Source organism: Pseudonaja textilis, chromosome Z, assembly GCF_049901715.1.
Source record: "Pseudonaja textilis isolate UNSWEBS1 chromosome Z, rPseTex1.2, whole genome shotgun sequence".
Lineage (NCBI taxonomy): Eukaryota > Metazoa > Chordata > Lepidosauria > Squamata > Elapidae > Pseudonaja > Pseudonaja textilis.
Window position 1 is genome coordinate 38,311,521 of NC_142008.1, and position 60,948 is coordinate 38,372,468.

Here is a 60,948-nt window from a genome sequence, read left to right on the forward strand (position 1 = left end):
TAAGTGTCTCTGGCTATATTTGCTTAAATAGTGCTTGATTAGAACATAGCTCTTTAATAAACAATGTTTGTTTACAGAAAATAAGACGTGCAATGTATTTCAGGGTTTCGTCTAAGTTCCAGTCAGACACAACGTTCTTGATATAGAAAATGATACACTGTAGATAGAGACGTTGTGTCTCTTCATTGTTAGAAAGAAAGATAGAGAATTAGAAGGTATACAGAATAATATCTGGAAATTTAAATAATGCCATTTCATGTAAAAGAAAATTCAGAAGAAAAATCAGTACCAATTATTGTGTTGATTAGTGTTTCTACCCATAAAAGAATAAAGATATGCTATTTATTATTTATAAAATTTATTCCCAATTCACAAATTGCAATCCCAGCACCTAACATTGGATTAAAACCACATAACAAAACAACTAATATACAGAAAACTGGAGAGAAGCAACAAGAAATTAATAAGATCAGAATGTATAGGTGGTCATTGACTTATAACAGTTCATTTAGTGACAGTTCAAAGTTATGACACTTTAAAAAGTGACATGACAATTTTTCACACTTATGACCACTGCAGCATGTCTATGGTCACGTGATTTTTCATTTGGATGCTTGACAACTGATTTACAAGACCAGTTGCAGTGTCCCAGAGTCGTGTGATCAACTTTTGCAACCTTCTGACAAGCGAAGTCAATGGGGAAACCAGATCTTGTTAACTGTTCTATCATGTTACTAATTTAAGAACTGCAGTGAATCACTTAACAAATGTGTCAAGAAAAGTCATAAAATGGGGCAAAACTCACTTAACAAATTTCTCACTTAGCAATATAAATTTTGGGCTCAATTGTGATTGTAAGTTGTGGACTACCTGTACTCTCGTTCCACGGCCATTTACCAGAAAGACTTATCCAATGTCCTAGCCCATACCGAAGATTTTAAAATCTTCCAAAAAATGTTGGAACCATCCAAATCTCAGAAGACATGCTCTTCCAAAGGGCAGGCAGTGCCACAGAGAAGGCATTCCTGGCTCGCATTAGATAACTTTGTTTCCTAGAGAGAGCCTAAACCATGCCCAGTTTGTTGTGGGACAGGTAAATACATTTAGAGTTCTGCAGTCCTGCAAATAAAACACTATGCAATGAATGGCTTGATAGGCAATAAAAAGGACTCTGAATTGCATCCAGAAGCCTACAGGAAGCCAGTGCTGCTTGCAAGATAGTGGTGTTCTAGGAGTTCACAAAAAGAATAGATAGATGAATCATCCCAGGTCTCACCAAAGATCATCTAAAATTGCAATCAATACAGTCTCAATACTATATCTCAGTCTGAAACCCAACTGAAAGGCATCTAGAAAATCTGCTTCCTTCAGGACCCTCTGGATATCAAAACAGACCACCTCAATAAAAAAAATAAAGGTTTCCCCTGTCCAGTTGTGTATGACTGGTGCTCTTCTCCATTTCCTAGCTGAGGGACCCAGCATTGCTCAAAGATGCTTTCATGGTCATATGGCCTGCATGGTACACCAAGGTGCATGGAAAACTTACCTTTCCACCAGTGGTGGGATTCAAATTTTTTTACTGCCGGCTCTGTGGGTGTGGTTAGGTGGGCATGGCCATGTGACTGGGTGAGCATGGCTGGTTTTTTTGTTTGTTTTTTTGCAGTTACTCCCCACCCCACCCATTTTTGGGCCTTCTGGACCTCAGAAGAGCCTTGGGGAGGCATTTTTGTTCCCAGAAGGCTTTTCTGGGGCTCAGGAAGAAAAAAAAAACAGAGCATGAGAGGGGCACGTGGCAGCACCCTCCACACTTCATTTTGGGACCTTCCTGGCCTCAGAAGAGCCTCTGATGGGGGGGGGTGTTTTTTTTTCCTAGAAGGCTCCTCTGAGGCTCAGGAAGGCGAAAAATTGAGAGGGGGCTGAACTCCTCCCTCCATTTTTTGCCTTCCTGGGCCTCAACAAGGGGAATCCCGGCACAGCTGATCATATGACAGCTGATTGTCGGGGAGGGAAAAAAAAGAAATGCTTTAAGGAGTCAGTGCCAGGTGAGTGGGGTGAGCGAGCATTGAGCGGGTAGGGCTAGCGAGCCAGCGGTGACCAGGTGACTGGATCAGGTATGGCCAGCCAGAACTTATTACCAGTTCAGCAACCCACACCAAATCCTTGCTACCGGTTCGCCCGATATGGTGCAAACCGGCTGAATAAAACCACTGCTTTCCACCAAAGAGGTAACTCACTTACCTTTGCATGTTTTCGAACTGCTAGGTGGCAGGGCTAGAATGGGTGCTCACCTTGTCACCGTATGCTTGGGTCTCAAACTGCCAACCTTCTGGTCAAGAAGCCCAGCATCTCAACCGCTAGGTCTCTATGCCCTTTACTTTCTTGGTAACCTTCCCATTAAAAGGAATACAGGATGAACTATTTCATTGTCGTAGAATTGGCTCAAGTAATTATTTAGTCAGTAATTACCTGTTTAAAAGTCAGCAGAACCATTCATTGGGATTCCATTCACCACCACCTGAGTCCAGCTGATTGTAATACACAGGTGGTTACATACTTACTTCAAGGATTCTATCCATTTCCTTAGGGCCAACAGGTTTAAACTCTTCTAGATAATCAAGCCAAACTGCATTTCAGTCAATTCCAAAAATCTGCTATCAGAATACAAATCAAAATTAATCTGACTTTATTCAACAGATGTCTTCAATAGTTTTCATCATAATCTTGCAAATGTTCCATTAGGCCCATTCTTATCCAAGAGGAATCAGGTCACCTTGAACGGAACCACTGGCTGGCTACCTGTGAATACAATAAAAATGAAGAATCTTTACATTTTTTTGTTCTGACTTCATGAGGTTAAATTGTTTAAAATTAAGTTTTTAATCTGTAGTTAATTGGATTCTTTCTTTATTTCCCTCCAGCAGGACACTCTTTCACCATCTGGGGTTCCTTTGAAAGCCAAGGAACTCTCTGGGATCCAAAGATATGGAAAATTCACACTTCTGTGAAATCAAACTGTCCACTTAGGTAGCAACACTGATGGACAATCAATTTCACATGCTGTTGTGCAAATGGAATAGACAACAGGTGGAAAGCATAGGCAGTTAGCAAGACATCCCCAATAAAGGAGTGGTTCTGCAGGTGGTGACCACAGACCACTTCTCAGTTCCTATGCTTTCTGGCAGATGGTTTGGTCACTTTTGAATGCTGGCGGTGCTTTCACTCTAGTGGTAGCATGAGACGGAGTCTACAACCCACACAAGTGGCTCAGGTAGTGCAGCTCATCCAGGATGGCACATCAATGCGAGCTGTGGCAAGAAGGTTTGCTGTGCCTGTCAGCATAGTGTCCAGAGCATAGAGGCACTACCAGGAGACAGGCCAGTACATCAGGAGACGTGGAGGAGGCTGTAGGAGGGCAATAAGCCAGCTTCAGGACTGCTACCTCCGCCTTTGTGCAAAGAGGGATAGGAGGAGCACTGCCAGAGCCCTGCAAAATGACCTCCAGCGGGCCACAAACGTGCATGTGGCTGCTCAAACGGTCAGAAACAGACTCCATGAGGGTGGTATGAGGGCCCAACATCCACAGGTGAGGGTTGTGCTTACAGCCCAACACCATGCAGGATGTTTGGCATTTGCCAGAGAACACCAAGATTGGCAAATTCGCCACTGGTGTCCTGTGCTCTTCACAGATGAAAGCAGATTCACACTGAGCACATGTGACAGACATGACAGGGTCTGGAGATGCCGTGGAGAACGTTCTGCTGTGAGCAGTGTATACGTTTCTTCATTCAAAAGACTTGTACTAAGAACTGATTTATAACCATGCCCTAAAATAGTCTGTGTGCTTACTGAGGTTTGAGTATGAGTAGACATACTAGTACAAAACAAAGCTTATATGGTTACAGTTTCAGCTTTCTAAGGCGTTTGTTCCTTTGGTTATTGTAGTTATATTTCTCACTCAGACCACCATCAAAATAATTTTTAGTTGAATTCTAAGTTCCTGGCCAATGCCATTTTCTCTACCTAAATTTTATTATATCTCCTTTGTCTTATTCATTTTATAATTTTTAGAAAGAAACTAAAATTGTAGTTCTAAGTACAAATATCAGGAAATAAATCCCATTGGAATCCATAAGATAAGACAGTAGCACTGTTGGTCCTTCCGGTTTGGGCTTCTTCGGTGATGGACCGAAATCCACAATCGTGCAGTTTTGATCCGTTCTCGCTGCCAGAGTGCCCCGATCTTTTGGATTCGGGACTGAAGCCACCCCGTAGAGGTGGTGAAGAGTGGGGAGACCACCAGCTGAGTTGAGGGGAGCCGCATCTCTCCTCCTCGGCTGGCCATTACTCCCTTTCCTGAAGGCGGTTGCAGCTGTGATCAGAAATGGCCACCTCAAAGAGGAACCTGACTGGACAAGATTGAGCAGGAAGGAAGACAAAGGGGAGAGCTTGACAGACTGGGCTAAGTAGAGACAATATCTATGCAAGGTACCCTAGAACTAAAAGTATTAAGAGTGTTATTCCTAAAAGATTTTTAAAGCAGCAGAGAAGAGAGGGGAAAAGGAAAAAAAAAATTTTCTTTCTCATATTGACAGTTACAATCGGATTTGAATGTTAAAAAGAAGAAATTTAAGTAAGAAATTAATATACTTTGACACTAACAGGCAATTTTAAACTGAAATTAAAGTGTCAAAGAGAAAATAAAGATTTTCTGGATACTCTAAAGCCCTCAAAAGGAGGAAAGTGGAGGAAAAAAAGACAGGGTGGAACTTGGAAACAACAGAGTGCCACTTGGAAATAAAAGGAATTAACAGTGAAATTTTAAAAAGACTTCCAAAAGATATATTGTAACTGAAACTTTATTAAAAGATAACAGAGCCTCCAGGAAGGAAAAGTGGAAGAAAGAAGCAAGAAGAAACAGTTCTGGATTACTTGGTTATTTTTGGAATTTTGGGTGTTGGATTTTTAGCGGTTTGAATTAAAATCAATCGGGTGGTTGTTTAAAAGTGTTTTAAATGGCAGTACTCCTTGAGGAATTGAAAATGGAACTTTAAAAAATGAAAGAAGAGTCACAAGAGGGGGGAGGATCCTTTGGCTTAGCACTTCAATTCTTAGAAATGGAGATTTTGAACTATGGAAAACAACAAATGTTTGAAGAATAAGAAGGGTTGGACAAAGAAGAAGCCATCTTTAATGATCAAACAATGCAATGTGGGGCAAAATGGAAAAGGGGGTTAAAGGAGTTAAAAATTCAAGATTTGAGGAAACAACTAAGAAAAAGAATAGTTGAAAAGTAAACACAACATTAGGAGGAAGCAGAAGAGAGGATTACAGAAGGGAGAATCAGAGAGAGGTGAACAAAAAGGTGGTGAGAAAAAAGAGGGGACGAAGATTTTACAGAAAAAAAGGGAAAAGATTTTACAGAAGACAATGTTGAAAAAGCACCATGCAATCTAAAACCATCTCTATATATTGGACCGGACAGAATATGTGCCTACTTCTTTAAAAAGCTATTCACTGCCATAGCAGAACCTCTAAGCATAATCTTTGAAAAAATCATTCAGGACCAGCTCCTTGCCTAACCTATGGCCACAAGCTGCGGTCATCCCCATCTTCAAAAGGGAGACCCCCAGCCTAGTTGAAAATTACAGACCAATCTCCTTATGCTGCATCACCTGTAAAATCATGGAATCAATTATTAACCAATCCGTTATCCTCCACTTAGAGGCAAACAACTTACTCTCCAATAAACAATTTGGTTTCAGGAAAAAACTATCCTGTAATCTGCAACTCTTACACTGCAAAAACATATGGACTACACAACTCAATCAGGGCAAAACAATAGACAGAATCTACATAGACTTCTGTAAAGCCTTTGATTCAGTGGTACATGACAAACTACTCCTAAAACTAAAATCTTGTGGTATCTCTGGACAACTGCATCACTGGATAGAAGCATTCCTGTCAAATAGACAACAAATGGTCAAAATTGGGAGTGTCCTATCAAATTCTGTACCTGTCAATAGTGGTGCCCCCAAGGCAGTGTTCTAGGACCAACTCTCTTCATACTCTACATAAATGACCTCTGTGATCATATTAAGAGCAACTGCATTCTCTTCGCTGATGATGTAAAGCTGTTCAATACCACAGACAATACTGCTACCCTTCAAAAAGATCTTGACTATGTATCAGAATGGTCAAACAAATGGCAACTTCAAATCTCAACCAATAAATGTCCTGTCTTACATATTGTCAAAAAAATCAGAAAATAAAATACAAGCTGAATAGTCAAGACCTTGTGTCAGCTGGTGCTCCATTCAAAATCCAAGAAAGAAATACTTAGACTCCTTTAATCAGAGAAAAAATATATTTTACTGGAAATCAAGTGGTAGCAACAAAAGAATTCTGAATCTGAGAAAATGGGCGCATAAATCACATATACAAAGTAATGGCAACGTTCCCACTCCCAATAGTTCAATTGGTTCATCCAATTAAAACTCGTGTATATCATCATGTGGGCATCTCCAGGTGGTGATGAGGCTTCTGTCCGTTGACCTTGACATAGTTTGATAAAGAGTTGCAGCTGCACATAGCATAGAATAGAAACCTAAGCAAGAATGTATCCCCCCCCCCAGTTTATACAGTTCTGGTTTGTAACACCTCCAGCTCACTTCCCATAACCATTCTCCCCTTCCTCCCCCCGTTACTTATGACAGCCGAAAGATGCAAAGCAAAGGGAGAAAATCTTGAAGGCTGACACCTTGTTGATGATCCAAGCTCTGTAAAGGACCTTGGAATACTCATCTCTTATGATCTCAGTGTGAGAGCCCACTGTAACTACATAGCCAAAAAGGCATTAAGAGTTGTTAACCTAATCCTATGTAGCTTTTTCTCTGGCAATATCACACTACTAACTGGAGCATTTGTTAGACCAATACTCGAATACATCTCATCAGTCTGGAACCCACATTACGTATCTGATATTAACGCAGTTGCGAAAGTCCAGAAATATTTCACAAGAAGAGTTCTCCACTCCTCTACTCGTTGTAGAATATTTATGCCACCAGACTTGAAATTCTAGACCTAGAAAACCTTGAATTATGCCATCTTCTGTCTGATCTAAGTATGGTATATAAAATCATACATTGCAATGATTTACCTGTCAATGAATACTTCAGCTTCAACCATAACAACACAAGAGCAAACAATAGATACAAACTCAAGGTTAACCGCACCAAATTTGATTGCAGGAAATACAACTTCAGCAACAGAGTGGTCAATGTCTGGGATACTCTACCTGACTCTGTGGTTTCTTCCCCAAACCCCAAAAACTTTAACCTTAAAATGTCTACTATTGACCTCACCCCTTTCCTAAGAAAGGGGGCATGCATAAGTGCACCAACATGCCTACCATCCCTGTCCTATTGTTTCTTTTATTTTTCTTATATATAACCATTTCATGTGTTCATAACTATGTATATACTTATACCTATTATCTTGTAAGTGATTGACAAATCAAAATAAATAAAATAAATAAATAAAGGGAGAATCAGAGAGAGGAGGACAAAAAGGGTGGTAAGAAAAAGAGGGGAAAGATAAAAAGAAAAGTTATAAGGGACAGAAACAGGAGATAAAGAAACAGGGAAAGCATATAAGGATTAAAGGTATTAGCCTACTTAAAGGTCATAGAGATAATGATTAAAATATACATTAAAAGAGAAGATTCTGCAAGGGTAAAAGAGATAGTGTTATATTAGAAATAGTAATGATCTAGAAAATATGAAACATAGGTGATTAAAGTGAAAGACAAAACTGGTATTGTTATGTAATGGAATGCTTACTAATAATTAAATGTAATAGAGAGAGACAGGGAATAAAAGTAAAAGAAGTGGAAATAAGAGGAACGAATGAAAATACTTTAATTGTTCTTAATGATTTATAAAATACAATTGAAAAGAAATGTGAAAGATTTATAATAAAATCAATATCAGTTGCCAGGATGAATTAGAATAGAATAACCATTTTATTCATTTTATTCATTATTTTTATATATTTTTTCTTTTTTTAGAATTAATGTATATTCTTAAGGGAAAGTACCAAGTGGAATTCGGTTGATAAGAGTTATATGATATGAAATAGATATTTGGAACTGAATGTTATAATTGTATAATATATAATATATGAATTAAATTGTATAATATATAATATATAAATTAAAATGTTTAATGAGATCTGAAAGGATGATAATTATAAGATTTAAAGGTGACACACTCTACTTGGTAATCATAGAGGAAACCTTGCTTTTTAATGCCTGGAAGGGGAGGGAAATATCTTTTTTTTCCTTCCCTTTCGGGATGATGATGGAAAAAGAATATATGAAATTGTAAACAAGACAGACAAAAGTACAATTATAATGACTAGAAAAATATAGAAATTTAGAAAAAGATATGAAATTGAATTAGAAAGGAATGAGAGAATCATAAAATAAGGTTGAGAAAAGTAAGGGAAGGTAAAAATTATTGAGAAATTGATAAAATAGTGTCAAGATATAAAATTGAATATATAAGATGAATATGTAATTGAGATTATATCTGTATGGAGATGTGATAACTTGGAATCATGCTGTTCCCAAAAAAAGCTGTTTTATTTTCATTATGTTTTGTGAAAACCCAAATAAAACTTTTACCAAAAAAAGAGAGAGTAGCACTGTTCTTTCAATTAATCAAAATTGGAAAATACAAAAAGAATAAAAATGAAGACATGTCATAGTATAAGCTTACATTACATCTCTAGTTTTTAGCTAGAGATGGGTTATTTAATGTCCATTCTAGAACAGTGAAAATATCAGAGTGTATATTAAGTCAGATTAGTGTATATCAGATCCTGGCCTTCTCTTTCACACTCATATGAAGCATTTAAAAAACAGTGAAAATAACAAGATATTTTTCTAAAATTGATTGCTATATTTCAGAGAGCTTCTATTCAAATTTTGCATCACTATTCTATAGTAGTAATCCTATCTGATTGCATGATGGTGAGTGTTTTGAGGCCAGTTAGTTTTTTGTGGATCATTCTGATTTTATTTTTTTTAACCAGGATAGCTGTTTTTCATGGAACATTGCTCTCTACTAATTTGGGACAACCTGTTCTCTCATTAGTGGTAATTCTTATCTCACCCTTGGCTCCTAGAGTTAAGGTAGTCATTTCCTGGTCTGTGGCTTTTCACTGCCGGCCTCCTGGCGACGACAGGGTCTGAACTCAGAGCCCTGGGGCTTCTCATGGTAAATAAATAAACACAGGGACACAGTGTTTACTCGGGATGAAAAGGCACTTTAATAATGGTGGGTACTCCTTTTATAGGCTACTTGCACACGTCATAGCAGAGACAAAGAAGCTTTCTACATAATTATGCTAATGCAAACCTATACCATAGCTGGTGTCTTATCGCCCCTACTCTTAGCCCCGCCCGGTTACTCTTATCTCTCATATAACTTTCGTTTCTCCCATAACTTTCGTTTCTCCCATATAACTTTCGTTTCTCCAGCCAGTATTTTTCCACACAGTCAGCACTTTATCACATGGCAACATTAGATTGTCCATCCATCACTTTTACAAGGTTGACCATTGCAACATTTAGCGTAACAGTACATTGCAACATCTCCTCTGTTTTTGTTTTATTTGGAAAGTGATATATTAACACTACCCTAATGGTAATTCTTGCTCGCCCCCTCCTCCTCCGAGTCTGAGGCTTGCAAGTGCATTAGGATGCATGTTTTACCAACCTGAGTCCGAGGAGAATGATAACAAAGCTTGCTTTTCTTGTGTATGGGATATGAGAGTATTTACCTGTTTCTGAGTTCGTGACAGGTTGGAATCCAACTGGCTTAATCTGCGTTTTAAGAAGGCCAAAACTTTGCCCAAAATACAAGGGCCAATGGTACAGAGCACAAGTAGGAGAATAAGAGGACCAGCAATGGCAGATACTAAGGTGGTTAACCATGGGGAGAAGTTGAACAGACCCTGATACCATGTGTGTTGAGCCTCTCGTTCTTTTTGCCTTTCTTTTAGTCTCGTATCTAACTCTTTCATAGAATCTAAAACCACTCCTGAACTATCTGCATAAAAACAACATTCTTCTTTCAGTGCTGCACATAACCCACCCTGCTTGAGGAACAACAAATCTAAACCTCTTCTATTCTGTAAGACAACTTCAGATAAGGAAGTGAGGGAGTTCTGCAAAGCAACTATAGATTGTTCAATGCGGCGTAAGTCTGCATCTATGGTGGCGCTTAAATGGCGAAAATGCTGATCAGAAGTAACAAGGCCAGCTATACCTGTGGCCGCCCCAGAAGCCCCCAACCCCAGCAGTACAGCTAGCGTCAAAGCAGTTACTACTTCTCTTTTTGCCCTAAGGTTATATTGTCTAGGTTCTAGTAAAGAAACAAAATCTTCTGAGTTATATACATCAATTTTTGGCAGTAGCTGGACCTGAATACAGAATGATTTTTTTTGTCAATAATACATAATCATTTCAGCAAAGTCAAAATGTAATCATGGTGTAATTAGTTGTAGAGTTGAGTATTTGTCCATAAGCGTCCTTGATCGTCCACGTGATGTTGTAGGGTCTATGGGCGTTAAAGCTGGTGGATGTCCCATCAGTCCAGCGAAGCGAACAGCCAAGCAGGAAGAAGAAGAGTGTTGTCATCTTTTTCGGATGATGGCTCCACTGGTTGTGGGCGGTGATATGGGCGGACACACCTTGCAGGAACCCAGAGAGTTCTGTCAGGAAGCTGGACTGCTGCGTAGCCTCGACCCCAGGTGATCAATTCGACAGGTCCTTTCCACGCAGGATCAGGTAACTGTCTATAATAGACAAGTGGTCTCGAAATGGGAACAGGTGGTTTAGTAAAGTGTCGAGACGCAGCAGACAGGGAGGGGTGCCCAGTGAGATTGAGGAAGTTAGCGTATACAGACAAACATTTAACACATTTTGTAATACTGGGAGGCTAGGGGGCCCTTAAGGCCTTTTGACCCCATGTATCGTTGTAATGCCAATTTTAAGGTTTGGTGAGCCCTTTCAACTATAGCTTGCCCCTGGCTATTGTAGGCAATCCCAAACTTGTGGATAATGGACCAGTGATGGCAGAACTCAGAGAATTGAGAGCTGATATAGGCTGGTGCATTATCTGTTTTTAGATTTTTTGGCAGTCCCAGTACTACGAAGGTCCGAATACAATGATTGATAACGTGCTTTGACATTTCTCCCCTTTGAGGGGTGGCCATGATGAACCCTGAATAGGTGTCAATAGACACGTGAGGGTATTTCCAAGGGGCAAAAGGTGAGAATTGAGTGACATCCATTTGCCATGTCTCACAAGCCTCCATGCCCCTGGGATTAATCCCTTGAGGAAGGGTTTTTGCTTGCAAACTGCAAGTGGGGCATTGTTGTATGATTGCAGTTGCTTCTTCCAGAGAAATGCCAAATTGTTTAACCAGAGCCTTTTTGTTTTGATGAAAATAACTATGACTTTCCCCTGCTAATAGAGGGGAAGGTTGAGGCATCTTAATACTGATGGGAAGTACTTTACAAGCAGTATCAGCTACCTGGTTCCCTTCTGAAAGGAAACCTGGGAGATGTTGATGACTACGTATGTGGGCTACAAATAGAGGATGGGTCCTAGATTGAATGAGCATTTGCAGCTGAAGCAACAGTGTCATTAATGATGGTTGTATAGAAGGAGATAGATATGCCTCAAAATATGTAAGACCAATTGGGAGACATATAGACTATCCGTTATGATGTTAATTGGTTGTCCAGGAAATGTCTTCAAGGCTAAGTTAAAAGCAGCTAATTCGGCTTGCTGTGCCGATGATTGGGGCTTTGTCAGTTGCTTGTGCCAGTTAACTTGATCATACCAGAAACAAGCACCATGAGTTTTAGAGCCATCAGTGAAAACTGTGATGGCTTGAATTAGTGGAAAGGCAACTACTGGAGAGGAAGAGGTAATAGGTATCGTTTTAATTAGCTGCAAACGGGGGTCAGAAGGGAGATGGCAGGAGATGGGACGAATCCAATTTTCCAGAGCGTCCTGTAATACATCTGACGTCTGAAAAAGGGGTTCCCATTGAGAGAGTTTGAAAGGAATGTGTATAGCTTGAAGATCATGAGCAAGCAAAGCCTTGGCTCGGTGACATCCCTTGATACAAAGCAGAGCGAGCTGAAGGGCTCTAGAGGTGACAGTTGCTCTAGGAGTGTGAAGGAGGTGAAGCCATTCGATGATGTATAGCTTTTTTGTCTTGGGATCAATTTGGAAAAGAATGGCTGTGAGAAGGGCTGGTGTGGGCAAGACAGCCAAGGAGAGCAGACAGTTAGGGATGATGCGATCCACCCATACGTGCTTTAAAGCGTTATTGACTTGGGCTAGTGCCTCCAAGTGCCGGCTTGTAAGATGAACCACATCTGAAGGATGTTTCAAGCCCGTGAGGGCATGGAATAGAGGGGAAAGGGTTGCAGTAGTGATAGAAAGATAAGGCCGTGCCCAATTGAGCATGCCGAGATTAGCAGGCAATGAGAAAGGTCTATCACCTACAGCTGCAAGAGAGAGGCAGTTAAGAGCGGATGAGTCATAAGATGGGCGTGTGAGGTGAGAGCGGACGGGGGAGCGTAACTGTCAAAGGGAGAGAAAAGACAGATCCAGGATCCTCATAGATAATAGCAGTTGAAAGCAGAACAGGGAAAGCTGTTTGTGTGGAGGGGGGTGCAGCCTTGGGGGTGGGGCTAGCTGCAGGCCCCGAAATTAGTCTTCTGACAGTTCGGGTTGAGACAAAGGGGAAAGATTGGAAAGTTGGGAAGATGTTAAAAGCAGAGAAGCCAACATTTGCCATTCAGAGAAAAGAATATTATGATTATTAGAAATGTTTTCTAACAAGGCTCTAACATAGGGTGACTTAAGGCCATATTTGGCAGAGGCGGATTTGAGTTCTTTCATGAGATCCCACTCCATAGGAACATATTGAGGAGCAGGATTTGCATTTCCACCACCTGCCGGGGCTTGGAGGACCATAGGAAAACAAGAGAGGTCCTCCGGATCTATTTTTCCTTGAATCAGTGCCTCCTGAAAGGTATTACGAACAGGCAAGGAGGCAGGAAGATCATTGGAGTGGATAGGGTTAACATCAGAAACAGGAGGGGGTTGTAGGGAGGAGGGCAAGAAGGGGGAAGGGAGTGGGGGGAGGAAGGGAGAGTGGGATACACAGCAGGAGGTGGAGAAGTTTTTTCCGAAGAAGGCAGGGGATTTTTAGGAGATGGAGGAGGCTGATCCGAAGTTTGATCAAGAATTGGATCAGGAATTAAGTCAGGGGGAGGATAAAGAATATTAATAGCATTCATAAGAGCTCTCCAGGCGTCAAGGATTTCAGGGGATTCATGGAGGCTCGTGGATGTATTTTCCTATTTTTTCCCAAATAGATTGTTTCAGAGTGCCACCTTCTGGATAAGCGGGGCAATTTTTTTGAAGAAACACAAGAAATTTAGTGATGGCCTTTTTAGATATAGGATATATCGTTGTGCCGTTAACTTTCTGCGACTGGTTCGCCTTCCTGACTAAAAAGTGAAGCTCGTCCACATGCTTGGACAGAGTCTTGGAAATTGGGGTGCCCATACTTACGATGTGCTTGCCGATCTCCGGTGCATAAGATGGGAGTCAGGGCAGCACACTTCTTCCTGAAAGTCATGCTGTGAAGAATCACGTTGTGAAGGATGCAGCCAGATGCAGCTTTGCTATGGGAGGATGTCTTCTTTGCAGAAGATTCCTGGGGAGGGACCCGTAACACGAACGGCGTCCCTGGTTAAGGGAGGATGTCTTCTTTGCAGAAGATTCCTGGGGAGGGACCCGTAACACTAAACGGCATCCCTGGGCTGCAGCTGGCTCGTCCGGCTGGATCACGTCGGGGTCACCAGTTGTGGCTTTTCACTGCCTGCCTCCTGGTGACGACAGGGTCTGAACTCAGAGCCCTGGGCCTTCTCATGGTAAATAAATAAACACACGGACACAGTGTTTACTCGGGATGAAAAGGCACTTTAATAATGGTGGGTACTCCTTTTATAGGCTACTTGCACACATCATAGCAGAGACAAAGAAGCTTTCTACATAATTATGCTAATGCAAACCTATACCATAGCTGGTGTCTTATCGCCCCTACTCTTAGCCCCACCCGGTTACTCTTATCTCTCATATAACTTTCGTTTCTCCCATAACTTTCGTTTCTCCCATATAACTTTCATTTCTCCAGCCAGTGTTTTTCCACACAGACAGCACTTTATCACATGGCAACATTAGATTGTCCATCCATCACTTTTACAAGGTTGACCATTGCAACATTTAGCGTAACAGTACATTACAGTATTGTTTAGAAGGTATGTCTTCCTCTTCCCATCCTATCATTGCAATAATATGTAAGCAAGGTGGTAGTTATTGCGGGAAGTATTTGGTTTCACTTTACCACCATTTTTGAAAACAAAAAATGTTTTAATGCAGAAAGATTTGTCTCATTGCAGCTAGAAAATTTTGCAGCCAAAAAACTTGGTTTGTGGCAACCACTTAAAAGATTTTGCAAATGATCAAAACAAACGATGTTAGACTACAGAGGCTGCATATACAGAAGTTATAGAACAACATATTTAGAGGGCAATAGAATGGGGGAGGATGATGTAGATTTATACTAAAAGTTCTATTTAGCTAATAGCAAAGACTTTTCTATAGGTAGTAGAGTGCATGGCTGATATACCACAACATACTGTATGGAATAGGAGGGATTTTAAAAGAGTTTAAAATCGTCAAGTGAACCTCATATTAACTTACCAATTAATTACTGGTGCTTAATTTTTAAAACCAAAAGTAAGAAGGTTGTCCTTAAAGAAGCCCTGTCTCTTAATGTAAATATTTGAAAAGTTAATATTCTTTAAAAGAAGAAATGAAATTAAAATAGTGGTAAGCAAGAACCACAATGGCTTGAGTGGTGAAGTATGAAAGCCCTGAAAGTAAATCAGCAGTTACTCACTAACCTAGGCAGTGATTCTTCTTCACTGTAATCTTTCTCATATTGTACAGAAAATAAGGAGAGAGCAGAGAGAATACAATTCTAAGTTTCCATAGGGAGGATAGAATATACATATGTTGAATGAAATGCTTGCAATAATTCCCAATTTAAAATATCAAGATGTAATGGGCAAAAGCATGATAATTATTAATTTGTAGAGTTAGCTACAGCCTTATACCACCAAACTATTTCTGACTGAGGACATTACCAGTTAAGAATTCATTACAATTTACTCTATTAGTTTCACAAAAAATGTTTGCTGTAACAATTGCAGAGTTAAATAAATGGTGCTACTTCACAGTGTTGCTTGTTTTGTTTTGGTATTTTATATTATTTGACTAAACTGTGGTTTGTAAATCATAGTTTAACTATAATCTGAATTTAGCCACTTGTTTATTTAACAAATTATAGTTAAGCAAAGCAAAGCTGTGAAGAGTGTAAACCAATTAGCACTCAATGTTCTATAGCAATATTCTTGCTTCTTGAATTATTAATGTCTTCTCAGTAGGGCGTTGTGAGTTTGTCACTCTCTCTTCCTTGTTTATAGGACTGCAATTTCTGCAAATAATGGTTTCTTTATATGTTCTTGGTATTTAACATGTTTCATGCCATGCACATTTAAACATTATAGCAGATCTATTTTTAAGTCAGGGCTCAAAAGATTTCTTCTCTGGTTGAACAGGTTTTTTAAAAAAAAAAAAACATCCTGAAATTGTACATTTTTATGCCAAGGTTTCACAGAAAGCTTGCTCCCATATGCATATAATTACAACTGCAATACTCTTGTTAATTCTACTGACATATTAATATTATACAACTTACTCAATGATATGCTTGTGTTTTCAACTTTTTCAAATGGCTTTTTTATTCCTATATGATAAGATGCTCATCCTGAAACTTCAAAACCACATATGATGCCCAAAATTATGTCTATGGCTCTATGTATTGTTACACAATTGTAATTTTTAATGTGATGGAGAGAAAAATTGTTCAGTACAGGAATCATTGTAACTCCATGTTGTAAATGAAATATTATCAATTTAGATTTTGTGCAATCTTTAACAATTAAAATATATTTAATTAATTTTTATAATGCAGTAACTGGATTTATGTATAGGCCCTTTTGAAAGTGCCTATGAAATATTTATACTGAGATGACTGAGATTACTATATTATCTTGTTTATGTTATAATCACATAATGTATCCTTTATGTAACATCAGAAAGTTGAGCCAGAATAGCTATAAGTTAACCAAGGTCCAACTAATTAATTTTCCAACCATTTTGGATTCACTTTGTTTTGGCTTGGTTTTTGTATGAAAAAGGTGGTAGCTTTTTTCCAAGATTGAAACATTCTCTTGAGCTTTCTAAAACAATAGCTTAAAATTCTCTTCTGAGGGCAGAGAACAGAAAAAATATTTGGTTTTGGGAATTGGAAAAAAAACCCTTGAAACTTATCAATCAAATGGAATTAATCAAATAGTTTAATTTAGCTGCCATAATCTGTGCAAAAGCAAGCATAGGCTTGGGCGCACTATTTTGATGTCCACATTAACTGTAGCCACTTCAGCCACAGGTCAAAGAAGCATATAGTGTGTAGTAGCTACAACATTGGACTAGAACTACTAGGGAGGCTGTGCACCCTCTGCTGTGTAAATATACTGGGTGATTTGGAATTAATTTCTCTCAACTTCAGATGTTTGTTGGTAATTTAAAAATGAGGAAAGGAATATTGTGTATGCTATCTTGAGCTGAAAAAATATAAACACAACAATATTCAAAGTATTCAAAGGACCAGTATATATTTAAACTGTTAGCATGGGAAAATGGCCAGAGAGAAGGAGGAGAGGGGGACAAGATTGCTTGGTTATTCAAGGAAAAGCCACAGAATCCAAGTCTTTGTCAAGCCCTTTTTTTCTTTTCCTTCCTTGAGTATTGCAGCAACAAAGACACAACTATCCTTATCCACTGAAAAAATAAATCTAGGAAAAGGGCTACTCCTATGTAACAATAACAGATTCTTTCTTAAAACTGTAATTTCCAAAATTAAAATAACTGTGATTAAGATCATGAGAATAGTCAGGATGGATCCATCTTGGTGGCTTCTTAAGGGCAAGACCCACTTGAAAAAATGCAAAGGAGTTCCCTCAAACACACATGCATAAACAATTAACTATTGGCCTTAAGGTCTATTCTTCCAGGAACAACAAATTTCTCAGGATGTTTATACCACATGTCACCATGAACTGACCTTGGTATATGTGGAAATTTTATTCATTATTGTAGCTGTTGATGAAAGAAATATATTTTATTATTTCTTCTTTAGCAATTGTCACTATATTTAATTACATGATCGCCAGCTCATATGAATCTAAATGTATAGAAAAACATGGATTATGAATAAGGGATAATTATGGTTTTCTGAGGGAGAATAAGAATGAACACAAGCTAAATTTTGAAGTTGGTCCTGGAGTTTAATTTAGTTTCTTATATAAATCCAGAAATAATGAATGAATGATAAACAAGACAGCAAGTCTGTAATATTTATGGCTAATATCATGCATGGTTAATTTGGACATTTTGGACATTTTGTTCTACCGGTGCAATTTGAAAATACTGATTTTTCAAAATATTTCATTGTCATAAAACTATAACTCAAATTAATTGTAGTTTCCTACATGTGTACTTGTAATAATCTTGGTAAAGAAGACTATTTGTATTGGATGTCTGGCTACATTCTTGCATGGTTATATCCATGTCATCAGCTTTCAGTTTTAGATATGTTTAGTATTTTCTCTATTTTTCCTGCTCTCCATCAGTGTCATCTTCAGTAGATGTCAGTGAATTTCTTCCATCCAAAGGGCTTTGTTTGATTTTTACAGCCTTTTTCCTTTTCCCTTCCCCTTCCCCTTTTCCTTTCCTTTCCCTTCCTTACCTTATATTTTGCTTTTAACTTTTCCATACACATCCTTTTGATCCCATTCTTTCCTCCTCACTCTTTGATTATACTTTTATATACAGTGTGGGAGAATTGGCTTTCATAGTGTAACTAGTCTGCTATATATACTGGATATTGATTTTACTCATAGTGTAACTAGTCTGCTATATATACTGGATATTGATTTTACTCTATGTGTGCAGTCCAAAAATCAATATTTCAGTAGACTGAACAGAATGTGTACAGTGTAATGGAGCTCTGCCTTCTAATGCTACATGCAGGGGTCCTCATTCAAAGATTGAGGTCAGTCACTAAATGGAAATATATTTTCTTAGTTGTCTATTTCAGAAATAGCATAAGGATCAACATATAAGCTTAAAGTTGTGTTCTACAAAATATATCACAGAGCTCAAATTACAGAACATATACATATTTTTTCAATACACTGTTGATTTTTTAAAAGAATTTTATTGCATTTAAATAATAGCTCTCTCTCCCTTCATTTCATATATTTAATTTGCTCTGTTAAATTATTGAAAGACATGGCAGAAATGCAGAGGAAAATTCCATAATTTGGCCATTGAAGGCAATATAACCAGAAATAATTTTGATTGAGTGCCAAGACTGGGATTTATGCCAACAAAATGGTTTGTAAAATTGCAACCTAGATTACATATCAATCCTATGTGTGTATAGCCTGATGTGAGTTTCATTGAATACTCCTAGGCACTGCAACCTATAGTACATGACTTAGACAGAAAACATGTGCATTTAGCCAGGAGAAATCCCATTAAACTGAGGTAAACTTTTTATTTCTTTAAGACATATTAGAGAGGGTTCCACACTTGTCACTGAATTTGAAAACTGCACATCTTTTTACATTTGGACCATATCTACTGAAAATATTTATATGCAAACTGAATATATGTTAACAAAACCTTTTCATTTTCAAATTGATATTCAGCTTCCCTGAGCAATCAAAGAGAAAATAAACAGACTCATGCACTTATTTGTTAGCAGATGATCCCTTGATATCCCCATATCATTGAAGGGACCTCTAATTTTTAATAACTTGGTCACCATTCTTTGTTCACTTACTTTTCCAAACAACTGCAGGTCATCCATTTTCTTTTTTGTCTTTCTGTCTGTCTGTCTGTCTTTCTTTCTTTTTTTTTCTTTTCTTGAACAGAAGAGCAAGTACCACATTTCTTTTTTGAGATGCACCCTTTTGACATTCAAAGTTTCATACTAGGCAGATTAGCCCGCCTATTGCAATACATCTACACAATCTTTTCCAGGAGGTGGTCATGCTATCTGGACATGATAGGAGTTGTGGTTCAACATAGCTGAAAGACATTAGAATAGGTGATTTTTTTGTATCCTTTTCATTTCCTCCCACTCATTCTCCTACCAATAAATAGGCTAGATGTAGAATATAATAGATAAATGTTTAAGGGAAGTATTGCAAAAGAGCAGGTAAACTTCCACTTTAACCTTCAGCTTCACACTTCAAGTCCTCAGTAGGTGAACACCTTGCTAGGTGAAAGTGCTCTCTTCTGCCTTCACAATATTCAGTTGACCCAACCAGAGGATCTCTTCTATCTGATGGAGAGCATAAGAAGTGGGTAGCAATCTGTGAGCTATGTCACTTGTTCTTTTCTGATAACTGCAGATAGTTTCCTGATTTCTTAGAGCAAGAAGAAGAAAAAAATGTCACCATGAGAGCAAGGAATTGGGAGAACACAAGAGTTCTTACTAATGCGAAATAATCTCAGACATAGGCACAGGATTAATGCTGCGAAATAATCTCTGTATCATTTCCTATGATACAGCTGAACCAGATCCGATGTCCAAAGAATTCTTAGTATTGGGAGTACGAGTGCAGCACCAGTCCCAAGTCAAGGAACCTAGAAGGGGCCTAAAACAAAAAGATGAATAAAGTCAGTACTAAGTAGTAGTTGAGGAACTTGAGAATGATAGCCAAAACATTAAAAAAATAACTACAGAGAGGTTATGGTTATATTGTTCAATTTATTCTATCTAATTTCAGCTTTGTGGTTGATAGGTACCTTAAATAAGTAAAACAATCCATTCAAATACCTAATTACTCTGATCTATGTTAATTCTAGGTAATTCTGTCTCTCATGACTCCTGCCTTTTTTGAAACAAGTCCATTTACTTCTATATTCAATGGAAATCTGGATTTATCAAATCTAATCTGGGTTAATAGGTTGCATTAAGACATGTTTGTTTCATCGTGTTTTTGAACCATAATAGTATTTATTTGACATGCTAACCATAACATGTAATTAATACATTACAATATCTGGATTCACATATTATCCTAAGTCCAAAAAAACCAGATGATATTAGCATTCATGAAATATATCCTTAGTAATTAATTTTATCCAACCAGTTCTAGTAATGAGATCTTTGTGATAAACTGAAAGATTATTACATAAAATCAAATTGAGGAGCAATAATATTCTATGTTAACTATGTAAAATTAATGCACAAAATATATTCTGGACCAAAGCTAGAAGGAACATAGCTATCTTTCTAAACATTTAACCAATGTTGCATCAAATAAATACCGTTTTCAGTGTACGATAAGTAAGGGAATCTAACCATTCAGAATGTCCTGCCAACAATTTCCTCCTGTCATCAGTTTCTTCAAATTGGATATTGGGAGGGTCCTTGGTTGCCATGGAAATTCAATCAGATTGCTGTGTTTCAGCAAGACGCCAATAAAAGCTCCTATAATGCCAATAAAAGCTCCTATAATGTTGCCAGGTTTACTATCCAATCAAGTAAATAAACAGTATAGCTTATTTTTCCAGTGATTAGTCCTCTCACCCATTCTTTTTCCAAAGCTGAGCTTGCAATATTAAGGTCATTGATATATCTTCTTGCAACTGATTGAAATAAGTGGAACATAATTGGGCAGAAATAAACCAAAGTTTAAAGCCCTAATGTATATGTGAATGGAAGTTGTGATTAATTGTTGCTTCACAATGATGCAACAAAGTCTTTTAAGGGTATAGAATAAGCTTATTAGAATTTCTGGGATTCTATCATTAAACTCCTTATGTGATGTGATGTGATGTGATGTGATGTGATGTGGTGTGATGTGTGTTATGTTTTGTTATGATACGATATGATATAATATTTCATTATGGATCCAGAATATAGTAATTGGCACACATTATTTAAAATTTGTAAGCCTATCTGCTTTAAATATAAATCCATAATTATAATATTACATCTAGTAAATTGAAAAGCATATCTATGGTTAAATTTTTTATCTATATTGCTGCCATAGATGTGCTAATGAATTATTACATAAATAGAGGATTTGTCTAGCGCTTTCAGTAATGGCATATTGGATAATTTCTATTTAATTTAATAATTAATTTTAATAGATAGATAGATGATAGATAGATAGATAGATAGATAGATAGATAGATAGATAGATAGAGGGAAGGAGAGAGAGGGAGGGAGGGAGAGAGAGAGAGAGAATTGGGTATTAAACATTATCCACAGATGTTTTATTTCTAAAAGCTATTTGCAGATAAAAATATGCATGCAGATTGGAGGTTTTGTTGTGGTCAGTGTGAAATTTCATTTGGTTAAGTAAAATAAATATGTAAAAAGAGAATTAATGGAGCAACTTTATTGTTGAATACAGCAAAAGACGTTTTCCAGTATCCGAGTGAAAAAAAATACTATCATCCACACAGTTGTTAGAGGATATGAGTTCTGGTTGTCCTTAAAGGATGCAAACTTTCTTTAGCCAAACTGTGATAAGGAACTGAAGGAAGTAAATCTAAAACTTGATCCATCTGGATAAAGAATTCACACAACTCGTGACTTATTAGCTCTAGTTATTATGGAAACAATAAACGATAAGTCTGGTAAGAAAAATGTTCTTGGGATAACTGAAGAAAGATTTTAAGGTGGAAAAAAGAAAAATAAATCAATTTAATTGAAGAATATACTTATATGTATATTGTATTCTATATAGAAAGGTTTATTTCCAAGGATTGCTGTCCATTCACAGCAGAAAAAGCTCATCTTTCTCCCTTCTTTCTTCCAGAACTGATGTTGGATATTGCCATTGGTCATCAATGAGGTCATCTAGTCTAGTTCATGATACAGGTTTACATGATTCAGGAAATTGATTCAGTTTTGCAGTGTTTTTAGTTATAATTTTGAGAGCCAATTTGATAAACTAATACATAGAATCATAAAGAAAACTCAGTTTGTCACAGCAATTTCTACAAGAGAGATAGAGTTTCAGTTTTGTTTTAATTTTAGTTTATTTAGTTTATTTTTATTATTGACATATTTTAATTCATGTGTTTTGCTTTGTTCTGAAAATCTTTCATCACCCAGATGGACAGAGTTTTACTGTAGCATAAAGTCTACAAACAGGAAATTTTGCTATTTCACTCAAAAGGAGGAGTCAAAGCTATATACAAGTTCACAACTACTGGTTTTCTACCTTTGTCCTACTTTGAATTGTAACCACTATGCTATTCTGTTTGAAGACCATGAAATTATTCCACTTAATGACTTATTTATTTTACATACACACAAATCAGTAAATTCACAGTAGTTCACACTTTCCAAGAGCCTATTGTTGCCATGTAATTCCAAAATCCTGTTTGACAAGTTTGGCCTTTATTTTTAGTGCTTGCCTAATCCAAATGTATGGTTTTTGTTAAGTAGTTGATGATTAAAGATATAATAAGAGGTCTGTCTGATGTGGTTTCAAACAGAAATGTTTCCACTTATTGTTAAAACTGGATTAAAACAAAAAAAGCCCTTTCAGATCAAAATACTAACATATTTCATAGAAATAGTGCCTACTTCACTATCATTCATACAGTGCATCTTTTATTATAAATTCTGGGGTTGATCATGGATTTGATCCTGTCTTGTGGCTATTTTGAATGTCAAAGAATTGCGGTGTCACACAATCTTCAATGCTAATTTGTCATTGGAGGTATCAGAAGATGCTTTCCTAAAGTAATAGTGAAATAATTTTTATTGCTCAACTCGTAGCTTATGTTTACATTTGTTTTTGTCCATTCTTCCAGCAGACAGATATTAATATATGGTTTGGTCCATGGAAATAGAACATTTATGTGCTAGTCCACTGTCAACTAACAGTTTGCCAATGACATCTAATATTCCAGGTATGATTCTTTTCTGTCTTTTTTTTATTCTTTATCTTTTACAGCAGAGAAAACTTCAGGGGCTTTCTTAAGGAAGTTGCCAGGAGTCAAGACAAACTCAAAAGAACTCTCTCCAAAAAATGGAAAATGAATTCAAATGTAGTATTTATGTTATGGTCATTCTCTGTATATGGTGCTAACATGTCACAACTCCTAGCCTGTTTTTGCTTTGCCTCCAAAGGAATTTTCAAGTTTATTTTGAAACTACTATCTCATATTTTTCCATATTAGTAAGAATGTGGATTGGAACACATAGCCAAATAATTGAGAACCATTTTTTTTCAATGGAATTCAAACATTTTTCATAATATGTCATTATGCAGGTCTTAAATCAGAGGATACCAGTTTTATGGGAAGAAAATTTATCTGACCCTACTTGTCAAATAGTAATTAATATAGCTGACCGAGGACATGTGATTGCAAATGGGAATAATCTGTTTTAGCAATAAGCACAAGGAAGATCACTCCAGGACACTTGTACTACCATGCTAGGAAGAGTGCGTGCAACTATTACAAGTTAGCATTATTGCAGTTGTGTTATAGCTTTGTGCAGTACAAAGAATGCACGTAAAGAAAAAACAACCATAATGCTAATAGAGAGAAGATTCCTACATCTATCCTAGATTAAATGACTAGTTATTTCTGGCCTCAGTTTAATTAGTCAGTATTTTGCCATCAAAGTTCTATGTAGCCTATAGTAGCTTTGCAAGCACAGTGCTTGTTTTCCTAGACCAGTTTGGTGAATAATACTAGTTTCATCTTGAAAGCCATGGGCTTTTTCTATTAGATTGTCAGTGATAAAGTAATGCTCAAATCTTCTTGGAAACTATGGAAATCAAACATTTCCTGTTCTTATATAACCACTTAAGCTTCTCAAGCATGGTGGTTATAGTGTTTCTTTTAAAAAGTTTCCTTTATGTTATAAATATTATATTTTCCTTTCTTTTATACTAGAAATGCAGAAGCACACACAAAGATACACACACATACATACCAGACTACTCCCTGTTCTAGCAGAGGCTGCTCCTATTTATCTCCAAATATTTTGGATTTCTGCTCCTATCTGTTAGCAAGCCTAGACAATAGAAAAAGATTGTTAGGCACTGTATATGAAGGATTGTCTACTTTTGCATTATGAGATTATGTCCTAATTTTGCTGAGAAGTAATTACCAACAAGTAACATCGGTTGCCTCTTTTAGGTGGATTTATTTTGATGCACAAAACTCCATCTTACTGAAGATAGTATAGATAGATTAGATAGTATATCTAATGATCCAAGGCCATAGGAGCTCAATTCAAAATCTTCATTGCAACCTTAGAGCCCATCCTTAAGTTGTCACCAGCCTGGCCTTTAGAATGACATTCCCCATAGGTCAGTGTAGCTGATGATGTTTTGGAAGTGTTTAAAAACTTGACTCTCAAGCCTTGGGGTAGGATGTACTTGGAACTTTGATTGATTGTTTGATTCATGGTTGTCTAGAATTTTAGATTCTTTTTATTTTATTTATTCCATTTTTTGTGTTGCCCATGAAGTACTCTTTCTGGAGTCAGACAGTTTCTAAATCAATCAAATAAATAACTATGTAAATAAATATTGATTTTAGCATCACAAAAATAGTTGTGCTATACTTAATATAATTGACAGCCTATATCCCAGTGGATCATCCTTTCAGAGATATTTCTTTACCTAAACAGAGAAACAGTGTGACCAGATTGCTATTGTGGAACTCTGCCTCTCACTTCAATTTTGGTGACGTGTCAACCACATACAGTATAGGTGCAATAGATATTGTCTTATTAGAAGGTTATTAAACTCATTCTCATAGCTCATTATTCCATGTGCATAATAACATAGTCCCTTTAGTTTCTATTCATCATTTGGAACTAATGATGCCAGCAATTATTTCTATGAGGAAATACAAATTATGTATTGAAAGCTGTCATAGGAGTGAGGAATGTCTGAAATAATTCGCAAACCGTTTTCTCATTCTTTCAACATAATGTGCCATGATGTCCTGTTTTGGTGGTGTCTGATATAATGACTGTGACTGGCAATTTGTACATTAAATCTTCTTTTATGTTTAAATGTTCGTCTTCAGTTAGGAACAATGAAAATGGAAACTTCTGAAATATCTCAAATTTGTTACTTTGCAAATTGAAAGAACACAATGTATAAGTTACATTGTTGTAATAGTTTCTCTAATAATTCAAGAATTCATGTTGAATCCCATTATTGTAGAGTACACTCATTTTCAACTTGCCACTCTCTTGAGGATACATGAAGTAAATTTGAATATATTTGGATTGCTGATTGGGATCTGGCATTAAATGTCTGATATAATAATAGATTTGCCCTTCAATAATCACAAAAAGATTTCCTCCATTCCTTACTGGAAAGACTTCTTTGGCACAAAAGGGTGTCATTTATAGGAGCAGTTATATTCTCTGATGTTCTTCCTGAACCTCATTGAATTAACAGATAACAGATAATCAGAGTTGAAAGGGACCTTGTAGGTCATCTAGTCCATCCCCCTCGCCCAAGCGGGAGACCCTACACCATTTTTGACAAAATGCAGTCCAAACTCTTCTTGAAAGTCTCAACCGATGGCACTCCCACAACTTCTGAGGGCAAGCTGTTCCATTGGTTGATTTGTTCTCACTGTCAGAAAGTTTCTCCTTATTTCCAGGTTAAATCTCTCCTTGTTCAGTTTCCATCCATTCCATTCCGTCTTGCCTTCTGGTGCTTTGGAAAATAAGTTGATCCCCTCTTCTTTGTGGTAGCAGCCTCAAATATTGGAACACTGCTGTCATGTCACCCTTAGTCCTTCTTTTCATTAGGCTAGAAATACTCAGTTCCTGCAACCACTTTTCATATGATTTAGTATCCAGACCCCTTTGTTATCATAATTAAGATTTTTAAAAACTTTTTCATGGGGTGAGAAACGTAGGATGGGGGAGAATCAAGTATTTTTAAACTTTATTTTAATTGTGCTGTTTCATTTTGGAGCTTTCTGTTATAGTGGGGGTCATACCTCATTCAAAGGCATCATGGCTTACATGGTATTGCCTCAGCCACAGTAGTTCAAAGGCATGACTGATGGCTTAGAACAGAGGTTCCTGATCTTTTCTGAGCCAGAGGGTCTATATAAGCTTTTTGCTGATGGTTGAAAATCAAGCCTGCCAGAGCTTATCATTTCACTGTGAGGTTGCTTTGGAAAGTACCCTTAGTTCAGTCTGTTATGTATTAGCTCTTGCGACTTAACAAGTCAAGGATGAAGTTGTGATACAAATACAAAAATGCCAGATAGTGTTGGAGCAGGAAAGGAGCAATCTAGCTAAAACATCCCTGTGGTTCAAGGTTAAACTATCCCAACAGACATTCATGACGTGCATGAGATTACAGAAGAAACCATTAACATAGCATTAGCTTTCTTTTCCAGCCATTTAAATGGTGACAATAACTTCTAAACCTTAGAAACTTTATGAGATCTGGACTTTAATTTTCAGAATTCCCCAGAGAGGAGGAGGAGGAGGAGGAGGAGGAGGAGGAGGAGGAGGAGGAGGAGGAGGAGGAGGAGGAGGAGGAGGAGGAGGAGGAGGAGGAGGAGGATTGGAAAGGAAAAATCCCCTTCAATTTATAGTGGCTCTAAGAGCAGCTGGGGAGTATGGTTTCTCACATATTTTTTTGAGGTTTTTAAAATTAAAAAATAGCATCTCATCAGCTTCAACAAAGGAGATTGGAATATTAGCAAAGATAGCTGTTCTCAATGTAGTGTAGAAGTTTACACATTTTGCTGATCATCTGCTACTGAGTAACAGAGACATTGGGATCAATGGCCCATCCTTGTTCTATGTGTATTGTGCACATGATGCATATACAGTAAAAAGGAGCAGAACTTGGATGTTGTAGTTGCATCTAACTTTTTTAAACCTGTTTTATGGACAGACCTGCATTTACCCCAGGATAGCAGTAAACAGAATCAAATTAGCTTGTCATCTCCTCTAACTCAGCAGGATTCCCAATATGAACACCAGCTTATTTCTATGTGCTCAAGGATACCTTATTAACAATCCCAAGCTTGGTGGGTTTTTGTACATTATTTAATAGCCTGTGGTTCTCTTCAAATGGAAGAGACGCAGTGAGAGCAATCATGATAAGGGAATTGTAAGGCCATCCAAAGAATGGATGATGCCCTAATTTGCCAGATATCTTACTGCTGAAGCAGACAATGCCTTCCTCAGGACACCTTTTGGCCATTGCTTTTCTGTTTTTCCTTATCTAGGGGAACCATTAGAATTATACTTTCAAATTTGGATGGTTGATATGCAACAGTAAACCCAAAGATCAGAAGATAGTACAAACCAGATTGATCTGTTCTAAATCCAGAAGCTAAGTCAATCCAGGCTTGCTTACAACTTGGCCACGAGTCAACCAGAGTGTGTCCTAGGCTTGGAAGAAAGAAAGCTATGGGAATCATTTCTATACTTGTTTATGGTGCAGTCCATATGGTCAGCTAGAATTGCATTTTATTTGCAGACATCTTCACTTGAACAGGCCATTTCAAATTGCTAGGTAAGCCCAATTTCCATTAGATGGCAGCATTGTTAGCATTACTGGATCCACGGCAGTCCCACAATATTCAGAGCAAAGACTATACCGTTTAAATGTAAATGTTATGTTGGACACCTTTGTGGGCATTATGATGTTGTTTGGATGAGGATATTCGAAACAACTTTTTAATATAACTGTAGAGTGTTTAAGAATGTGCTTAAAGATATCTCTCTAACCAATAAAATATTGATTTTATGGACTAGTGTAGCATAGCTGACAGTGATATCCAGATTTTATTTCAGATGGCAAAATCCAGATTTTATTTCAGATGGCCAGAAGTCATAGAAAACTCAAATATTTTGAGCTAATTCAACTGTTCTCAGCTAAAAAAAAGTAGAAATGTAGCACATGTATTTCAAGGTGAAAACCAAGATTTCAGATTTCTCTATCACAATAGGACTCTTCACCTTGACAAGCTGAAATTAATCTTTAAGTTGCTCATCAATCTTTTTTTAAATTTTTATTGGTTTTTAAGACAAACTTAGACAAACAAAGCATAAAAACATCAAGCCATCTTTTTTTTAATAAATACATTTTATTAATTTTACAATTAAAACAAACCAATAACACATATAGGAATGAAAGAAAAAGAAAAGGAGAAGAAAATAGAAAGAAAAAATAGAAAGCAATTAAAAACATTCTCATCCTCAACAGTTTGTAAGATCTCTCTTTTTTTTAACCCTTAATTTATGCCATATACACACACCTAATCTTTACATATCACTGCTATGGGTTTATCCTATCCACTTTTGCCTTATAGTGTAAAATCTATCTTTGGTCTATCCATTTGTACCAGCAATTCCAGCTATTGTAGTATATTGAGATATCTTTATTTTTTAGTGCCAAAGTTAATTTGTCCATTTCTGCACAACTTGAGATTTTTTGAATGATCATTTCCTCTGATGGAACCTGAGGCTGCTTCCAACATTGGGCAAAGGCTAATCTGGCCGCTGTCAAAATGTGTATTACTATGTTTATTATTATTATTATTATTCGCTTTTTTGGATATTTGTTTGTCAAAGATCCCTAACAAGAAGGATTCTGGTTTGTATTCGATCTGCTCTTTTGTCATTTCTTCCAGCCAAATTTTAATTTTCTGCCAATATTTTTGAGCTTCTGTACAGGACCCCCACATATGGAAAAAAGTTCCCTCTTTTTTTTTGCATTTCCAGCAATTCGGACTCATATTGGGGTGCATCTTTGCTAATCTTGAAGGAGGAAGGTGCCATCTATAAAACATTTTATAGGCATTTTCTTTATATGCTACTGAGTTTGTAATCTTATTGTTTCTACCCCAGACCTTTTCCCATTCTGTTAAGGTGATGCTACGTCCTACATTCCTACTCCAGGCAATCACATTCCCTTTTACAATTTCTTCTTCTAATTCGACATCTAATAAATAATTATAAAATTTTGTTGTTGTTTTTTTGCCTGATCCTAATAAAATAATTGCTGGAGTTTATTATTGATTCCGAATTCTTTCTTGTCCTGTTTGTATCTACTTTGAATTTGAAGGTATGCCCACTGATCAATTTTTTGTTCTCGCTCTTGAAGTTCTTGCCTCAATTTCAAATTTCCTTGTGTATCCAATAGGTCCTTATATTTAATCATTTTAGTGATATCCAGATTATTTGGGTGAATCATCGCCTCCATTGTTGAAATCCAGATTGGTATTTTTAAATAGTGTTTTTTTCCATATTTTTTCCAATTAGTTAATAATGAGTTTCTGATTAGATGTCTGTGGAAATATTTTTGACTAGTTTTCCCTACATCCCATAAAAAAGTGTGCCATACCCTCTGCAAATCATGGCCTTCTAAAAATAATATTCTCTTGTTAGTTAAATTCACCCATTCCTTCAACCATACTAAAGAGGCAGCAATATAATACAACTCCCAATTTGGAAGTGCCAGTCCTCCCCTGCTCTTCATATCCTGCATTGCCTTTAAATTTATTCTAGTTTTTTTCCCTTGCCAAATAAATTTAACAGTTATTTTGTTGAGTTCTTCAAAAAAAAAAATGTGTGTACTTTAATTGGGATAGTCTGAAATAGATATAGAAATTTTGGAAGAAAATCCTTTTTAACGGCAGCGAACCTGCCTAATAATAAATGTTGCAACTTACCCTATGATTCTAAATCCTTCTTTACCTGTTGCATCAATTTATCATAATTATTTTCCTTCAGTGTCTTACAATGTGCTGTCAACCATATTCCTAAGTATTTAACTTTCTTTGTCACTTGTATTTCCATAACTTCTTCTAGTTCTAGTTTCTGTTTTTCTATTAAATTTTTAGTCATTAATTTAGTTTTCTTCCTATTAATTTTGAGTCCTGCTACTGCTCCAAATTGTTCTAATTCATTCATCAATTTTTGTCCTCTTTCTATTGGTTCCTCAATGAAAAAAATCATATGGTCCGCAAACGCTTGCAACATATTCTTCTTTCTTAATCTTTAATCCTTTTATATCTGGGTTCTGTCTAATTCGCATTAATAATGTTTCTAATGATAATATGAAGAGCAGGGGTGAGAGTGAGCAGCCCTGTCTGACTCCTTTTTCTATTTTTATTGGGCGGGTATATTCCCTGTTTATTATAATATTAGCTTGTTGTGTATCATAAATAGTTGTTATAATATTTTCAAATTTGGTGCCTAAATTCATATTATAAATTTTTTGGATTAAAAATTTCTAATTTAAATTGTTGAAGGCCTTCTCTGCATCTAAAAACATAAGTGCAATTTGTTTTTCGGGGTGAGCTTCATAAAATTCTAAGACATCTAGTACTGTTCTTAAATTGTTCCTAATTTGTTTGGTCGGGAGAAATCCATTTTGGTCTTCATGTATATGCGCGTTTAGCATTCTTTTTAGTCTGCTTGCTATAATAGAAGTAAATATTTTGTAGTCAGTGTTTAACAGTGAAATCGGCCTATAATTGTTTATATATCGAGGATCCGAATCCTCCTTCGGGATCAGCGAAATCAATGCCCCCCCTCCATGAGTCCAGCATCCTGGCTGCCAATAAAACATCATTAAACATTCCACCATAAGAGGTCCAATTTGTTCTGCAATTGCCTTGTACAGCTCCCCTGGAATCCCATCTGGGCCCGGGGTTTTGTTGTTTTTCTGGTTCTCTATTGCTGATTTCAATTCCAACCAAGTAATGTCTTTGTTTAATAGTTCTACCATTTCTTCCCCAATTGCTTTATCCTTCACTTCATCTAAATAGTTTCTTATTCTATCCTCATTAACATCTTCCTTTTTATATAAATCTTCAAAATACTTATGGGCAATTTCTTTTTTCTGTTCTATCTCCTGCTGTATATCCCCCTTTCCATCTATTAGCTGATATATCATTCTCTTTTCTTTCCTTTTTTTAGTTTATAAGATAGCCATCTTCCTGGCTTATTAGCATGCTTGAAATAAGTTTGTCTAGTCAAGTTCAAATTTATAATCATTTTCTCTAGTTCAATTAAATTCAATTTGTGTTTAGCTATCATTATCTGATTTTGCAATTTTGAATCCTTTGGGGACCTAGAAATTGAATTTCTAGTTCCTTAATTTTTTGTTGTAATTTATTTTGCTGGGCATATTTTTCCTTATTCCTCTTGGCATTATAAGAGATTGTTATACCTCTTATTACTGCCTTCATTGTATCCCAAATGTTTTGTTTCGTAGTTACTCCATTATCATTTTCCTTTAAAAAATAATTTAATTCCTCCTTGAGTTTGTTAGTGTATTCTTTTTCTCTTATTAATTGAGTATTTAACATCCATCTTTTCTTTGGTTTTTTCCTACCCTTCCATATTATCTGAATTGGATTATGATCTGCCCATTCATTAGGTAAAATTTCAATCTCTTTTATCTCATTTGCTATTTCCCCATTCATCTATGCCATGTCAATTCGTGTCCATGTTTGATGGGGATTTGAGTAGAATGTGAATTGTTTTTTCTCAGGGTGTAATCTTCTCCATATATCAGTCAAATTTAACTCCTTCATCATCCCCCTACAAATCTTGGAAAGCTCTCTTTTCACCCCTTTATTCTTCCCTCCATTACTGTGGTCTTTTTGATAATCAGTAATAGAGTTGAAATCTCCTATAATACAAATATTTCTTTTTTTCAATCCTTCCATTTTTCCATAAAGATGTTAAAAAACTCTTTTTGATCTCCATTCGGGGTGTAGATTACCACTAAGAGAATTGGGATGGCATTGATCCAGATCTGCAAAACCAGAGTTCTTCCCTCAGAATCTGACCATATTAATTCTGCTTTCAAATCCTCTTTAACATATACTGCAATCCCTTTCTTTTTTCCTGTGTCTGCTGGTGTGGTAAATAGCTTCCCTAATTTCGGACATTCTAAGTGTTTTTCATCTGTTTTCTTTATATGAGTTTCTTGTAGGCATATTATATTGGCATTTTGTTTGATTAGTTTAGCTAGTATCCTTTTCCTTTTTATCGTTGAGTTTAAACCATTTATATTAATTGATAGTAGTTTTTCTTCTTCTTCCATTTAATTAATTCTGTTTTGCTCTTTGTCTTGTAATGACACTGATCTCTCCTTGTGGCTGAAAGTGTGTAGTTTCTTCTGTCTCCTGATGTAAATGAGTACTTCCTTGATTTCCTACTGTTCCATCTTTATTTTGTAACAGCCGTGATCTTCCTGGGAGTTTGTTTCCAGTTCCTCCTTAATACTCTGGTCTTCTGGACCCAACAGCCGCTCATAGAATTCCTGGGCCTTTTCCATGGAATCTATTTTAATTTTCCTTTCTTTCCAAGACACTAACATCCCTTTTGGGATTAGCCGTTTAAATGCAATTCTTTTCTGGTTTTAAGTAAGCTGCTAAGAACTTGTAATCTCGCCTTTGTTCTCTTAGTCTTCTTGGTACCTGTTTGATTTCAATCTGTTTGATTTGATACCAAGATTTCTTTCCCTTTGTACGTGATTGTTCCATCTCTGGACATTCTATAAATAATATCCCGGACACTCCTTCTCGTAAATCGTATATGGACTTCTCTTGGGCATTTATGGTGTCTCGCATAATTAGTGATAACCCTATAAACTTAATCAAACTCCCTTAAGATGTCATCTTTGTCCTTTTCCAATAATCCAGCCAGTATTTCCGCCATTAGTTGTTCCAGGTCTTCTTCTCTGGATTCCACTACATTTTGGAATCTCAAGTATGTAGCTGCCTTGTCCATCTCTAGGTAGACCAGTGAGTCCTCCATTTCTTTGCTCGCATTCTTTAATTCTTCATCTACCTTTTCTAATTTCCTTTCAGATGGTTCAGTCCTTTACCTCTTTTATTGTTGCTTCATTTTTCTCCAAGGCCTGCTGTAATATTCCAACTTTGTCCTCTACTTTAGACATGTCCGCTTTCATTTCTGCTTTTAATTTCCCCATCTCCTCTTTTAGTTCATTGATATCTGCTCTCATCTCATTATGGTTTTTCATCATTGTTTCTTGCAGCTTCGTCATTGATTCCTGTAAGTCAGCAAGATTGATTGGATGTTGGCATTTGAGATATTGGCTTGTTTCTCTACTGGTAATGTTTCTTCTATGGTTTTTTGTGCCATGGGCGAAGTTGTTGCCAACGTAGTTGTTAGTGTTGGGGTGACCTTCCTTCCAGTTTTCAGAGCTGTAGTAGTTGTGGAAGTCATTTCTTTTAAGATTTGTTTCTGTTGTTGAACTATATTAAGTATATTATCCCAAATTAACATTCAGTGTTATAATCTCTATGTTAAGATTGACTGGTATCTAATTACTTAATCTATCTATCTGCTGGGTAGCTGTGTTCTTAACTGGTTACTGGAATATATATATTATTTTAGATCCAAATTCTAAATCAAATATATAATTTTGTAGGATCTGTGCTCAACCTCTATACTTCACTTCATGTAATAAATATTTATATAATAAATATTATATCAAATCCAACTATATTTAAATATTATAAATCTATATGTGTATTTATCTAACTTTATCTTAAATATTAAATATTCTTAAACACAGACAATATTACATTCATAATTATGGTCACACAATAAATTGTAATATTAATATATAGAATATATATTAGTTAATTATTAATTAACTAATACTTAATGTTCTTACTATTTCCCCTATATGTCTAGTCGAAATATAACTATCACTATTATTAATAAATCAATTAATTCAATTATTTAACAATCTAATACAACAATCAATATTCCTTTACTCAGTATGCATATTTATAATCATTATAAAGAGAGAATAAAGAAAGAGAGATAATTCATCATAACACCAAATAGTAAAGAAAAAGGAAGAAAAACATTTGATCAAATATATACAGAAAACGGGAAGTAAAGGGAAAAGGGGGAAAAGGAATTTAGAGGTAAGATTTTGATTTTCCGTCTCTCAATTTAAGAGCTTTCACTCCAAATGCACCGGAAGTGGGGAGGTAAAAATGCTGAATAATGATTGCAGTTACGCGGTATTTCCACTCATTCGAAAGCTTCCAATTCTGCTTTTTATCTTAACGTTCCTAAGTTCAATTGTCTTGGTTTTCTTCAGATGAAACTGCCTCCTCAAATGGATCAGTATTCTCCCAAAGGTCTGTTAAGTGGTTTATATCGGTTAAATCAGTTATATTGTTACAACCACTTCAGCGTTTCTAAGTATCACCTATGCCGCCGCACTGTCTCTTTTCTGTCAACTTCGATCTTCTTCCCGTCTCCGCTTTAATAAAGTCTATCAGATAAAGATCAAATTGAATAGTCCAAATCCTCCACGACTTCCAGGCTCTTTCCAGACACTAGCCTCCCAACCTCATAAATTTCCCTTTTTCTCGTTATTGTCCTCACTCTGTCTGCCAAGCCCTTTCACTTTCACTTGTCTTGCATCCGCTTTTGGCCTCTTTCTTTTAGGGCTCCAGGCAGACACTTGTAACAGCCTAATACAAGTCTATGACATCTTCCATATACATACATACAATGTGTCGGTTGGTTTACAAATTGTTTTGTGCTTCCATTTCATAGTCTTCAATTACAATTGCATTGTATATAGTCTCATATTTTATATCAAATATTAAATACATTAATATCATTGTTAATCAATCATTTGACTATACTTTTATTCATTCATGTATTATGAAATAATCCATATTTTACTTAATTTGTTTTATGACAGTTCATATTATCATCTCAAATCTATCCTACAATCATTTTGTAGGTATAATAAGAAAAGAATACATCTTTATATATTTATTATTTTCTAAAGATCTACATATTTCATTACCATGTTTTATTGTCTAACCATTGATAGAATAGACCCCAAATTTTATAAAATTGTTTATCATCTTGTTCTCTGATTTCAAATGTCAATCTACTCATTTCAGCACATTCCAATATTTTCTTAATGATTTCCTCCTGTGATGGTATTTTCTCATTTTTCCAGTTTTTGGCAAATACAATCCTAGGCGCTGTTAATACATTTACAATCAAGTTTTTCAATTCTTTACTATATATTTCAGGTAAAATTCCCAATAAAAATATCTCTGGTTTCAAGTGTATATGCTTTTTGTCATTTTTTCCAACCACATGTGGATTTTAGTCCAATATTTTTTGGCATCCGCACAAGTCCACTACATATGGTAATATGAGGCAGGTGTCTGATGATATTTCCAACATTTTTCAGATTTGTTCTTGAACATTCTTGCTATTCTTGTTGGGGGGAAATGCCACCTGTAAAACATCTTATACAAATTTTCTTTATATGCTGTTGACATTGTCATTTTATAATTTTGAGACCACAATTTTTGCCATTTCTCTAGATCAATCCCATATCCAAAATTCTTCCCCCAAGCAATCATTGTTTCTTTAAATTGTTCTTCTTCTAGTTTAATTTCTAATAAATATCCATACAATTTTTTAATCACCTTTTCATCAGTACCTGTCAAAATCTTATCCAAATCAGTCAGTTTATCGTAGAAACCTTCTGTTTTAGAATCTTTATCATACTTGAATGTATTTGCGCATATGAAAACCAATTCATCTTTATACCTTGTTCCTCTAATTTTTGCATAGATTTAAGTTCACCATTTTCTTCAATATTTCACCATATCTAACTGTTTGTTCCTTTTTATATATTAGAGGATAAGAAAATGCTTCAACTGTCAATAGCCAGACTGGAATTTTCAAATAACATTGTCTTTTAATCTTCTTCCAGTTTAACCACAGAGACTCCCGTATATAGTGTCTCTAAAATACCCCTGTGTTTTAGTTCGTTTATACCATGGAAAAGCATGCCATCCCAACAACAGATCATGTCCTTCTAATGTCAACAATCTAGTATTTCTTAACGTTATCCATTCCTTAACCCACATTAAATTTGTAGCTTGGTAATACAACTCCCAATTAGGCAAACCAAATCCTTCTCTTATTCTGGCATCTTGCAAAAGTTTTAACTTTATTCTCGCTTTCTTACCTTGCCATATATATTTCAACACAATTTTATTTAAATCCTCAAAATAATCTTTTCCAAGCCTAACTGGAATTGTTTGGAACAAATATAAAATTCTGGGTAATATATTCATCTTGATTATTGATATTCTCCCTATTAATGACAGTTGTAAATTTTCCCATTTCACCAAATCTAGCGCTATCTGCTGCTTAAGTTTGATATAATTATTCTCTTTTAGTGTACTACATTTTGCTGTCAAATATATCCCCAAGTACTTGATGTTATTTGTGACCTGAATTTTCAATAGATCCACCAGTTCTTCCTTTTGTCTTGATAGCATATTCTTTGTCAAGATATTTGTCTTATCTTTATTTATTTTCAAACCAGCCACCTTTCCATATGCCTCTATCTTTTCTATCAATTTTGATGCTGTTTCTAGTGGGTCTTCTAAAATGAAAACCAGATCATCTGCGAATGCTTGCAGCTTAAAGTCTTCCTTTTTAATTTTCATCCCTTTTATATCCTTTTCTTCTCTAATATTTCTATTTAGCACTTCCAAAGTTAATACAAACAGCAGAGGTGATAGTGGGCACCCTTGTCTTGTTCCTTTTCTTATATCAATAGAGTCTGTCAGTTCTCCCTCTATCATTACCTTTGCCATTTGCTTATGATATATAGCTTCTATTGCTTGAATAAATTTTCTAGCAAAGCCCATCTGTTCCAGCAGTAATTACATGAATCGCCCATTCACATTATCAAATGCCTTCTGTGCATCTAGAAATATCAAAGCCATTTGTTTTTCAGGGTGTGCCTCGTAGTATTCCAAAGTGTCCAATATTATTCTCAAATCATCTTTAATTTGTCTCTTTGGCAGAAATCCATTTTGATCAGGATGGATAAAATTGTTTAAGTATTTTTTAAGTCTTTCTGCCAATATTGAAGCAAAAATTTTATAATCTGCGTTTAGTAAGTAAATAGGTCTATAGTTCTTGATTTGTAATGGCTCAGCCTCCTCTTTTGGGACAAGTGTAATATAAGCTTCTGACCATGATTTAGGTATCCTCTTCTTTAACATAACTTCATTCATAACTTCTAGCAATGGAAGATTCAAGGATCCTTGTAGTATTTTATAAAATTCTGCCGGGAGTCCATCTGGGCCTGGTGCCTTTCCATTGTTTTGCTTCTTGAGCGCTTCAGTTAACTCCATCATCGTTATATTGCTTTCTAACCTTGTCTCAATCTCTTTAGGCATCTGGGGTAAATTAGCATTCTGTAAGCACTGTTTAACTCTTTCCTCATCAATATTCTCTTGTGTGTATAGTTTCCCATAATAGTCTAGTATGATTTCCTTCTTCTCTTTACTACCATAGCAAATTTGGCCTTGGTCATCTATTAATTGCAATATTTTCCTTGATACTTTCTCCTTTCTCAATTTATATGCTAACCATCTACCTGGTTTATTTGCATCTTCAAAGTAGTTCTGTTTAGCACCTCTAATTTTCTGTGCTAGTTCTTCTTTTTCTATTAGACCCATTTTATGTTTGGTTATATCCATTTTTAACTTAATGTCCTTTTTCTGTGGCATTTTCTGTAGCTCTTTTTCAAGTTCTTTATACTCCTCCTCTAATGCCTTAGAGGCTAGTCTTTTCACGGTATTTCTTTTCCTTGTATTATCAAGCCTCTGGCATATGCCTTCATTGTATCCCATACATTCTGCATTGATGTATCTTCTTTTTTGTTTTATCTAAAGAAGAAAGCCAGTTCTTTCTCCATCCACTGTGTGAAGTCTTTTTCCTTTAATATAGTATTATTTAATGTACATCTAGATTTTCTTCTTTGTCCTTTCCATTTAATTGTCATTGGATTGTGATCTGCCCAAGTACTTGTTTCAATATTTATTTCTTGAATATTAGCTAACAATTCTGTTGACATCCATATCATATCTATTCTGGACCATGATAAATGTCTATTTGAATAGAAGGTGTATTGTTTAGTCTTAGCATTTCTTTCTCTCCATGTATCTTTTAAATTTATTTCATCTATCATTTTAAAAAAAGATTTAGGGAGAGTCTTTCTGTTTTGCTTTGTTGTTTTCTGTGCTGTGTAGTCCAGTTTATTATCTACAATTCCATTAAAATCTCCCATCATAACTATATTAGCATAGTCCAGTTCAATTATTTTCATATGTAATTTTTTATAAATTCTTCTTGATTGTCATTCGGGGCATAGATTGCAATCAGAAGTGTTTTCATATTATTGTCCATTATTTCCACCATTAGTATTCTTCCATCGTCATCAGTATAGATCAATTTCACTGGGATAATATCTTTAATGTATAAAACCACTCCTCTTTTCTTGCATTGTGTCAAAGAAGTAAATATTTTCCCTAGTTTTGGCTGTATCAGCAATTGTTCATGTTGCTTTTTGATATGTACTTCTTGTAGGCAGATTATATCAAATTTTAATTTCTCTAATTTATGGAAAGTTTTCCTTCTTTTAACAGCCGAGTTAAGTCCCTTTATGTTAATTGTAATCAGTTTTTTTTTCCTTCTATGGTTATATTTTGTAGTTAGGTTAGCAGCTCTCGTAGATCTTTGTTCACGTTGTTCTTTGACTTCCACCTTTCCACCTACTGCACCTTCTTCTTTTCAGTCGCCATTTGGAAGTCCTCTTGGAATTCAATTAGTGACATTTCTTTTTCTGCCTCCTCCTCTTTCCCTCCAAGATATTCTGTGTAAAATAATTCAGCTTTCTCAATTGAGTCAATTCTATGTCTCTGTTCTTGCCATGTGAACATTAAACCTTCTGGAATCAGCCATCTATAATTCACCTCTTTTTTAAGTAGCATTTTGGTCAGAAATCGGTATCCTCTTCTCATCTCTCTTACTCTTCTGGGTACTTGTTTCAAGACCACAATCTCCTTGTCTTTATATTTCAATGTTTTTTCTCTTGCCACTTGCAATATTTGCGTTTTAATGGCTTTCTTTGTAAATCTGATGTGAACTTCTCTTGGTAAGCTATTTCTCATTGCATATCTTGTGAAGACTTGATAAACCTCATCTATTCCACCCATCATCTTCTCTTCAGTTATTTCCAAAGATTCAGCCAATATTTCTATCATTATCTCAGCTAGGTTTTGTCCCTTTTCCTCCTCTATGTTTTGGAATCTAAGATAAAATTCTGATCTGTCCATCTCCCATCTCAACATCCCACTTTTATCTTGTTCAACCACAGTTAATCTGCTATCAATATCTCCAATCTTCTTATCTCTTTGTTTATCTTCTTTTTCAATTTTTTGGAGTCTCTCATCATACTTCATCATCATTTGTTGAATGTTCTCCACCTTTTCATCAGTTCTTCCTGTTCTTTGTTCAATGTTCTCTGTTATCTTTTCAATATTCTCTGTTCTTATTTGAATATTTTGAATTCCTTGCATAATCTTCTACAGGGTCACTTTTTCCTCTTCTTTTTCTTGCTGTAACATTGTCTGTATTGAACGTTGTCCTCCAGATGGTGAAGAGGAAGAAGTAGAAGTTGAGGAACCAGGGACTGTTAGTTTCCTACTCATTTTGGACAATTCAAAATCTTCAGGTTCTTCTAGACCTTAATCCACTTGTAAATAACCAATTGTAATTCCAAGTAAAAATAGTGAGAAAAAAGAAAGCAAATAGAAACAATAATAATAATAATTAAAAAAAAATTCTTCAGGTTCTTGTATACCTTAATCCAATCGATTGGTTAGATAGCAGTAAAAACTCAAAAATGGGAGAAAAGACCATAAACACACACAAAAAAAGAAAAAATTGTTAAATCCTGAAAAAGGCAGAAAAGTAAAATATAAAAAACTAAAGAAGAGAAAAGAAAAGTTCTTCAGGCTCTTCAACACCTTAATCCAATTAAAAGGTCTCAGGTATAAAAGGATGCATAAGAAAAAAAAGAAAGCCAGAATTTTTTTTTAAAAAAGCCCAATATGGAAGGTAAATAGAAAAAAAAAATACAAGGGAGGGAGAGAGAAAAAAGAAGAGACTACTCCCTTAAAAAGAAAAAAAAAAGGAAGGAAATCATTAATTTCCTTTAAAATAAAATGCAAACATAAAAATTAGACTTCAAAAGATGAAAAGAAAGAGAAAAACAAGTTCCAAAAGGCCAAAAATCCAAATAGCTATTACAAAAAGTAAGCTAGTAAGGAGAGGGTTTGTTAAAGTAAGAAATAGCCCAGCTTAAAAAAAATAAAAAGAGCATACTGTACCTTGTTTAGTTATCCAAGGGTTTTGTTAAAATTTATAACTCTCTTCTCCAGAGTCTTATTACCTTTTTTTTTCTATAAACTTCAACACCAGACTCCAATTATTGATAGAAACCCAGAAGAGCACCTGCAATAATACTCTCCCATGCTCTTCCCTCTATCTTATCAAACAGCAATGCCCTTGAAAAGAAGGCTCAGTTCTTTCTCAGCTTTGCCTGGTCAGGAAAAAAAAGAGATAGAATATTTCCAAGCCTCTAGTTGGCAGTGTTACAAAGTTTCTTCTGCTTTCACTTTCCCCCTCCTTTTCCAAACAAGATATAATAAAAATTAATTAAAAAGGAAAAAGATATTTAAAAAGATGACTAAAAGGGAGTCTCTAGCCTAGAATATTATAAAGTCAAAAGGAGAGAAAGAATAGGTGGAAGAAGAAAAAAAACCAGTCCAGTTTCAAAATATAAAATCATGTATAGAAAATCCAACACAGTACTATCTAACATTTTCCTGATATAGGTCACTCTGCAGCAGTCAAGCCATGCAAATTTCCCCATGGATTTAATTCTCCAGCAGCGTTGGATCTTTCTCTCTCTCTCTCTTCCAACCCCCCTGCCACCTTGAGATTGGAAAGAAAAGGCACAGCCATGCAAATTTCCCCCATGGATTTAATTCCCCAGCAGCGTTGGATCGCTCAAACACACTCACCCTCACTCACTCTCTCTCTCTCTCTTTCTCTCTTTTCCTTCCACCCCTCCCCAACCTGGAGGCAATGGTTGCTGCAGTCATCCGGCAGAAGCACGAGCAGCAGCTGCTGCTTTTCTTCCCGGGACTTTAATGCCTAGGGCGACTATGAAGTAACCGAACGGCTACATTGATACCCCTGTGTAGCTACTCAGTTAGTTCCTAATCCGCCTTTCTTTCCCACCGTCAGCAAGCCACCCCTCTCCCCTGGCTTTGGCCTTACCTTCAAGTTGCAGGTCGCGTGGTTCTCTGCTTTTCAGTCAAAGTGAGTTTTGCACAATGGTCAGCAGGTGGGGGAGCATGTGGGTGGAGCAGCCTTATTTTCCTGCGCGGCCCAGATTAATTGCTTTTGGAGGCCATTTCTTCTGCGGCCCACCAAAGTTTTGCAGTTGGTGACTGCTGATCTAAACTATTTCACTGAGCATTAGGTTGATAGCAAAGTTGAAGTTGAGATCCACCAGGCACTAATTGTCACTTCAAATGGTTGCTAATGTGTTGCCCTACCCTCAAGTTATTGGTAGTACCTCTTTGGTCATTTTGGTTTTGGCTATAGGAGATATCTACCACTTACTATGCCTGATCAGTCCAATATATGCCCATTTTTATTTGAGTCATTGCTGACTTCTCATGGCTTCTAATGAACAAGTTCGTGCAGTTTTTTTTGCAAGATTTGGAAGTCGTTTGCCACTGCTTACTTACTATGGCTAGGAGGGAGTGACTGACACAAGATCTTCCAGAGGGTTCCATGTCTAAACTGGGACTAGAATTCACAGCTCTCAGTTTATAGCCCGGTGTCTTAACTACTATAGGGAACCCTCTACTTTCAAACATAATTGAGCCCGAAATTTCCATTTCTAAGCCAAGGTAGTTGTTAAATGAGTTTTGCCCCATTTTACAGTCTTTATGCTACAGTTATTAAGTGAATCTCATCTGGCATCCCCCATTGCTTGTTGAAAGCTAGCTGGAAAGGTTGCAAATGGTGAACACATGGCCTTGGGGTAGTACAACTATCATAAATGCCAGTGCTCAAATTTAGATCAGATGACCATGGGGATACTGCAATGGTAATAAATGTGAAAACTGGTCATAATTCACTTATTTCAGTGTTGCTATAATTTTGAACAGTCATTAAATGAATGGTTGTAAGTCAGTGACTACCTGTACTCCAAACTGTCTCTCAATTTTCATATAGTTGAGTCATATTCATATGAAAGATTATTTTCCCCTTTTTGTTACTGCATTAAATAGTTATCTAATGTCCAATCTAAGGTAATATGGGGTCTCAGTTCTAAATTGTTTTCTTACTGATTAGGTTGATAAATTAAATAAAACTATGGGTGTGGGTGTGCTGTCTTATAGTCATGGTTTGTTGTGATGCTTTAACCCTATCAATTATGGCTTTTTGAACAAAACATACTTAATAAAGTCTTGGCTGAGAAGTAGACAATTAGAAGTCGACAATCATGTCATGATTTCCCGTCTTTCTGTCTTCTTTTTGTCTTTCATATTACAGACATACATGATTCATTTTATTTTGCCTGATGAAGAATTCTGAAGCATTCAAAGGCCTGAATATTCCTTTTCTAGATTTTTATCTGTTTTGTTTGATTATATTTAAATATTTGTGGCACTACTGATATTGGATTTTTTTTTAGCTAATCAAACACTGATATCACTGGGTTTTTTATACAACCCAACTCAGAATTATATTTCCATATTAAGAGGTCTGAGTACCTGGAGTTTCATATATACCAATAAGACAAATCACCTTGATTTGATTTGAAATATTTATTATTAGCTGTTTGTAAAGAATGTTGTTTGTTCTTTAATTGTACAACTCCTTTGGGGATGTTATAAACACAAAATACCTTGTGGGAAGGAAGCTATGGTGGTTAAACATAGGCTACATCCCCATGGTGGTTAAACATGGGCTACAAACTTGCCCTGCCCTACCAATCTTTTCTTCTCCTTCCATGTATCCAGTTTTATCTAAGAATAAAACTGACTCAGGGAGTCTTTAGTTACACATCTTAAAGCAATGTTTCTGTCTTTGTTCCAATAACACTCAAATGCAGAGTAACAGTATGTAAACGTTGCTTGATTTTGTCAGTCTTTACTTTGGAGAGAAGAAAAGAGATTGCAGTGGTTGGGATGAAGACAGATTAGAATTATTATTCTAATAATAAGAGTTATTTCATCAATTTTCTCCTGACTCAAAAAGGACCCAAAGGTGCTTTTTTTCAAAAGGCAACTGAACTTTGTTTTTCCTTGAACACATTTTACTTCTGATCCAAGAAGTTCAATTGCCTTTTGAAAAAAAGCATCTTTGGGACAACCATGACTGAATGACTGAGAATCTCCATAGAGACTCAAGAAGGTGAAAAGTACTTATTGGGGATAGGCCCGAAAAATGTATGAACTATCTTGGATCTTCTATCTCTCACTTTTCCTTCAAAGTAAATACAATGATATTAATATGATCTACCTTAAGTCAGATAGACTATTTCTTGCGTTTTCCAATCTACAGATTGAAGATCAGTTATGTTGCCAGTGAAGAATTATACTCTGCCATAACTTTTTTTGAGAATCAGTGATACACCCACTGAAATGCTGACTGGAAACAGATGCTGATTGATGCCAACGGGGCAGATGCATCATAATTACTATGGACCTTCACAAAAGCGTGTGTATCAATTCACAAGTAGAGATGAAACAGAGACCTTATACGGTATATTTCAAGTGCTCCCCTCTCCCCCCAAAAAGTTTATAGAAGGAAACAGAGTACAGAGTGTGCATTTACACCAACTTCCTCTGTCTGGTGCTAACCAGCTGACTGGATAATCTGGCTTAAGTTGACTCACCTTAATGGCACAAGCACTGCCATTCAAGAAATGGAGTGATACTGCAACAGTTTTGGGTGTGAGCATCAAGAAAATCCCCAGTCCACAACTAAGGCAGCTGAAAACCTATTTAGCTGTGCTAATTTTATAGTAGTATTTTCTCTTCAATATAATTTGTATCATGGGCATGGTCCAGTATGCTTCATCAATGATGTATACAGTATATGATGTATACAGTATTTGCTGATGCAGCTGGATTGGGAGCTATTGGCAACTTTAGGTTGCTGTATATTTGCCCTCTGGCCATTGTGGCTTAGGTTGCATGAGAGACCAAACATCTGTTTTTCACAGTAATTTGCTTGCATAATATCTGACTGAGTCTTTCCAAAGCGCTTGTCAAGCCTTACATAGATTCCATAGGAGTCTGCATTTCTTTTTTATTTTAACCAGTGCTGGGTGTTACTTCTGCCACCACAAGTTTTCCACTGCTTCTGGCAATACGAGTTTCTCTGTAGCAATATTGTAAACTAATTTTATTATTTCGATTATGATGCAAAATTTGCCAATCCCTACTCCATTTTGCCAAATCCCAGGATATTTACATGCATTTCTTTCTGTGCTTGTTTGCTGTCAACATTGCCATTGCCAGCATAAATGTACAATCAATATGATACTTGTTCACTACTGATAGTAGCCCTTCATTTCACTTCACACTCTCCCTTTGCGCCTTTTAGTCTGATAAAACTAATCAGAGATGTAAAAGGATGTAAGGAGAAACAGAAGATGCAGAAGGTCCTCACAACTCTTCCTTTGTTCCTTTGACATGTCAGTGGTCAGAAATAGCCCAACTGAGAGGTTCCCTGGAATCCATTAGTTGGGCAACTTAACAGATAGGTACACCTGCAATTAAAGGCACATGCCTACACTTGTCCCACCTCACATTAAAAAAATGTTTGTGTTGTGTGTGTGTTCCTGGCAGCCAGGCATGATTAGTGAGAGAGAAAAGAAAGCCAGGGGGAAATTAACTTTCCAGATGTTGTCCTACATTAAGGCATAAAAGATAGCACAATTTTTGCCAACTAAAGAAACAAAAATCTCAGAGATTTCAGAAAGATGCCTTTAATGCAAATCACAAGTAAAAACAAAATCTTCAAAACAGGCTGATTTATGAGTCAGTGAATGTGCAGTCTTTCTTCCCACAGCCCCCACATCTGTATTGTATTGTCTCTTCTCATAAAAAATGAACACAGTGCTGAAGTGTACGATGATATACTTTTCTGCTGTTACAAGGATTAGTGATTACATTTTAATATATTCATCGGACTTCCTCCTTCTGCTGGCCACCAGACTGCTTTCTCCTTCTGCTGGCCACAAAAAATCCAAGGAGTGTGCAGGTGAAGACTATAAAAATGTTTGAGTATCTTACGAGGAGCCCTGGAAATATTAGATGGTACCAAATAGGTCCAACCGGTCTTATTTCTCAGACCAGTCAAGATCAGTCAGATGCTGCCATCTGCTGTAGTCAGTTAATATAAATATTATTAGGGAATAAAATAATGGAAGTAGCCATCATTGTTTTTGATGGATAACTGATGTTACTTAGGTAACACTAAATGGAGACTGGTTAAAATCATGGAGGTTTGGACTACCCACAAAGTCTTCTGTTGAACATCTAGGTTTAAAAACTTCTGATTGTCACTCTCTGGAAAGGAGACAACAGGACAATTCTTGCTTTCATGCTGCATGCAGAGAGGTCTCCAGAAAGTCCAAATAACTCCAGCAAAATCAGAAAGGGTTTTGACTTGATCCTTGATTTTTACCTTAAGTAACATATATATGGAGGTATCTATGGAGCAGGTATATCCGGAGTTTTCTGGAAAATTAGGACAAGTTCCCATCAATAAGCTAGTAGAATATTGTGGGGAAAGAAACAGCAGTCAAAATACTTAATTCTTTACCTATGATTACTAGGAGGAAGAGCCAACAGTCGAATACTCAGTGGGACATTAAAGTATTTGCTATAGCTGTGCATGCATTATTTTGGTTGAATAATACAGACGATCAGGTTGCAGGTTCCTACGAAGACTGTTTTGAGACTTCAAATGAGCTACTATTCTAAAGACCCACAAGGCCGTGGACTGATTTAACTGCCTGTGAGCATCCAAAACAAGGTACGTGGGGACTCCTGGGAGCAGCACAGTGGGGTTTGGGGGTTCTCCAAACTACACAGAATCTTAGCTAGGGGTTCTCCCGAACCCCTATGAACCCCCAGCAGCCCACCCCTGCAGTGCAGCTTGTGCTGCAAAGGTGTTATGTGCACCATTCTTTGAGTGTCCAAGATTGCTGATGCAGGAGCATTCCGTACTAACTGAACTTCCAGAAGCTTTTTCAAGAGTAGCCCCATGTAGAGTGCATTGCAATTGTCAAAATGGGAATAACCTGGACATAAGTGATCCATAGGTTATGCAATGGCATTATGATACACAATATAAAATTGAGCAAAGGGCACAGCTACCATGACTCCAGGAGGACTCCGAATTACACACTGGCTCCATCTGGTAGTGCAGACCCAAGACCAAAATTGATAAACTCCCAGAGGCAGAGAGGCCTGCCCCCATCAATCCATTTTACAGGGTTCAGATGAAGTCTGTTGTTCCCCATCCAGGTCCCCACAGTTTCCAGATACCACAAAAGAATGACTACAGTATCACTCACTTCACCTGAGTTGAAAATATATAACTTGCTATCATCAACATACTAATGATACCTCATACCAGGTGATTAATTATTTCACTCATTGGTTTCAAGTAAATGTTAAAAAGAAGAAAGTTAATGAAGAAAATACTAAACCCTTCCACACTCCACAAAGCAGAGGCATTGAGCTGGATCTCAACATCAATTGGGACTAGTCTCAGAGGAAGGAGGTAACCAGCACAGAACTGTGCTACTCATTCCCAACTCCCAAAGTCAGCCCAAAGGGATACCATGATCAATGGTATCAAAACCACCCAGAGGTCAAGAAGAGCAAGGTTGGACACACCAGCTCCATCCCACTCCTGTCTGAGGTCATCCATGAGTGCAACAGATGTTATTTTTGTCCCACATGCAGGCCTGAAACCTGATTGAAAAGGGTCAATATCTTTCCTCCTATTGCTCTTGTGTTGCAATGCCACCATCTTCTCGATCACCTAAAAAGGCAAGGTGGGTGACTGGCTGAGGAGAATCTGAGTGACTCTAAAAAGCACCGCTGGACAGCATTCTGTGGATGACATAAGAACAGAGGAAGTATTGGCACTTTTGTCACTCATACCTCCAGGAGATAGGCCTTAATAGAGACATTCTAGCTCCTGTTTGGTCAAATTTGTTCCTCCTTTCCTCCAGCAGTGCTCTGGGCATCTCTTAATGCTTTCCAGTTCCTTCAAATGCTCCATGAACCATGGGAAGTAACGGGACTAAGAGAAGCCACACAAGCACAATCCTGTCCAAGGCTTCAGCCATTCTCCTATTTTAGGCAACTACTGGACCCTCCACAGGACTATATTCCAGATCAGTAGGTATTTCCACCAGCTCCCTTTGAAACCAATTGAGTCCTTCACTCACCAGGAGTGGACCAATCAAATATGTCCAGCCTCATTGTGAAGGAAGTAGCACAAGAGAACTTTCTACACCCCTCTGCCACTCTTTTGTCCTTAATTCTTGTTCTTTTTGTGGGCACATTCCTCAACAAAGAACTGAGCTGCAGTCTTTTTTTTCTTTCCCCATTTTGTAAGAGTTCCTTCTGGTTGTATATGGTTCTAGAAGCATTCTAGAAAAGAAGCATTCTTGGAAATGAAGATCCTAAGTCAGAAATCAGGATAAAATTTTATCTCTATATGCAGAAAATCATTTTCTGAAGTCAATGCTAAATAGTGCCGTTCTGATTTCTAAATCTTCCAACCATTGTAGCTAAGGTGATGGGTTTGTTTCTCTGGTGTAGCTGCCATTCTACTTCTCCCACATTAAAATAATGCTCAATAAAGAAATAAAGAGGGGGGCCAAGGCAGAAATACCCTCAAGGACAAGGGAAGCAGAGCTACAGCTGCAGTTATGTATGGTAAAAGAGCTAACATTTATTAACTAACTGCTGGTGAGAGGCAAAATGATTGAAACTGGTGAATATAAAGAAATTTTCAAATAAGTAATAAAAGCCAGGTGGACACAATGAGGACAACGTTGTATCATCAGGTTGGACAATTAGGGTTGTCAAGAGTGTTGCAGTAAAATGCAAGCGGGAACAGTCCTTCATTTATGTTTGACTTTTTAATTTTAAAAATCTAAAAATCAGTTAACCTATGGCAATTTAGCTGAAACACCTTCAAGAAAGTAGCTATGGATATATTAGTGGCTATAGCCATCAGATTAGGAACCAGCTATTAATCAATATTTCAAGAAAAAGGCAGCCCTAGAATTGAAGAGGGGGAAAGGAAAAAATAATTACAAATGATCGGAAATATTCAAAGTTGTTTGTCTCGGCAACTCCCAGATAATTTCCCTGTAATCATAATCATTCACTGACATGCCCACAGAGAGGCAATATACATTAGGACTAGCTAGATTACCTAGAAATATTGTCCTGCAGTCAAACATGCCCTATGCATTTAATTTTAGTCATTTGATTTTTCACAAAATCACTGTGTTTGTTTTGTTATTCTAAATAAAACCAATAATGTGTATTTTCCAAGATAAAAGAATAAAAGACTATAAAAAATATTTCATAAAAATTATAATGAAAAATTTTATCTCATTGTGTTAACCTCCTGGAATGTCACTGAAAACAGTGACTTATGATCCATTTCCACACTTCAAACCATTGCAGCATCTGGTACCCTGCCCCCTCAGTCCTGAAGTATGATTGGCCTCAATTCTATTTATCTAATAAATTGACTAATGAATTAAATGAATAAATAAAAAGCCACTGAAAACAAATTGTAAAGAAATTATGCTAGGATACTTCCAATTCTTAAGCTTTTTAAAAAGCCTAACTCCAACCCTATCCAAAAAGGGGAAAAATGAATAATGTCTCAAGTTGTATTGAGGCTAGGATAATGTGAGTTTGAGAAAACTTCCTTATTCTTCAGAACTCCTGTCAAGTCTCACATTACCTGTATGAATAGGAAATTTATAAGATGAGACCACAGAGAGTAAAGCTCATGAGGGAAAATTGCCATTATGGTCTTGCAAAAGAAGGATGTATAAACCTGATTACTTATGCTTTGCTTTCCATTCATTTCTCTCATTAGAACAAACGTCACTGGGAATGTTTAGATTAGAGGATGCTAATTCTGCTATTGTTAACATATCTCAGGGTAGGATTCAAGGAAAAAAGAGCTCCACATGCATCAACATTTAGCACCTGAATGTACATACTGTGCTAAACCATGCTGTGCTTAATCATGATTTGTTGGATGTACCACAAATAATTAGGGCCATATAATATGCGCGGAGATAAGCCATCATAAGTTACAGTGTCTGGATTCATGCCAGATTCCAAGGTACAAGCCACATTTTAGCGTGCCATGTTATATAAATTCAGTCAATAATATTGTGCATACTGCATAATTGTCCAGACAGTCTTTAACTTGACTCCTACTCATGGCTGAGCATCTGCAAATCAAAGTGCCTTTTGCTAATTTTGACTAGACAAGTATCAGTTGCATCCTTTACTGGAGAAACATGGAGCATTCGTGGCCATTAATGCATATTAGCCTTTAAACTGGGTTACTGAACAGATGGCCACTACTAAAGAATTCAGAAATTAACTACCATAGATATGCTTAGCTTAATAAAAAGAAGTCCAAGGAAATTCAATAGCAATATTCCAATACTTTAAGGGCTTTCATGGGGGAGAAAGTGTTGACATTCTCCATAGCACCTAATAAGACAAGAAGGAATTGGCAGAAGCTTGGCAAAAGGAGATTCAACTGGAAATAAGGAGGAATTTCCTTATAGTGAGAACGGTTAAATAGTGGATAAGCTTGCCTCCCAGAGTTGTGATGCTCTGTCACTGGAGGTTTTCAAGAAAAGATTGTACAACCATTTGTCTGAGATAGTATAAAGATTCCTGCCTTAAGAGTAGGTTTGGAATAGAAGACCTCCAAGGTACTTTTCAATCTTATGGTTCTATGAAACATAAGCAAAGTTATATAATTTTAGTGTCATTTTGATTTGCACTGATTTTGAACTTAGTACTGAATTAAATTTAAATTAATTAAATTACATTTTTATTTTCAGCAATGCATAAATAGCCATTCTATTTTCAGCTTCTTCTATTACTATATTTGTTTAAAATCAAAGTTAAGAGAATTATGCCACCTCACTTATCTGTGGCCAAAATTTCAATATGAAATCCATTTCCTTGCAGAATCCATCAGCTTTCTGATTTTGAATATTTCTGTGATCTTCTAAATACCACGGAGAGAGATTATTATTTTTGCAGGGTTGGTCATGGTACAAAAGGATATCGTCACCCATTTGCCTGCATGTTTGCTATTACCTTAAACAAAAAAAGCTGTTTGCTATTACCTTAGACAAAACCAATCTTTTAATTGTAATATTACATAAAGCTACAAGAGTACATTTTTTCCCATTTTTACAGTGTGAAAATTTACTTTTTTTGTTTAAGGTAATAGCAAACATCTACGATATTATCAAGATTCTAAAATTGTATGTTTTATTTATGAAACTACAGATAAAAAACCATCAATAGATACTGATAATATAATTTTCAATAAGAATATAATTGAAATCTTTTTTTCACCATTTTTTATCATCTCTACAAAAAACATGGCTTTTTGATAGGTGTTGAACAATGTGTGAACAAGTACGCTATTCTTGATGTCCATTTAATATTACCATTCAAATGAAATCAATGCTTTGGGATTATTTCATAGCTAAACCTACTTTCTTACATTGAATTCTGATGTCAACACATTATTGCATGGTATTGTCCTTAATTGGCTGCCTCCACAGTCTCAAGATGAGATACTGTAGTTAAAGGAAAATAATTATTATAAATCTTTGCAGAAAATATCATAACTTCAGTGTACTAGGTGCAAATTGTATAATAACATTCAGTATTCAATATTTTGAAAATTAAAGAAATAACTTTCTATTGTCAGACATTTATCCTGGACTATTGTCAGACATTTATCCAGTATAAATTCTGTAGATGTCAACATTTTCCAAATGTTGAATGTTCACCATAAGTATATCATTCACTGTGAAGCTAGCAGATGTCTTGAGTCCATAATTAAAGGATAACATGTGATAAATTTAGTATGTGCATATCCAGGTTCTCTGCTTAAAGTCTGTATTGTTTGATTCATCATAACATGTTTAAATAAACTAATTAAATTCTTCCTCATTTTTAATGTTATTTGAGCCCTTTAATATGATTTGATGAGCTATTACAGTTGTTACAGCTGCTAGTTTTGCCCTCAGTGCTGATTTCCCTTATGACCTCAGCCAAAACAAGATTTAAAGTTGAGATGATGTAAGTGAATAAGGTTTATTAAATTTATTCATGGGGCAATTTAAATAAGAATCTGCCTAGCTTAGAATAAGATCCGAATGAAAAATGCATTTGATTTATGGACCTGTCTATTTTAAAGATTTGTATATAGGTTAGGATGATTAAGTAAGAGACAGACCTGATTATATGAAATATGTAATTTTTGTAATGCAATATTGGAAGCAAGCCACTAAACAGCAACAGCATAACAATGACTGGTCAAATATTATTATTAAAAGAGAACTGCATAGCTGGAATGCAGAGTCATAAGAGTATTGAATACAAAAGCCTCTGTTCTTTTGAATCTCATTTTCTAAAAAAAGGTAGAGTGACATGTTTGAAAGAAAGCGAAAACCTTTACGTCCTGACAATGAAGTAGTGTATTCATTTGTTTGTCTGCTTGCTTATCTGAGCCACAATAATTAATTTCTGCTGTTTGTTTCATTTTAGATATATATGATACATATATTCATTGCAAGGCCATGTACCTTACATCAAAATTTCTAAGGCTGATGCAATGAATTTCCAGAAATATTATGAGAAAGAAATGTAAGAGTCAATTACTGTACATTTTAATTATTGTTTCCTAAAACGGTTTATTTATATTTTTTGAACATTTAATACTTTAGGAATAAGACAGATCCATTTAATTCTTATCCATCCTGCCTCTGAATTTTTTATCTTTTGGAGGGACCCATTTTGCTATTTTAAGGGAAGGGAATTTTTAAAATTCCTTTTTTATATATATGTTGTCAGCCATACCAGTTAGACCAGACAAGAAACAAGAAGATGAGCTGATTCTACTTTATTGTAAGGCAACATTAACAGAATCTTGTTAGTCTGAAGGTACAATAATTTATTTATTTATATTTTATATTTCCTCTTCCTCAAAGAGGAACTCTGACTGGTATACAAGTACAATATCAAAATATAAAGCAGTATATGAGAATTAAAATGTTCAGTTAAAATTTAAATTTTAAAAGATTATAAAATTGTAAGAAATTTCAAAGAGGAAAGTTCAAGGAGCCAATTTAACCCTGTTAAAAATTGGTTGATAAAGGCCAAGGAAGGCCTCTTACAGCACCAACCTCTTATTGCATACTTCTTTGGGCTTCCCATGCAAGACTGCAGAGCCATGTTTTCACCTCTTTTCAGAAGGCCAGGAGAGTGGGAGCTCACCTCAACTCCAGGGAAGAATATTCTATAGGATGGGGGCATTGGCAGGGAAGGCTTTCTTCCCAGACTCTCTTCCTGCCAGTCAGAATTCTTTGGCAGACTGGATCTGCATCATCCTTCCCTACTTGTTCAGATGGGATGATGTGATAGGAAAAAGCCAGTTTCAAACGTACGCTGGCCCTATGCCATGAAGGGCTTTATAGGTCATAACCGACACCTTGAAGCAAACTGGCATCCAGTGCAGTTAATGGAGCAGAGGTGTTACATATGCTCAGGGGTGGGATTCAACCGGTGTTACTCCCAGTTCGGTACCTACATTTTGCAAAAGCCATGACTCCAAGAGGAACCCCCAAGTTGCACATTGCATTTATCTAGGAGAGTATACCCCCATCTAAAACGAAAGATGATAAACTCCTGGATACAGAGGAGGCCATATACAGTCCCTGCCTCTCACCAGGGTTCATCTGAAGTCTATTTTTCTCTATCCATGCTCCCACAACCTCACAAAGAACAAATGTACAATGCATCACTCACTTCACCCTGGGCAGAGACTGTATAACTGGCTGCCATCATCATATGAGTGATACCTCATCCCATGGTTATAAATGATCTCACCCAGTGGTCTTATGTAGAGGTTAAAAAATAATGGACAAAACACCAAGCCCTGTGGCACTCTGCAGAACAGGACAGTGATTGGGAGCTCACTCCCTATTAAAATTGACTGGGACTGGTCTTGGAGGAAGGAGGTGAACCAGCAGAAGAATATGCCACCCACCCTCAATTCCCAAAGTCAGTCAAAAGGGATATCACAATTGATGGTATCAAAGGCCACTGAGAGGTCAAAACAAGAAAGGACAAATGCATTACCTCTATCTTGTTCCTATCAGAGATTATCCATGAGTGCAACCAATGCAGTTTTGGTCCCATATCTGTGCATGAAATGTGACTGAAATGGGTCCAGACAATCCAATTATTTCCCGTCTCCTTTATAACCTGAGAAATTAAAGGACGTCTCTTCTATCCAGCTGCAGACTATGCTGCTTCTTACCTGGCTATTCTTTATGAAGTGTCCTTAGGCCCAGTCTTCCAAAGTTCGTTCTCATAAGTTATTACATAAGCACATATATAGTGGGAAAAGGAGAAAGAAATGGACAATCATCCAGAAATACAACCAAAGCATTGTAAGCCAGGAATAGAGTATGCAAAGTGTGTTTTAAAAAAATTAAGATGTCAGTGATAATAAAATGAACAGTATTTCAATCATAACTTTTTGGCAGCCATCTTAAGGGTTGTTTTTTTTTTTAACCATGCCCTATAGACACCCTTCCTAGGAATGGATTTCCCTTGACTGAGAACCTCAAAACATATGAGGGAAGTATCGCAATAGCACTTAGACTTATATATTGCTTTATAGTACTTTACAGCCCTTTCTAAGCAGTTTTACAGAGTCAGCATATTGTCCCCAACAATCTGGGTCCTCATTTTACCCACCTTGGAAGTATGGAAGGCTGAGTCAACCTTGAGCCTGGTGAGATTCGATCTGCCAAATTGCAGGCAGCTGGCTGCATCAGAAATAGCTTGCAGTATTGCCCTCTAACCACTACGCCAACGAGGCTACTATATATAGCCAGTTTTTACTTTCAGAACTTCTACTTTCATAATAGTACAGCTATGCATAGAAGAATAGTTTTCCTGGAAAATCTAAATAATGGTGGGATATTTTTATTTTTCCATTCCTTCTCTAGCAGGCTTTATAAATAAAAATGAAAAATCCTAGCTACTATTCTCAGTGCAGGAGGATGGGAGTAGGAAGATGGCTCAACATTAAATTGAATGCATACAAAAAATGTATGCAGGGAGAGGGCGGAGCCGGCGTTGCAGCGGTACAGCATGCAATCTTTAAGCTCTAAGATCACTGCTGATATCTCCTTTGCAGGACAGTCCCAATGAACCTAAACCATCCTGTGGAGATGGTAACTGAGGAGGGCACATCCTGTTGATCCCAGGGACATTGCAAAGTCCCTGGTAGATCCAGGAGAAGCCCTTTTTTCCTGCGGCGGAGAGGCAGCCATTGAAGCAGGGACAGCTCCGGAATGGAAGAAAGCTGGAAAGAAAATATGTCAGTTTGGTGAGATAATTTTCTACTTATTTTTTTTCTGGAGAGAACACCCTAAAAGACTAAAAATTAAATTTAAAAGTGAAGATAAAAGTGCTCAAGCAACGAGATTAAGCACAAATTAAACCTAAAGGTTTTTTTTTTCTTTTTATTAGAACTTTGGATTTTTGTAAAAACTTTTCAATTTTTAAACTGGACTGGTCTTTCCTTTTTAATTTTAATTTTTTCCTTTCAAAATAACTCTTTGGAAAAGTTTTTTTCTTCTTGTTTCTTTTCTTTAATAATTTTAGACTCTTTATTTTTTTTATTCCTGGTTTTAATACTAGAGGGGAAGGAAAAGGAAAGGGAAATAAGTGCTGCTACCTGGAGGCTTAGATACATTGTTTTCCGTTCTTTCTTGTTGATACATTTGGTGTTACATTCAAGGCTTTTCATTGAAAAGATAGTGGGAAGAGCATGTAGATTGTTTTTGCAGATGCTCTTCTATGGAACAACTGATAGCTGGAGTCTGGATTTGAAATTGAAGAAAGAAGATTGAAATGACCTTGAAAAGAGAACTGGAAATTTTGTTTTTTTAATTTAGTAAAGAGCCTCAAACATTTAGTGGCAGTGCTTTGCTTATTGACAGAATTGCATTTTCTCTTTCCCTTTTTTTCTACTCCCCCACAGTTGGATTATTATATTTGGACTTGAGTCCTTTGATTCAGGAATAAGATTATTTTTCCCTCCCTCCTCCCTTTGTTCTACCTTTTTAGCAAGGGGAATATACAGATTTCTGTCTTTTTAAATTTTTTCCTATTTTTTTATTTTTTTCATCCTTTTTCCATTTTCCATTTTTTTTTATTTTTTTCTACCTAATTGGAACCAATTGGATTAAGGTATTCAAGTGCCTGAAGATTTTTTTTTCCTTTCCTTTTTTCCTTTTATTTTTTCCTTTTATATTTTTATTGCAGTGGCAGTTGGCTGCTCTTGCTTTTTCTTCTCAATTTTCCTATTAAGTATCCTAAGATGAGCAGAAAGATACCAGCCTCAGCTTCTTCAATCCAGACTTCTTCCTCCTCACCACCTGGAGGACAATGAACAATACAGGTGATGTTACAAGAGAAGGAGAAAGAAGTGACACTGCAGATGATTATGTAAGGAATTGAAAAGATATAAGTAAAAACAGATAATATTGAAAAGAGAATGGAGAATATTGAGCAAAGAACTGAAAAGACAGATGAGAAAATTGAAAATATTCAACAGATGATGCAACAGATGATGCAATTCAACAGATGATGAATCAAGAAAATTGAAGAACAAGATATACAAAGAGATAAGAAGATTGGAGATATCGATACCCGATTGAGTGAAGTGGAAAGAGACAAGGGCAGATCTCTGCAATCATGGGGATGGGAAATTGATAGATCAGAATTCTATCTTAGATTTCAAAATATAGAAGAAGAAAAGGGTGAAAACCTTGCTGAAATGATGACAGAAATCCTGGCAGAAGCATTAGAGGTAACTAAAGAGAAGAAGATGGATGGAATGGATGAAGTTTTTCATGTTTATACAAGATATGTGATGAGAAATAAACTGCCAGGAGAAGTTCATATCAGATTTACTAAGAAAATAATAAAATAACAAATACTGCAGGCGGCAAGAGAAAAAACACTAAAGTACAAAGATAAAGAAATAGTGGTACTGAAACAGGTACCGAGAAGAGTGAGAGAGATAAGAAGAGAATATATATTTTTGACCAAAGAGTTACTTAAGAGAGGAATAAATTACAGATGGCTAATACCTGAAGGTCTCGTGTTTATTTGGCAGGAACAAAGACACAGAATTGATACAGTTGAAAAAGCCGACTGCAGCTCAGAAGTGGTATTCAGCAGGTTCTGACCAGTTCTGGAGAACCAGTAACATAAATTTTGAATAGTTCAGAGAACTGGCAAATACCACCTCTCACTGCCCCTGCCCCTATCTATTCTTTGCCTCTGGAGTCCCAGCTGATCAGCTAGATCTTCTTTTGTTGCCCTGCACAAGGGAATGGAACTAGAAAGCAGATTAGTGAGGTGAGGAGGGAATGAGGATTTTACAGTACCCTTCCCCTGCCACACCCACCAAGAGATGCCCACCAAGCCACTCCCACGGAACCAGTAGTAAAAAATTTTTGAATCCCACCACTGAGGCAGCTGCCCCAGATTAACCTACTGCTGGTATAGTACAAAATATATTTATATGTAAATACATATTTTCCTGCACCATTCTCCAACCATCAGGAATAGATGTTTATACCATTCTATACTATATAGATGTTTGTACCATTCTGGAATCACTTCTTGAACTGTGGAATTTACATTCCACTTTATTGATTTAATAGCTGAGGGCATCTGCAGAATGTTGTTATTGTTGCTGTCATTGTTGGTATACATGAAAAAAACTAAAGAGAGAGCAAAAGACAGAAGTAGTATTTATTTATTTATTTATTTGTCAATTGTTTACAAGATAATAAGTATAAGTGTATACATAGTTATGAATACATGAAATGGGTACATATAAGAAAAATAAAAGAAAAATAAAAGAAACAATAGGACAGGGACGGTAGGCAGGTTGGTGCGCTTATGCACGCCCCCTACAGACCTCTTAGGAAAGGGGTGAGGTCAATAGTAGACAGTCTAAGGTTAAAGTTTTTGGGGTTTGGCGAAGAAACTATAGAGTCGGGTAGAGTATTCCAGACATTGACCACTCTGTTGCTGAAGTCGTATTTCCTGCAATCAAGCTTGGTGCGGTTAACCTTGAGTTTGTATCTGTTGTGTGCTCTTGTGTTGTTATGGTTGAAGCTGAAGTATTCATTGACAGGTAGGACATTGCAATGTATGATTTTATATACCATGCTTAAATCAGACCGAAGACGGCGTAATTCAAGGTTTTCTAGTTCTAGAATTTCAAGTCTGGTGGCATAAGGTATTCTACAACGAGTAGAGGAGTGGAGAACTCTTCTTGTGAAATATTTCTGGACTTTCTCAATTGTGCTAATATCAGATACGTAATGTGGGTTCCAGACTGATGAGCTGTATTCGAGTATTGGTCTAGCAAATGTTTTGTATGCTCTAGTTAGTAGTGTGATATTACCAGAGAAAAAGCTACTAAGATTAGGTTAACAACTCTTAATGCCTTTTTGGCTATGTAGTTGCAGTGGGCTCTAGCACTTAGATCATTAGAGGTGAGTATTCCAAGGTCCTTTACAGAGCTTGGATCATCAACAAGATCTTGACTATTCAGCTTGTATTTTATTTTCGGATTTTTTTTGCCAATATGTAAGACAGAGCATTTATTTGTTGAGATTTGAAGTTGCCATTTGTTTGACCATTCTGATACACAGTCAAGATCTTTTTGAAGGGTAGCAGTATTGTCTGTGGTACTGAACAGCTTTACATCATCAGCGAAAAGAACACAGTTGCTCTTAATATGATCACAGAGGTCATTTATGTAGAGTATGAAGAGAGTTGGTCCTAGAACACTGCCTTGGGGGACACCACTGTTGACAGGTACACAATTTGATAGGACGCTCCCAATTTTGACCATTTGTTGTCGGTTTGACAGGAATGCTTCTATCCAGTTATGCAGTTGTCCAGAGATACCATAGGATTTTATTTTTAGGAGTAGTTTGTCATGTACCACTGAATCAAAGGCTTTACAGAAGTCTATATAGATTGCATCTATTGTTTTGCCCTGATCAAGTTGTGTAGTCCATATGTTTTTGCAGTGTAAGAGTTGCAGATTACAGGATAGTTTTTTTCTGAAACCAAATTGTTTATTGGAGAGTAGGTTGTTTGTCTCTAAGTGGAGGATGATGGATTGGTTAATAATAGATTCCATGACTTTACAGGTGACGCAGCATAAGGAGATTGGTCTGTAATTTTCAACTAGGCAAGGGTCTCCCTTTTTGAAGATGGGGATGACTGTGGCTTGTGACCATAGGTTAGGCAAGGAACTGGTCCTGAAAGATTTTTCAAAGATTATGCTTAGAGGTTTGGCTTTTATATATATATATATATATGGCCTTTATAGCTCCTCTGTGATTGGGACACGATCTTCTTATATCTTGGGGAAGACAAAAGTTAAGAAATTGATTAATTTTACAGTTGATTTATTTTATGTTAATGAATGCCCTATAGATCTGAGATGTTTTGATAATATATACACCTGGAATGTCTCCATGTATATGGAGGTATCTGCTTCTCTTCTCTTCATTTTATAAAATTAATTATACTTGCTTATGACATTTATAATAACTCATAATAAAAAAGCTCAGTGGTACATGAAACAAAGATGATGGATGGAATGGATGAGGTTTTTCATGTCTATACAAGATACGCAATGAGAAATAAACTGCCAAGAGAAGTTCATATCAGATTTACTAAGAAAATAATTAAATCACAAATATTGCAGGCGACAAGAGAAAAAACACTAAAGTACAAAGATAAAGAAATAGTGGTACTGGAACAGGTACCGAGAAGAGAGAGAGAGATAAGAAGAGAATATTTATTCTTAACCAAAGAGTTACTTAAGAGAGGAATAAATTACAGATGGCTGATACCAGAAGGTTTCATGTTTACTGGCAGGAACAAAGAATTGATACAGTTGAAAAAGCTGAGTTATTCTATCTGGAATATTTCAGAGGAAAGGAGGAAGTTACAAGAAAAGAAGAGTCATTAATTGAATTTCAAGAGGAATGTATAGCAGTAATTGAAAAAGAAGAAGGAGCCATAGGTGGTGTACCCAGAGCAACGAGAACCAAGATCAACTAGAACAACAAATCCTTCTTATAAAGTCTAAAATGGATGAGACAAAACTGATTACAATTAATATAAATGGATGTAATTCAGCTACTAAAAGAAGAAAATTATTTCATAAATTAGAGAAATTAAAATTTGATATAATCTGCCTACAAGAAGTACATATTAAAAAACAACATGATTATATATTGAAACAACAAAAATTGGGGAAATTATTTATAGTGTTAACACATTGTAAAAAGAGAGGAGTGGTGTTATACATTAGAGATAGAATCCCTGCAGAACAAATATATGCAGATGTTGATGGAAGGATTTTGATGGTGGAGATAATGGACAATAATCTAAAGACACTTTTAATAGCAATTTATGGTCCAAATGATAATCAAAAAGATTTTTACAGGAAATTACATAAGAAAATAATTGAACTGGGCTATGCTAATATCTGTCTGATGGGAGATTTTAATAGAACAATAAATGACAAATTGGACTATAAAACACAAAAAAACAGCAAAGAAAGCTAGAAAGACATTGCCAAAATCCTTCCTTTGAATGGTAGATGAGATAAAAGATGCATGGAGAGAGAGAAATGCAGAAAATAAACAATATACCTTTTATTCAAATAGACATGCATCATGGTCTAGAATAGATATGATATGGATGTCAACAGAATTGCTTTCTAACATACAAGATATTGAAATAGAAGCAAGTACATGGGGAGATCATAATCCAATAACACTTGTATGGAAAGGATCAGAAAAGGAGATCTAGATGGACTTTAAATAATACAATATTAAAGGAAAAAGACTTTAAACAGAAAATTGAGAGAGAATTGACTTTTTTATGTAAAGAAAACACAAAAGAGGATACATGAACCTCTGGGACACAATGAAGGCTTATACAAGAGGCTTGATAATGGACTATGCAAGGAAAAGAAATATAAAACAGAAAAAAACCTTTAAAATATTGGAAGATGAAGTTGGAAAAAGAACTACAGAAATTTCCTCAAAAAAAGGACATTAAAATTAAAATGGACATAACTAAACATAAAACGGGGCTAATGGAAAAAGAAGAAATAGCACAAAAAAATAAAAATGCTAAACAAAACTATTTTGAAGATGCAAACAAACCAGGCAGATGGCTAGCATATAAATTGAGAAAGGAAAGAGACTCAAGAAGGATAAAT

The 60,948-nt window shown here is 36.2% G+C and overlaps 1 long non-coding RNA gene across 1 annotated transcript; it reads right to left on the reverse strand.

The window, feature by feature from the left end:
• Positions 1-45,246: 45,246 nt before the first annotated feature.
• Positions 45,247-54,908, reverse strand: LOC148123978 (uncharacterized). The gene is made up of 2 exons (XR_015740382.1): positions 53,917-54,908; positions 45,247-50,302 (listed from the first exon to the last, which is right to left on the reverse strand). It is a non-coding gene; the product is annotated as an uncharacterized LOC148123978 (long non-coding RNA).
• Between the last annotated feature and the right edge of the window lie 6,040 nt (positions 54,909-60,948).